Source organism: Bos grunniens, chromosome 13 (assembly GCF_055505025.1).
Source record: "Bos grunniens cultivar Pamir isolate PY7600 chromosome 13, Bosgru_T2T1.0, whole genome shotgun sequence".
In the NCBI taxonomy this organism is placed as follows: Eukaryota; Metazoa; Chordata; class Mammalia; order Artiodactyla; family Bovidae; genus Bos; species Bos grunniens.
The window spans coordinates 23,930,497-23,991,444 of record NC_141177.1 but is presented as its reverse complement, the minus strand read 5'-3'; the positions used below and the strand labels follow the sequence as shown (position 1 = coordinate 23,991,444).

Sequence of the window (60,948 nt, the reverse complement as noted above, 5' to 3'; positions counted from 1 at the left end):
GGGATTCTCAACAGCCTTCTCCTGTGTTGGTACACCACAGACCCTCTTCCACAAACCTGAGCCAGTGCTGTAGGTGGGATTCCTCTTTCTGAGGTGGGAATTTTGTCAACATCACCTTTTAGCTGTGGGGGGAAGCACCTTTTGGGTTCTGGGTTTTCTTTCTGGGTCTTGATCAAAGTTCCTACCTTGTGAAGACTCAAGAGCGCAAGGAGTCTAGGCTACAAGGGACTCCCAATGTCCATGGTGTTACCAGCAGCTGTCACTATCAGTGCTCTGGATGTGGGCTGTGTGGTGGGGTCTGCCTCAGGAACTCCCATGCTCTCTTGCCAGCTCACCTATCTACTTAGTGATTAAAAATGAAATCTGTTCAGGTTTGTAGTGAAAGGGGTTCTCAGAGGATCCTGACCCGCTGTTTCTTTCAAAAGCAGGTTTCCCCTCAGAAATCAGTGTCTTCCCCCTCCCCCAATTCTGTTTATATCACGATGTGTTTTTAGAAAAGGAGCTTCACTGATGGAAGTGCATGTTGGGGATGACTTTGATAAGCTCTTCAATCACAGAAAAGGAAACTGTTGCCTGGAAGGGAAATGATTTTCCTTAAGCGAGCTGAGACTTGGGATTCCCCCCAACAATCTCTTCTTTGGGGTGGTTCAGTGATAAGGAATCTGCCTGCTAATGTAGGAGACTTGAGTTTGATCCCTGGGTTGGGAAGATCCCCCGGAGAAGGAAATGGCAACCCACTCCAATATTCTTGCCTGGAAAATCCCATGGACAGAGGAGCCTGGCGGGCTACAGTCCATGGGGTCCCAAAGAGTTGGGCATGACTGAGCAACTGAGAATGTAGGCATGCATGCAAGGGAAACCAAAACTTAAGACAAAAGGTAGATTCCTCTGAATGATCAAAGGAACAGATTATACTCAAAATTTTAAATTCATAAAAGAGCAAAGATACACATCTACAGGTGATTAAGTCTGGTTTCCAGAACAAAACACTAGAGAAACCGAGAGAGGTATCAATCCAAACTCACAATGGCTGTTGAAGACCTTATGTTGTAACACAGAAACATGCAAGAGAACTCCCCCCAAAAAACAAACTAGCTTTAAATGATCATTATATATAAAAAGTTTATTTTAGAAATCACATATCTTTAAAAAAAATAACATTGAAGTTTTAAGTTCTGATCTTGACTGAATGTTACTCACCCTCTGCATGTCAAGGTGTTCTGTGGTATAATTAAGGATGTGAGGAAACCAAGTCCCTTTACACTAGTTCGAAACATGAATGTGAGTTTTAAAAGAAGAAAAATTTTAAAAAGAAGTTATTTTGGAAACACACGTGGAAGCATCTTGATCTTGTAAACAGAAGTCCTGAAACTACAGACACACTGCTGAGACCATTCCAAAAGCTGAAAAAAAGTGGGCATTATCATTTCGTGAGCACTTAAAAAGGTCCAATGGAACCAGCATCAAGAGTGTAGTGTGCCCATCCTAGTGCCTCCCAGAGAGCAGCAGAAAACTCAGACCTCGACTTCACCGTTTCGAAGGCTCAAAGTCGCAAAATGTGGGTAGTTTTGGTTGGTAATTTCTGGGGTAGAACTGGTTATCCTTTATTCTGCTCAGCAGGCTTCTTTCAGTCTTATAAAAACGGCACCCACAGATGGCCAAGCTCAAATATTGGAGAATCAAGAAACAAAATAAATTTAAACTCACTATGGACCCAAAAATATAGCTCTTTGGAAACCTAAACTATAACCTGTGACTTAACATGAAAATAGTTTTATAGATCAAAGAGTTAAAATGATCCTTAAGGATAACGTCTAAAGCAGAAGTTTTAAACAGTAAACTTCAGAAGACTATAAATTAATTTCTATAACATAAAACAATCAGTCTATTTAGTATCTTTATCAAATGATCCCGGATTGTATTTCTAGGTACTCCTACTCAGATCATGAGGTATCTGTATTGGGGGATAAGGATAAACCAGAACATCTATCTGGTAAGAGCAGCTCAGTGCTCTCTGATGAGGCTAGAATTGAATCCAGAGAAGTACTGTTGCTATATAAAAAATTCTAAGAATAAGAAAACCTGTATTATTTGGTTAATTGAATTAAAAAAAAAAAGGAAAAAACTTCTGAGAACACCGCTGCTGGGCGCATCCAAGATGAGTAGTCATGGTACATGCTGCAGGGAACTGAAAGCTAAGATTTGAAATCACGTGAGGAGAAAGTCAGTTGATAGAGATCATTCCTGATGATGAGCAACACCTGACAGCAGGAGGCGGTTCACCTAATTTTGATTAGATCGACTATACTGTCCATGTTTCCCATCAAAGGGTAACAAGGTTATCTTACTGAAGATAAGCGTTTTAGGTTGTGCAAGGACTATGAGGGAAGTGTGCTGGGACACACACCTCCTACGAATCTTCAGAAAAAAGCTGGCCGCTCATTTCACTGAAGTGAAACGTGTGTTGACAGTAAAGTTGCAGGTCTGAGCTTTATTATCAGAATGACGGCATTTTAGGATAGAATTGATAGATTTTCTAAAATGAACTTTATATGGCATAAAACCCTTGATTCTCAGAGCTGTATGCCTATATATCTGCCAAAATGTATTTTGGAAATATACAAGGAGGATGCAGAACAGGCACAGAAGCTGACAAAAATATCCGGATGCACATTCCTCATGACAGATCCACGTGGGATCCAGAAAGCACTTTAATACCCTATCCTTCAAGTGATCAAGAGTCTAGAGAAATAGCCAGTCCTGTATTTACAAAACTGATGAAAATCACACTGTAATAATCAGTGAGCGCAGAACAACCGCACAGATCTGTGTTTCCAACTTTTTCCACCATGATTCTCCATCAAGGTAAAAAAAGATTCTTTCATACAAATCCCGGAAGGATGTAGAGGTGGCAGCACAACCGCCGGAGAGGGAGCGATGACTTACTACTGAGGCTGGTGATGGACAAGGAGGGGGTTGGTGGAGAAGAGGGCAGAGTCCTTGAGAAAAGAACCCTGTTGAGCACAAGCAGCTCTAGTCTGTGGTTGACCTCCGGTACCAAAATCGTGCCCGGAAGTCATCGCTGCAGGTCATGAAGCCGGGGTTGGTGGGCGAGTGCACAATGCAGCGCACGATGTTGTTGTGGCCCAGGGAGAGCAGGTTCCGGCGCTCGGCCGTGCGCGAGTCCCAGCAGCACAGGCTGATGGTCCTCTCGTCGGGCAGCAGCACGTAGTCCTCTGTGTGGTTGAAGACAGCCTGCGTCCGGTGCACCTGCCGCCCGCTCAAGCCAGCGCCTGAGCAGAGACCGAGAGGTTAGGGGCCTGGGTGCCAGGGCCAGCTTTCCAAGTTCACATCTGGAACTTAGACACCAGTTCTACTTTTGACTTAGACACCAGACTTAGACACCAGTTCTACTTTTGTTATTAGCTGTACTGATATAAACACAGTATTAATTGTTGAAGTAATACATTTATTGTTCAATTTTGGAAACTCTTAAAAACACCTTAAAAAGGAAAAGAATATACAAGTGGTGCCACATTATCTAACTTCACGTTGGGTACACTTCTCCATGCTTTTTTCCTAGCTGCAAAGTAGCCCACTGTTTGGAAGCACCATTACTTAACGATCCTTTTCTTGCCACGCATTCACTTTGTATCCAATAGCGATACTGAGATAAACATCCTTGGTGGAGAATACATTATTTCTTTGGGATTAAATTCCCAGCACTAGAAGCACTGGGATGTATGAGCAGCCACTCTCCAGAAGGAAGTTTAATGCTTTATAATGACCATGAATAAAAAACCGTATTTTATGTTTAAAGTATTACATAAACTATTACCAAAAAAAAAAATCTGTCTGATAACCTTATACCCAGGGTTAACATTTTGATAAGCAACTTTTCCAAATATCTCTGTGCACTGTATACTCATTTCTAATTTATATAAGTCAGAGCCTACTACATGTGGTGACCTACAAAGAGGGGAATATAGTTCAATGGGTAAAAATACACACTGTGGTATTGGATCTGGACTCAGTACTTATTCTGGACATGACCCTGCAAAAAATGACTTAACATTCCCCAGGCCTCATCTGTTTTGTGGGGATAATCAGAGCACCTGTCCTCAGGATGCTGCGGGGATTAAAAGGAGGTATGATGTCCAGTCCACTTGGCAGGCTCAGTGTTCAACAAACATTACTGAGTGTGTGTGCATGCTTCCCAAGACTCTTCTTAAATTTCTAACAGTGGGTATAGCAGGTCAAAAATATATGTATATTTAAAATTTTGATCTATGACACCAAGCTGCCCTTCAGAAATATTTTACCAATCGATATTCCGAACAATACGTGATTTCCCAAAATGTTTATTGATACTAGACAATACCAATCTTTGAAATTCCTAAAATCTGATGAACAAGAAAAGGATACTTCCATTTTTGTTTCTTAGGTTTTTTGGTGAAGTTGGCCACCTTTTCTTGGGTTCACTGACCAATATCTGACATGTTTATTACATATGCTATGGATGTTTCCTCCGAAGTCCAGCATTTTAATTTTGTTTACAGTGTTTTAAGTTAACTTCTAATATCAAAATGTCTAATATTTACTTGATAGTTTTCCCTTCTCTTTCATTATTTCAAGAGCCCTTTGAATTCTAACTAAACATTAAAACTGGAAAAACAGATCCAAAAGTGAGGACATGAAGGGATCTTAAACTGTGAATTAGGAAAAAAGGGAATTTGCATATTAATTCAGTATTATCTCATTTAAAAACCAAATCCAAATTCTCCAGCAAAACCAACCAATCAACCACATGTAACTACAAAAATGTTCCAAACATTCCTAAAACAAAAATGACTCCTCCGTGCTGCACCAGCTACAGAGGAAGCCGAGAAGGAAGCTGACGCTGGTCACCACGAGATAATCCTAAGGTAGGTTATGCTGCACCCTAGCGGTTCCCAGGTCACTAACTCTCCAATCTTCACTTACTAGCACCCCAGGACAGCCCTTACGATAGTGTTGTTTTCTTTTGAGTTTTAAGTTCTGGTCACAGTAATTTCAGTGTGTGACACAAACAGCTCACAACAGAGGAAACCAGCTGGTTTTCTACCAAACAGCCTTTGCTGCTACGAGGATCAAAAGGATGAAACACAATATTTTAACACTTACTATCAAATAGTTAAATCTGAACACTGACTGCTAGGGTTAGGATCCATTTAAATGGATCTCGTAAAAAGAGCTCTGGGACAACTGTTACAACCAGAGACCAATGTGAATTAATCAGACAATCAGACTAACATCATCGTGTATTTATATAGGTCCAGAACACTTGGGGTCTCTTCTGGGGGCTTCCTCTCTTCAGGCACACGCCAAGACCTTCCCTCTCACTCACTGAGGGCTTTCTCTGCACTACGTCCATGTTTTGTGGGCAATAGGCAGGCCGTGGGTAAACAAATGAACCTCCAAACTCTCAAGTGTTACTTGCGTGGAATCAGATCTAATTTTAGTTGTTAACATACTGAGATGAGCCAAGTTAAGAAACTGTGGCTTCTACTTCCAGCTCTGCCTCTTGTTTGACTCACATGGATTTATTGTGTGGATCTGTTTCGAGAGGTCTGGAAACTAAAACATCTCAGAAACGTGAATTGATATCAACCTCTTACATACCTGTGTATCTGACCAGCGTTCGTCCTGTTGATATTTCCCAAAGTTTAGCTACAGAGTCTTTTCCACTTGACAGAATATATTTAGAATTTTTTGAAAAGATGGCAGAACAAACTTCCGCGCCATCATGTGCTTTCTCGAACGTTGTGATGCATCGATTTGAGACGCCATCCCATAATTTGATGCAGCCATCCTTGCTACCAGTCACGTACATGTTGGCACTAGGATTGTAATTCACTGAACATATGGCATCAGTGTGCTGATCTTGAGGGTTGCAAGAGACAAAGCACTGAAATGTGTTGATGTCATAAAGTCGAAGTGTTGGATGCTGAGTCCCCACAAGTATAAAGTCTCCCGAAGGATGAAAGGAGATGGAGCGCAACATTTCAGCCTCCTGTCAGGAGAGGGGGTGAGGAACAGGTTGGGGGGAGAAACCACTATTAAACCTAGACGAAATGCACAGAATATCTGGCCAATGCAGAGAATCCATAAAACAATGACCAGATATTACACAGGCACGAGAAGAACAAGAACTTAATGAGAGAATCATTTAAACAAAGATTTCCAAAACTATTTACTTGTAAGATTATTCCAAAGAACATAGAAGTGAGCTTCACTATTTTCAAATAAACAATGGGTGAACTCAGAATGGAATATTATCATTCTATGATACATTTGTGGGGCTTCCCTGGTGACTCAGACCGTAAAGAATCTGCCTGCGATGCGGGAGACCCATGTTCAATCCCTGGGTCGGGAAGATCTCCCGAAGAAGGGAATGGCAACCTACTCCAGCACTCTTGCCTAGAGAATTCCATGGACAGAGGACCCTGACGGGTTATATTTACAATCCATGGGGTTGCAAAGAAATGGACATGACCGAGACACTAACACACACACATGATACCTTCATATACAATTAGTCAATAAAGATAAACAACTGTACTTTAAGAATAGCTCCTTAGGACTTCCCTAGCAGTCCAGTGGTTAAGACTCTCTGCTTCCACTGCAGGGGGCACAGATTTGATCCCTTGTCAGGGAACTAAGATCCGCCCCCAAAAAGAATAGCTTCTTTGTCCCAGGGCTCCAAATACTGAGGTGGAAGCCACTACAAAAACACCAGAACGTCTGAACTGCGTATTCAGAATAAGGCAACCAAATGTTGCTTTTTCGGCAAATACCTGAGTGTCTCAACTAAATAATTTTGTAATTCTCATAAGTTACACTGTGGAGAAGTTGGTTATATTTTGGCTTTAAGCAAGAATCTGCAACCTTTAAAGAGTGATGTGAATTCTGAACCATCTCTCTGACCACCAGCTGTCCTGAGTGGCCAGAGGAAGTTGGTGCCTGACAGCATGAGAACCGTGCCATCTGTGGCAGGCAGTGCATCCTCCTTGTTGTTTATAGGATGACCACTGAGACAACTTTTAGAAAGAGAAGAGTCACACATCAGCTCACTGTATTTAAGAAAAAAAAAAAGAAGCTCCTTTCCAAACATTCCTCACCTGGATGTATTTGAAGGCTCTTTTTGCAGACGGTTTGGAATAATCAAATAATTTAAGAGTATAATCCCTTGAACCAGAGGCGAGGATCTGTTCTGTTGGGTGGAAGGCGAGACACGTGACTTCATCCACGTGGTCGTAAAGAGTTCGAATCACTGGGTGGTTTTCCATGTTCTGCTGTGCGGTCTCATTCATCATGACCTAGGCCAACAAGGACAGAAGAGAAACTCTAAGTGTACTCACTCTCATTCTTCCAAGAAGGGACAACAGAAGATAAACGGTAAGATGTGACTGGGATCTTCACCTCGATCGGCATGGCACTTTTGGCCAGCATTCTTTCTGTGTCTAGGATTTTTATGGACGCGTCAGCAGATCCAGTAGCTATTAGCTGCCCATCTCTACTATAGGTAGCTACGCGACAGGGTCCTTTGTGGGATGTGACGTAGCAGGTTTCGTACTCTGATGCTTCTGGGGACATGGTCTGGACATCTGCATCAAACTCCAGGTCAATTCCTGTGCCAGGGGCAACTGTGTCTGACCGACCAATTGCGTACTGAACTGCACTGTCGTCATTTTCCATTCCTGAAAGCAGTAAAAATGAAAGGCGTGGAAAAAGAGTATTTTAAAAGGACAAGGCAAAGTTCTTGATCCAAACTGGGAATGCTGTTTGCCAATGTCAATGCATTAGTTCTTGGAGCCACATGACACTACTACTGTACAGAATCACGTATGTTGAGCTGGGGGCACACAGTGACGAGACTGTAAGGCAATGTGGGTTGTGGGAGCTTAGGCTCCACTAGGTGAAGTCCTCTCCCCAGATACTTGTCTCCGAAATGTTCTACTTTAACTACAACTATACAAGCTGAAAAAAAGCACTTCTGTAGTTAAATCGCTCACTTTTTCCCGTGCTGAATTTTAATACTTTGCATGTCGAGATCTGTCATTAGCAGCTTTGGAGCTCATTAAGTCAGACATAGTGTTAGTAGTAGCACTAGTGAAACACCTTTGAAAAAGTGTTAAGCTGTGAATAAAGTCAATCAAGAATATTCATTTTGAATTGAAAAATAACTTGACATTGTACAAACAATGTTGATTAGTATAGAAAAAATCAGAAATGCAGATGAACAGAAAAACATAATCTTGTATGATATATATCACCCAGAGATAATTACTGCTAACGTGGTGATATGAATTCTTCTGAGCCTTTCTCCATGCACACAGTTGTTTCATTTCTTAAAAATAAAACCACACCATATAACATGGTAACTTACTTGGTCATTTAACCATACAGAATAAACACCTGGTCAGTTTAATAAATGTTCATCCACATCACACCATTGGACCCAATTTTATGGATACGAGAACCTTTATAACCAATTCCATATTGCTGGGCATTTCAGTGGAAATCATTCTATTTCCCCAGGCTAATCTCACAATTTACATTGCCAAGTCAAAGGGTACACACATGTATGGTAATTCTTATTGCTTCCTATGACACAGGCAAGCACCAGGATACACTGTTGAACAAGACAAGGTTCAAGGTTTTCATTAAACTTTCAGTCTTCCAGTGGGTGGTAAGGATTGTGAGGGAAATGACAACTCTAAACAATAAAGAAAATTTCAGACAGTGATTCTATAATGAAGGAAATAGGACTGTTGTTTCAGAGCAAATGGGGAAATATGGGGAAGATGTTCAAGTTATTTTAGAAGAGATGAGGAAGACTCTGAGATGACATTTGAGTTGAGATTTGAAGCAATAATAAACAGAACAGCAGAAAGCACCAGATAATTCATATAAAGATCCAGAGGCTAGACAGAATCAGCTCAAAACCTTCACAATCTGGACTTTGTTTACTCCTCCAGTATCTAGCACTGTACTTGATACATACTAGCACTGAAACGAAAGGGCAATCATCTTGAAAAACATCTGAAACTGTCATGGGCTCAATGAAGAACTTGCATTCACAAATTACCAAGTTTGATGAGATGCAGGAGCTGCTCCGAGGGTGCACACACAGATTGCGGCTTGATCTCATTGATGAGGCCATTGGCAATGCTGATATAGCCATCATAGAGCAGCTGGCTAATGATCAGCTTGTACAGCTGCTGGCGGTCCTTCAAGCCCACTTTGGTTCTGTACATCTTGGAGAAGAGGAAGATAATTTTTCTGCCAGCTGTAAGAAGAGAAAACAGGTGATAATGAAGGGCAAAGGCAGGAGTAAACCACAGAAGCAACACAGGAATCTGGTCAGACTTTCCAGGGTTTAAATCCCAGCTCTACCAGCATTCTCTTTGGTTGGCAACTATGTTTCTCTGAGATCAGGGCCCTCAGCTCTCAAAAGTCAGTGAAGGTTAAATATGATGGTGCATGTAGATTCTTTTGTGCACACTGGCACACAGACAGCTCAAAATATGTCAGCCAACATCTACAGCTAGACCTCTCTTCATCGTTGTTTCTTTGCCAAATTAGCCACCTGCGACTTTAATTTTTCACTGCAATCCCCAGAATCTTCCATTTGTTCTGCTAATAAAACACTGGTAATGTTGTAATAGGTAAGAGAGCTGCTATTGTAGATGCCCAGACATTACTGTTTCCACCAGCCTAAGCTGTTACGTTTACTAAGGTCAGTTATGGTTATTCTTAAAACACCTTTTAAGACAATGGAGCTTGTTATGTTACATAATTTAATTACACAGTAAATCAAAACATCAGGGCAAAAAAGCTATCATGTAATGAAAACTAAGTCAAGTTGAACACTTTGGAAAGCACTGCTTAATAAAATATTTGTGAACAGGATATGGCGGAAACAACTACTTAAAAAAATGGAAAAATTGGAAGGACTGTGCACTTTGATTTACAAGTTCTCAGTCTCAGAAAGCAAAAGAGAAAATTGTAAATAATTGTTAGTTTTTGAGTTTATGGGGAAAAAAAAAGAACTCCAACTGGTGAACATGATTAGATAATCTGATTACAAATATCAACCTCTGTACATATGTGTAGGTCTGTACAGACACCAGAGATGGGAAACAACAATAAAGAATAAGTCACTGGCAGACAAGTGGCTGTGGCAGAGAAGAAAACTAAAAGACAGACCACAGGAGAGAGAATATAAGAAGGGTGGTCAACAGCCTATTAACACCAGTACCTCCTGGTACTGCTGCACTACTAATTCTGAAAGTGGGAGATTGTAGTAAAGGGGTGGGGATAATGTCTTTAACTACACAATGCCCTCTGCAGAATTACTGAGGCTACTGATCATAAGAACAGTTAACATTTACTGGGTACTGACCCCATGAACAGTATGAAAAGGCAAAATGATAGGATACTGAAAGAGAAACTCCCCAGGTCAGTAGGTGCCCAATATGCTACTGGAGATCAGAGGAGAAATAACTCCAGAAAGAAGGAAGGGATGGAGCCAAAGCAAAAAGAATACCCAGCTGTGGATGTGACTGGTGATAGAAGCAAGGTCCGATGCTGTAAAAAGCAATATTGCATAGGAACCTGGAATGTCAGGTCCATGAATCAAGGCAAATTGGAAGTGGTCAAACAATAGATGGCGAGAGTGAATGTCGACATTCTAGGAATCAGTGAACTGAAATGGACTGGAATGGGTGAATTTAACTCAGATGACCATTATATCTACTACTGCAGGCAGGAATCCCTCAGAAGAAATGCAGTGGCCATCATGGTCAACAAAAGAATCCGAAATGCAGTACTTGGATGCAATCTCAAAAACGACAGAATGATCTCTGTTCGTTTCCAAGGCAAACCATTCAATATCACAGTAATCCAAGTCTATGCCCCAACCAGTAACGCTGAAGAAGCTGAAGTTGAATGGTTCTATGAAGACCTACAAGACCTTCTAGAACTAACACCCAACAGATGTCCTTTTCATTATAGGGGACTGGAATGCAAAAGTAGGAAGTAAAAAAACACCTGGAGTAACAGACAAATTTGGCCTTCGAATACGGAATGAAGCAGGGCAAAGACTAATAGAGTTTTGCCAAGAAAATGCACTGGTCATAGCAAACACCCTCTTCCAACAACACAAGAGAAGACTCTATACATGGAGATCACCAGATGGTCAACACCGAAATCAGACTGATTATATTCTTTGCAGCCAAAGATGGAGAAGCTCTATACAGTTAGCAAAAACAAGACCAGGAGCCGACTGTGGCTCAGACCATGAATTCCTTATTGCCAAATTCAGACTTAAATTGAAGAAAGTAGGGAAAACCACTAGACCATTCAAGTATGACCTAAATCAAACCCCTTATGATTATACAGTGGAAGTGAGAAATAGATTTAAGGGGCTAGATCTGATAGATAGAGTGCCTGATGAACTATGGAATGAGGTTCGTGACATTGTACAAGAGACAGGGATCAAGACCATTCCCATGGAAAAGAAATGCAAAAAAGCAAAATGGCTGTCTGGGGAGGCCATACAAATAGCTGTGAAAAGAAGAGAAGCAAAAAGCAAAGGAGAAAAGGAAAGATGTACCCATTTGAATGCAGAGTTCCAAAGAAGAGCAAGAAGAGATAAGAAAGCCTTCTTCAGCGATCAATGCAAAGAAATAGAGGAAAACAACAGATTGGGAAAAGACTAGAGATCTCTTCAAGAAAATCAGAGATAACAAAGGAACATTTCATGCAAAGATGGGCTCGATAAAGGACAGAAATGCTATGGACCTAACAGAAGCAGAAGATATTAAGAACAGATGGCAAAAATACACAGAAGAACTGTACAAAAAAGATCTTCACGACCCAGATAATCATGATGGTGTGATCACTGACCTAGAGCCAGATATCCTGGAATGTGAAGTCAAGTGGGCCTTAGAAAGCATCACTATGAACAAAGCTAGTGGAGGTGATGGAATTCCAGTGGAGCTATTTCAAATCCTGAAAGACGATGCTGTGAAAGTGCTGCACTCAATATGCCAACAAATTTGGAAAACTCAGCAGTGGCCACAGGACTGGAAAAGGTCAGTTTTCATTCCAATCGCAAAGAAAGGCAATGCCAAAGAATGCTCAAACTACCACACAATTGCACTCATCTCACACGCTAGTAGAGTAATGATCAAAATTTTCCAAGCCAGGCTTCAGCAATATGTGAACCGTGAACTTCCTGATGTTCAAGCTGGTTTTAGAAAAGGTAGAGGAACCAGAGATCAAATTGCCAACATCCTCTGGATCATGGACAAAGCAAGAGAGTTCCAGAAAAACATCTATTTCTGCTTTATTGACTATGCCAAAGCCTTTGACTGTGTGGATCACAATAAACTGTGGAAAATTCTGAAGGAGATGGGAATACCAGACCACCTGACCTGCCTCTTGAGAAATCTATATGCAGGTCAGGAAGCAACAGTTAGAACTGGACATGGAACAACAGACTGGTTCCAAACAGGAAAAGGAGTACATCAAGGCTGTATATTGTCACCCTGTTTATTTAACTTATATGCAGAGTACATCATGAGAAACGCTGGGCTGGAAGAAGCACAAGCTGGAATCAAGATTGCCAGGATAAATATCAATAACCTCAGATATGCAGATGACACCACCCTTATGGCAGAAAGTGAAGAGGAACTCAAAAGCCTCTTGATGAAGGTGAAAGAGGAGAGTGAAAAAGTTGGCTTAAAACTCAACATTCAGAAAACGAAGATCATGGCATCTGGTCCCATCACTTCATGACAAATAGACGGGGAAAGTGGAAACAGTGGCTGACTTTATTTTCTGGGCTCCAAAATCACTACAGACGGTGACTGCAGCCATGAAATTCAACGACGCTTACTCTCTGGAAGAAAAGTTATGACCAACCTAGATAGCATATTGAAAAGCAGAGACATTACTTTGCCAACAAAGGTCCGTCTAGTCAAGGCTATGGTTTTTCCTGTGGTCATGTATGGATGTGAAAGTTGGACTGTGAAGGAAGCTGAGGGCCGAAGAATTGATGCTTTTGAACTGTGGTGTTGGAGAAGACTCTTGAGAGTCCCTTGGACTGCAAGGAGATCCAACCAGTCCATTCTGAAGGAGATCAGCCCTGGGATTTCTTTGGAAGGAATGATGCTAAAACTGAAACTCCAGTACTTTAGCCACCTCATGCAAAGAGTTGACTCAATGGAAAAGACTGATGCTGGGAGGGATTGGGGGCACGAGGAGAAGGGGATGAGAAAGGATGAGATGGCTGGATGGCATCGCTGATTCGATGGACGTGAGTCTGAGTGAACTCCGGGAGTTGATGATGGACAGGGAAGCCTGGTGTGCTGCGATTCATGGGGTCGCAAAGAGTCGGACGCGACTGAGCGACTGAACTGAACCGAAAATCCATTAGACATTCAGTACAACATATAATGAGGTGGCACAGAGGTAAGGAATCCACCTGCCAGGTTGGATCCTGGAGTGGGGAAGATCCCCTAGAGGAGGAAATGACAACCTACTCCAGTATTCTTGCCTGGGAAATCCCATTGACAGAGGAGCCTGGCAGGCTACAGTCCATGGGATCACAAGAGTCCAACGTGACTGAGCATGCTCGCCAAGCCATAGTACGTAATACACATATTTGTGTGTAAACAACAAATATGCATACCTCATTCAACCCTCATTTAATCTCATTTTAGAGCTGGGCAACTGGAGGCCCAGAAAGGTTAACTCACCCAGGATTCAACAGGTTGTAAACGGCGGAGCCTGGATCCTAACCCAGAGCCTGTGCTCTTACCGTGCTGTTCTGACGGGGGTTGAGCTGCTGCTGCTAAGTCACTTCAGCCGTGTCCAACTCTGTGCGACCCCACAGACGGCAGCCCACCAGGCTCCCCCATCCCTGGGATTCTCCAGGCAAGAACACTGGAGTGGGTTGCCATTTCCTTCTCCAACGCATGAAAGTGAAAAGTGAAAGGGAAGTCGCTCAGTCGTGTCCGACTCTTAGCGACCCAATGGACTGCAGTCCAACAGGCTCCTCCGTCCATGGGATTTTCCAGACATGTAAATCCATGCTTGTGTAAACACTAGGACACAACAGACATGATGAAGCCTGTCAAAGAAATCAGTGATCACTGCAAGGAAAATGTGGCTTTGTCATCCTGTCTCTTCACTTATGTTAGGCCCATCAACCGGCGTACCAAGAGATTAAATAAGACAGGACGAACCCCGCTTAACTCCCATAGAACGTTCACTCGCTGGGCTAGTAAGCAGGTAATTACCATCCTCAAATTGGCAGATGAAGGGGCTACAGCCCGAGGGCAGGAAGACCCCAGTGCAGGACAAGTTGTACCTGGAGCTGGAAGAAGGACCAGGGCGAGAACACAGACGCCCCCTCACCGAACGCTCCGCTATGACCCCGACCTAGAGGCCAACGAAGTATGGAAGGGAGAGTGGGAGCAAGTCCATTAAGGAAAAGAAGGGACAGTGCAGGCCGAGCCCAGCAACTCAGGGCGCACGCCACCTCGCTCACTAATGACCCTTCCCGTCCCGCCCTAGTCCTCCCGATGGTCCCCCAAGGGTCCCAGCCGACCGCACCAACACTCTCCACGCAACCCTGGCTCCCCATACCCGCTGGTCCCGCTCTCTCCGTCTCCCGCTCTCTCCTAGAAAAATGGAGGCGCGAATCCTGCAAGATCAATCGCTCCGTGCGCACGTTCACTGCGCACGCGCAAAGGGCGTCGCGCTGAGCTCTGCGCTATCGATCCGCACGCCTCAACTTGTTCCTGCCCTTCTCGCCATCTTACTTACGGGCACGATCGAAAGACTCGCTCACCTACTTCAACTTGATCTACTCCGCGAGAACCCTGACGCCAAGTAACTGGTGCTTTATGGATAAATGTCAGATCCAGAGAACACCGCGGGCGCTAGAACGGCCACGGGTGTGTCGGGCCGTTGGCTCCACCACTTCCGGGGCCTTACGCAGCAAGTGCGCCTGCGCGCCTTCTCCGCCTGCGCGTGACACAAGCTGTAGAGTTGGCTTAGAACCAATGAAAAGGCAGCGCCTCTCTAGCCCCGACCAATCAGCATTCGGAATAGAGGGTTTAACTCTTATTTAAAATGAAGACTTTGAATCTTAACGGCTGAGCTCTCGGGAGGACTTGGTTTCTTTGGGTCGGAGGTGGGAGTCCACAGGTGCGTAGACCTGGGGCATTTCTCTGCGGCTGGCTGGCAGGCAGGCGGGCGGGCGGACCCAGGGTGGCCTTTGTGGTTTGGTGGGAGGGAAGCGGTCTTGGGGATCGCTGGGTCAACGAGGGGAGGTCGGGGCGACAGAGCTTCCTTCTCCCCAACCCCCTCCCCCGCCCCCCGTGCTTTCCCTGCACCCTCCCTTCTGTGCTTGGATACCGATATGCCTTGTAACATGCCGCCTGGTGTTTATTGAACACCCGGAGTGAATGGGGTTGTGGGGGTGGGGGGGGTGCTTTCTGATGGGATTCTCATGTTAAGTGAGCACCTGGGTAGGAAAGAATGCAGAATGTTTTTTGCCGTCTTGGAATTTACGTTCTAGGGGTGGGGGGTGAGGAGACAGACGGTAAACTAGCAAGATAACTTCCGGTAGGGATGAGTACTAGGAAGTGGGCTAGTTTGAATAGACTAGCCAGGAAAGGCCCTTGTCCGGGCAGCATGGATGAGTGGGTGAATAAATAAACCTGGAAGCCAGTGTTTCTCAAACCGTAGACCCTGATTACCTTTATAGGGGTTACTTGAGCGTTCTAGTTAAAAATATAAACCCACCTAAGGGATAAGAGGGGCTTCCCAGGTGGCGCTAGTAGTAAAGAACCCTCAGGAGATGGAAGCGACTCAGGTTCGATCCCTGGCCCTCCCTGGAGGAGGGCATGGCAACCCACTCCAGTATTCTTGCCTGGAGAATCCCATAGACAGAGAAGTCTGGTGAGCTACAGTCCATAGGGTTGCACAGAGTTAGACTCGACCCATGCAGGCAAGGGATCAGAAGTGCTTGGGCGTTGGACTCAGGTGTTTGTATTTTTATCAAGCTCTGCAGGTGATTCTGATGTTTCATTGAGAACTGGTGTATGCCCGGTGAATACTGGTCATCTGGGGATGTCTTTGAAACGCAGGGTCTTAATTTGTTAGGTCTAGAGTTGGGCTCCAAAGTCTCCATTTCTAACAGTTGTCCTCCTGATGTACATGTGGCTACCATCCTTGACTTTCACGGTTTTCTTTTCATCCTTAACCTTCCTTGTTGTTTGAATTAAACGTGTTTCAGAGCATACTCATTTCCTCTCCACTCTCCTTCATATGTGCGGGTAATTTGCAGGTTTGATGAAGGAAGGAAAAGTCTCCACCCACAGTGCTATTAAATCTGCTTTTCTATGTAGACTAGTAGGATCTCCAGTTTGAAGTGCAGGGATCTTATGCAGGTTGTCTGGACATGAGACTCTCGAACTTGGCTGGAGTCCAGAATCACCTGAGACACTGTCTTCTGTGGCTCTCTGCGGAATTCTGAATCAGAGACTTAGTCCATTCTGTTCCGTTATTCTTCCTGAGAAGGAAAAGTGTATTACCTGGAGCGAATGATAGCTTCTATAAAACTAGTGTCTGTAGAGCTATGTGATCTCATGAGTCAGCTGCTTGTAACTGTCAGGGAGAGTGAAGAAGGCACCACAGCGTGGGTGAAATTATGGTTCACATGATAGGAGAATGTATTTCCTTTTCTTGCCTATTTCTGAATGGCTGTTTGATATAAGGACTCCAGATTCTTTAGTCTGGTCTCCTCTTGCAGGTGGAGTTATTTATTTGCTTATAAAGTAGATGTGAAAGTGGGGGTCTGAAGAGTGCTTTCTGACTGGATTCTAGAATTTAGGGAGCAAGAGAAATGGATAAAGGTTTCTCTGGCCCAAGGATCCGTATATCTGACTTGTTAGAGGGATCACTGGGCTCGGTGTTGCAAATGGACCATAATGGGGCAAAGGTGAAAGCAGAGTAACCACTGGGAGCTTTTTGCAAATAATTGAAGGGAGAGAAAATTGTGGTTTGACCAGGTGGGAGTAGGAAATGTTGTGAGCAGTGATTTTCAAAATAGAGCCTGTAGGATACGCTGATGGCTTAGATACAGGGTTTGAGGGAGAACCATGTAAAAGATTATAGGACTTTAGACTTGAGCAACTGGCAGGATGGAGAGAGCAGGTTAAGGGGAATGGGGATTGGGAGGAAGCAGGACATCATTTGGGGACAGGTTAAGATTGAGATGCCACTCAGATTACCAGGTGGTAGGAGTTCAGAGGAGAGCTTTGGGCTCGAGATGGAAATTTGGGGGTCCTCAGCCTATGGGTGGTATTGAAAGCCGGGGGAAAAAGAGATTTCATTTGGTGTGTTGGGTTGAGATGCCTGGCAGGCTTTCCTGGGGCATGCTTAGCAGGTGATAGAGAGCCTGGCAGGAGAGGAGAGGGCAGAAGGCACCAATTTGCATTCTCCTAATAGAGATGTTTAGAGCCCTGGGGCCCTAGGAAGGTGTAGACAGAGAGTGGGGAATCCCTTCCACGGTTACCCTAGACACTGAGATTGGTGGCACAGGTGAGGATCATCAGCAAAGGTGTTTGCTTTGGGACAGCTAGTAGACAAGTCTGTGCAGGAATAGAGTGCAGGACCCCCTGGAATGCTGGGAATGCTTCTGAGGGGAAGGCTGAGAATTGACCTTTGGATCTGGCAACAGTGGGGTCAGCCTGGAGCCAGGTGGGGATGAAAACCCTGTGGGAGGGAGCCTGCAGCCTGGTGAGGGAAGTGATTGAGACAACTGTTGCCCAGTTCTGCTGCTGAAAGGGGAAGCCAGAGATGTGGTCATAGTTTGAGTCAATTTAAGGGTAAAGAGGACTTTTTTTTTTTTAAGGCAGCACTTAAGGAAGCCGGCCTGTTGACTGATGGAAGGGATTCATTAGAGAGATGATGGGAGAAAGGGACAACGCAGTTCAGGAGTGGGGTTGGAGTACCAGGGAGGGGAGAGGATGGGATGCAGTGAGTGAGGGGAGAGAAAGGCCCCACACCTGAACCTGATGTAAGCCCCATACTTATGCTCTATCACAAGAGAAAATGCTGCTCCCTTATCGGCCTTCATTGGACAACAAATCATGTAAAATTCTGGGTGATGCTGAGGCTTTTTTTTTCATCAGGATTTTTAACCCTGATCCAGTGTGACACTTTGAAGCAGATGGATTTTTACAAATTAAAGGTGGTTCTTTTTTCTTTTCAGGCATCATGGACAGATGTAAAGAAAACTGCATCTCAGGGCCTAAGGTAAATTGAATAATCAGGAATCTCAGATCCCTTTTGTAAAACCCAAAGGGAAGCTGGGTTCAAGTCTAGAGTTGTTTTCACCTTTCCTTTGAGATGTGACTGTGGTTCCTCCACCACGTCCCTGGGTGGGAACTCGTTGCTTTTCTCAGCATTCATCAAGGCTCTGTTGCTTCTCTCAGTGTAACTTTTATTTTGCTCTAAGTTTTTGAAGAGCCTATGTTTGTTTCCTCTTTTGCCTCAGATCCGTTTTGTGAGTACTTGGAAACTGAAACACTAGTAAATCAATAGTAATTAGCTTTGGGGACATTAAAACTGTGCTCATCACTATTAAAAAAATTATATAATTAGCTTTTTGTGGAACATGTGGCAAATACAAAACTTCACGCAAAGATAATCACTATTGAATATTTGATATGTTTAGAGAAAAGACTGAAAAAATACAAGTATTGTTGAAGAAATTTCAGTGGAATTGGGATTTTAGTATAAAGTTTCTGAATTGTAGCTTCTTGCTAAAGAATAATTCCCAAGTCACTGAGAATTCTTAGAAAGTGTTTAATGACTCACTTTTTAGATAAAAGTTTAGTTAATGAACATTTTTTTAATGGGGACATGACTTTTAGGGGTAGGGTGTTGGGGAGCGGGTAGGAGGTGTCATTCAGGTATTTCAGCCCTATACTAAGTGTACCCTCTGCAAGTGCTGATTCCAGTCGGTTTCCCTGTCCATCTGTTATCATTGCTGCTGCTGCTGCTAAGTTGCTTCAGTCGTGTCCGACACTGTGTGACCCCATAGATGGCAGCCCACCAGGCTCCTCTGTCCCTGGGGTTCTCCAGGCAAGAATACTGGAGTGGGTTGCCATTTCCTTCTCCAGTGACAGTCATTATATTGCTGTATTAGAAGACAGACCTTTGGAATACTCTCAAGATACTCAGCTTTCCTTTATGAAGACCATCACATTCCTTTTTCCTCCCCCATCTAGACTGCAGTTCCACTTAGTGATGGCCCAAAACGTGTTCCAGTAGCTCAGCAGTTTCCCTCTCAGAATCCAGTGTCTGTAAACAGCGGCCAGGCTCAGCGTGTCCTGTGTCCCACAAATTCCTCGCAGCGTGTTCCTTCACAAGCACAGAAGCTAGTCTCCATCCAGAAACCAGTACAGACCCTGAAGCAGAAGCCACCACAGGCAGCCAGTGCCCCTCGTCCTGTCACCAGGCCGCCAAGTAACACCCAGAAGAGCAAACAACCCCAGCCACCAGCGCCTGGTAAGCAGTCTTCTTAGGCTCACTGGAGAGCCATTCTTTTATTTGCTAAAAAAAAACTACCACATATACAGATGTGTGTTTACTATTTGGAACCCTAGCTTTTACGTCATTTCTACTGAGGATGGGGACAGCATCTGATGTCGGGGTGGAGTAACAAGTCTACTGTGGGCCAGGCCTGACCCCCACCCTTCTAAAGAGGTGGGCAGCCAGGGAAGACACAACAGCAGCCCCGTGTTCTTTGGATTGCTTACTGGGGCAGAGGGGATTCTTTTAGCAAGTACACTTAGAACTGAAAAATTCCAAGGTTCTGGAGTGTGGAGAGAAGTGCTGGGGGTTGGGGGAGTGAGTGGACTGAGGCAGGCGGGGCGAGGTCGGGGTGGGCACTGTCAGCCTCAGCAGGGCTTTGTCCCCTATGTACTGGGAAGCTGCTGATAGGTTTTTGAGCAGAGGAGGGGCTGCCTTGCCTCTTAGAGAAAGCTTATCTGGATATGTGGGATGAATTGAAGAATAGCAATGCTGGACCCAGGGGTAGCAGGTAGGAGGGAGGCCACTGGGGTTTGGCTCCAGTATTGCAGGGGCCTGAGCTGGGTCGGTGTTAATAGTTACTATTTACCAGTTGTTGAGTGCTCCATAGCAGGCTTCCTTCATCCACATTGTGTCATTATGTCCTCGTAAGCACTCTACAGAGGCAACCATAGTTTCTACCTCGATTTTGTGGAGGAGGAAGCTAAGACTTCGAAGCATTAACTTACTCAGACACAACCAGGGCAGAGTGACTGAGACAGATCTGAGAGCTCACTTAGGATGCCAACTTGACGGAATTGGGCGGTAAGCCAGACATGGGGATGGTGGTTATACCACTGGCATTAAACCACTAAACCGAGATCATGTCGAGGGAAAGACGACAGTTTAGACCTGAATTCAAATATCTCACCAGAGCAAACTGCTGCTGTTGGAGGTTGACATGCTGGAAATACGCAAGTAGGAATGTCCAGCGTAATTTCCCCTCGGCTGCTAACACAGTGGAAGGAGGGTGCTGGCGGGCTCATGTTTTGTTGCACATTGTCTGATGCTGACCCACCTCCTGGGGAAGAGGTGATGAGTTGTTATGGATGGGAAGACTGGTAACTCTGTTTAGAAGCTCTTCATTTAGAAACCGAAGCTCCAGGGAGAATCTACACAGCCTTGAATTTTTAGATTATCTGAGGGCCTATGATGTATCTGCTTATCTTTACTCTCAAAGCTTTATACAGACTTCAAATGGCAGGAGTCAGGTTACAGTGTAGTTATCTTTTTCCTTTTTAAAATAAAACCAAAAATAGTCGAGATCTGTAATTCTGGGCATACCACTGATATTTTGGTGACCACTCTTCGATTCATCTCTAATCAAAGACTGTTAACTTATTCTATTTAGGAAATAATCCTGAGAAGGAAGTGGCATCAAAACAAAAAAATGAAGAATCAAAAAAGTAAGTTTTATCTTATGTACAAAGTTCTGTACCATCATTCTACTAGAACATACTCAGTCATTTAATTGCAAATTTAGTTATAGGAACCGGCCTGTTAAAAATAGACCTTTGTACTTTTACTTGGAAATTTGAAACATCTATATTTTCTAGATCTTCAAAGAGAGAAGGGATTTTAATGATGTTTATGAGAGACTCGAGTTTTTCTTACTGCTTTTCACATTTAGAAAAGACATATTTGACTTAGAATCTGTTACAGAAATCAAGTGAAACTTCCTCTCTACCCTCAGAAGTAACTACTGCCTACAGTTTATGTATGCTTCTCTACTACTTCTAATAAAGAGGTGGAAGTTAAACAACAAAATGTGGTCCTCTTGCAGCCCTATGGACAAATACTTGACTGTAGAGTATTTTGAAAGCATTGATACAATTACTGTATTGGTCTTGGCTGTATTTTCCCTTGCTCTCAGTCTCTGAACTGTCTAGACTCTAGCATGTAATAGAAGGTGACAGGAATAAACCCACAGCCTTTTTTGCTCTAGCTGCCTACCAGAAACTTTCTGAGAGTCTCATCCAGTGGTTCCCAGCCCACTGTCCTGTAGGCTCCATCCTGTTTGCTTTCCCAGAGTGGTTCTCCACCCCAGAGAGTGGTGGCGTCTCCACGGCTAGAGGAGTCCATTTGAAAGAGGCTCCCAGTTGTTTCTGGAGCCTTCTTCCTTCTCCAGTTCCTTCTCTAATCCTCCTATGGTCTTAGCATCATTGCTAATAGGTCTGTGCTCAGAGCATAGTACTGTCTCAGGACACTTCCCAGCAAGTGCGTCAGCTCCAGAAGTCCAGACTCATTCAGAGGAGGCTGTGGTTTGGTTCTTGCCGAGGATACGTGCTGAATACAACTTTGAGTATAGAATTATTTATAGGACTGGGATGTCTGCTACTCATTAATATATCTCATTAGAAAGGATGTGTTTTCTTTACATTTTAAAATGTTCAATTCTTCCCCAGAAGGCAATGGGCTTTGGAAGATTTTGAAATTGGTCGCCCGCTGGGTAAAGGAAAGTTTGGTAATGTTTATTTGGCAAGAGAAAAACAAAGCAAGTTTATTCTGGCTCTTAAAGTATTATTCAAAGCTCAGCTGGAGAAGGCAGGCGTTGAGCATCAGCTGAGAAGAGAAGTAGAAATACAGTCACATCTCAGGTAAGTCTTCAGATGATGTCCGGGAGAGTGGCATACAGAACTTAGACTTCAATGTTTATGAACTTCTTTGTAGAAGGCTGGCTTCATAGTACTGCAAAGAATGACTAAATTCATCACTTTTTCAAAGATTTATCTAGACTTAACTGCTGTGGTTTGGAAAAATTGCTTGAAGGTTTGTTTTGTTAATGGAGTAATTTACTGGATGAGTTTTGTTTTGTTTTGGTGGATGATTAAAGGAATGATACCTCTTATTTTGAGTTCAGGTTGCACACTGGTAGCCTACAGGTTGACTTTGGCCAGTGGATCTTTTTGTTTTCATTGAATTAAAAAAACTCTCAGCTAGCCTGTGCTCAGCTGTCCAAAGTCCTCCACAGCACATCTGCTGCCGTTATTGAACATGGTCTGCGTTGTCTGTCTCATGGTATTTGAGTTTCAAACTACTGTGGGAATGGCACATCTTTTTTTTTTTTTTTTTTTTAAATTTTCGGAGACTTAATATTTAGCTGAATTCTTTCCCCCTAAGAATACAGATGGTTCCCGAAGGAAGGAAATAGTCTTAACTAAACCTGAGGTCCAGGTTTAATACCTTGAAATGCATGTAAATTGATAGCAGTGTACGTCTTTTTCTTACAGTGGGTTCATAGCTTCACATTTTCAAGGGGAGTAGAAGGTGGGATCTGCGACCAACAGCAGTTCTCACCACTGGTGTCACATGAGGGGTCTGATACTCAGTACAGATGACCCCCCATACCAGTGTCCATCTTTCATTGCAGGCATCCAAACATCCTCAGACTGTATGGTTATTTCCACGACGCTACCAGAGTCTACTTAATTTTGGAATATGCACCCCTCGGAGCTGTCTATAGAGAACTTCAGAAACTGTCAAAGTTTGATGAGCAGAGAACTGCCACAGTGAGTTTTCATTTACTGTCCAGACTAATTCTGTTTACTCTATGCCTGTCCTACATAGCGCCGTACCTTTCATTATGTAATAGAGGGGGCTTTGTTTCATGGAAAGCTAGCTTAATACAGGGGTCCCTAACCTCTGGGATCTAATGCCTGATGATCTGGGGTCAGGCTGATGTAATAATAGAAATAAAGCACACAATAAATGTAATGCACTTGAGTCATCCCGAAACCATCTGCCCTACCCCAGGTCTGTGGAAAAGTTCTCTTCCACAAAATTGGTCCCTGGTGCCAAAAAGGTTGGGGACCACTGGCTTAATAGGATCAAGTATGGGAAATGGGAAAATCAGAGTAGCTTAGGTGTACCTTATATACAGATAAAACCAAATACCAAATGAAATCTTGTGGTTGGTTTCCACAGCTGTTTCTGTGGAAATATATATAAATAGTTACCCTGTTTAAAAAAGAGAAGAATGTATTTTTGATTAGTTTTAGATTTACAGAACAATTGAAGATAGTGCAGACTGACTTTTTCCATGCACATCTGACTTCTATTACTACTTTATATCTGTGTGGTACAACTGTTATAACTAATGGACCACTAGTACATAACTACTGACTGAAATCCACACTTAGATTCAGATTTCCTTTGTTTCTCATGAATAGATTCAGTTCAGTTCAATCTTTCAGTCATGTTTGACTCTTCGTGACCCCATGAACTGCAGCACGCCAGGCCTCCCTGTCCATCACCAACTCCTGGAGTCCACCCAAACCCATGTCGATGATGCCATGCAACTATCTCATCCTCTGTCGTCCCCTTCTGCTCCTGCCCTCAATCTTTCCCAGCATCAGGGTCTTTTCAAATGAGTCAGCTCTTTGCATCAGGTGGCCAAAGTATTGAAGTTTCAGCTTCAGCATCAGTCCTTCCAATGAAGACCCAGGACTGATCTCCTTTAGGATGGACTGGTTGGATCTCCTTGCAGCCCAAGGGACTCTGAAGAGTCTTCTCCAACACCACAGTTCAAAAGCATCAATTCTTCGGCTCTCAGCTTTCTTTATAGTCCAACTCTCACATCCATACATGACCACTGGAAAAACCATAGCCTTGATTAGACGGACCTTTGTTGGCAAAGTAATGTCTCTGCTTTTGAATATGCTATCTAGGTTGGTCATAACTTTAGATTAGGGTCATGGGTTTTGGGAGGGAGGTCAGAGGTGAAATGCATTCTCTAAGGATACAAGCTACTGACCTGACTCATCCCCAGGAGTTGGTCTTGACCACCCGGCTGGGGTAGTGTTTGTCAGGCTTCTCCTCTGTAGAGTTACTCTCTCTCCCTTTTCAGAGGAACAGCTCTTCTCCTACAGGGCAGGGTATCGACATAAATTATTTGGAATTCTGTACCACACAGCTGTCTTTTCTCCCTTATTGATTTACTTAAATATTTCTGAGTATGGACTCAGATGCTTGATACTTTGAGGTGCTGTTAATCTAATAGCACTTTGCTCTCATTGCTTGTTCCAGATTTGGCCACCGGCTGCTCTTTTACACAGTGCCTGTGTCCTTCTGACTTGTCCCCATCATTGTGGGGAGTGTGGGCCTGTGTTTTTTTTAAAAGCACTTTCTGTTTGTCGGTGCTATAAGGTGCTCCAGCTTCGTCTTATACATTTTCTAAGCCTTAGAATTCATTATTTCTCTCAGGAGCTTTGCTTCCTTTTATTGGAAAATGTTATCAGAAGCCTTGATCTGGGTGCTGGATGTGCTCATTGCTACTGTTACTACTTCTGGGCTTTCAGCTGAAAGAGAGCATTGAGATGTGTGTATTGTAATCTCAGTATTTGCATGTATCTAAAAGCATTTATAATTATCCACCTGTATCTATAGTAAACATGAGTCCCTTATCACATGGATCATTTTACCCTCCTCCCTTGCTTATTGTAACCTCCACTCCAACGCTGAGAAACTTGGATTCCAGCTTCGGCTATCCTTTTATCCAATTCCAGTGTTCATGTGTAGTGGTGTCAGAATTGTTAACCAGTTACCCTCGTGGGGAACAACCGTATGCATTTGAGGTTCATCTGTATCCTCTCAGGGTTTGATGGTTCATTTCTCTTTATTGCTGAATAATACTCCATCATATGGCTCTACCTTGGTTTATTGCTTCATTTGTTGAAGGGTATCTTGGTTGCTTGTAGTCTTTGATTACGAGTAAAGCTGCTATAAACAGTTGCATGTGGCTTTTTGTGGGACACAAGTTTTCTTATCTGCTGGGTAGATACCTAGGGGTGTGCTTGCTGGCTTGTATGGTAAGTCTACATTTAGCTTTGTGGAAACTGTCAGCAGTCTTCTGCAGTGGATATGCCTACCATCTGTGCATTCCCACCCACGCATGAGCGTGCCTGTGGCTCCCCACCCGCAAGTGGTGCTGTCGTGCTTTTTCAATTTCAGTCTTCCCAGTAGGTGTACAGTGGTGTCTCATTGCTTTAATTTGCAGTTCTCTAATGACATGCAAGGTTGAGCATCTTTTCAGGTGTTTATTTTCCATCTCTGTAGCATCTTTGAGGTCTGTTCAGACCTTTGAAAGTGAAAGTTGCTCAGTCATGTCCAACTCTTTGTGACTCCATGGACTATACAGTATAGTAGACTGTACTGTAGTACAGTACAGTACAATATAGTATAGTATACAGTATATAGTATACTACAGTGTAGTACTGTACAGTATATATAGTACTGTATAGTATACAGTATACTACAGTATAGTAGACTGTACAGTCCATGGAATTCTCCAGGCCAGAATACTGGAGTGGGTAGCCTTCCCTTCTCCAGGGGATCTTCCCAACCCAGGGATCGAACCCAGGTTCAGACCTTTGGCCCATTAAGAATTTTTTTGTTGTTGCCTTACTGAGTTTTAAGAATCCACGTGTATTTGTGATATGAGTTCTTTATCATGTGTTTTACAAACATTTTCTCCCCTTCTGTGGCTTGTGCTTTCCTTCTCTTAACTGTGTCTTTCATGGGCAGACATTTTTAATCTTAAAATCCAACATATCAGGTTTTTGTTTTGCCTTTTTTTTTTTTTTCATGGATTGTACTCTTCTTTATTAATGTGAAAATTGTTTGAAGAAGTCTTAATTTGGACTGTTTTTTGTTGAATTAGCAGATGAAGGGCCTATAGAATGGTGGTTACTTTGTTCTATTTCTTGGTGGAGGTCTCTGGGTAGTATGTTCACTTATCTTTTTGGCCTTGATCTAAATGGCATTAAATTGGAGTGGTTTTACTTTTATCTTCTACTGAAATCACAGCACTGTTGGTGAATGACCGCTTTGGTTCTGTCTGTGCAATGAGGACATACTATTTCAACTTAAATATTTGCCCTTTGGATAAGTAAAAATCTATTTTATTTGCTTTTTAAATATTAACTAGGCAAGCTAGTTTCTTCTTTAATTGGCAAGTAATGTTTGTACTCAGTTTTCTTCAATCCAGTGGAGTTTACTTTGGTATAAACAGATAGCTGCTTGAAAGGAAGTAAAAGATTGGTTCTTTCTAGATTACCTAGTAGTTTACACACACACACACACCTGTTTTTCTTTCCTGACACACACACACACCTGTTTTTCTTTCCTGATTAATTAAAACTAGTTTTGGAGAAGTGTTAGGGACCTTTACACATAATCCATAATCTTAATGAGGGCGTGTGGAGGGGGTGGATGCAGAGAGCGCTGGTTCCTGCCGGGTATGAGCAGGGGCAGCCCATTGTCGTCTGGAATCGTACTGTATCCTCTTAGGACATCACCCACTTTGGTGCAGGAGACGAGCTTTCTTTGCCTTTGCTTTCAGTTTATTTATGGTTTATTTAAGTTTATGGTCTAAATTTTGGTGGAAAGCAATGAAAAATGTCCTTTCTGATGATAACATCTGGTTTGTACCCCTTCATTTGGTAAACCTTTTTGGTATAACATGTTCAGTCCTGTTTAGAATTACTTTTTGAGAAACCAACACTTCTCAAACGTCAGTCAGAACTAAATATATTCTTTCAACATATTAGAAAACAATTCTCATTTACATGTTAAAGCAAATCCTGGGCTTGCTTAAGTTTATAGCTTCAAACAAACCGTTTTGTTGTAATTTTGCCTTAGTTTTAACAATGGGAATGGACTCTAAAGTTTTTCTTTAAGAATGTTAAAAATTGCTTCCGGTCTGACCCCCTCATTTGTACCAGTTTTTCAGTATTGTCATAATTGATGGCTCCCGGGCCATAAATCGCCAGGTGCGGATGTGGTGGCGCCTTGTGTTCTCCTGTCTTCCAGTGTCGCACCTGCTGTGTCAGCAGACCTAGCACAGAGTCACCTGTGCTTCATGCTGAACCCTCAATTGGTTTGTTTTCTTGTAGAGTCATCCACTGTCTCTAGTTTTTGCTTTCAAATCTACAAAACATGTTAAAATCTATGTTGAGTTTCCTTTCAGAAGAGATGTCTAAAATTAACCTGTTATATAAATCTAAAACAGATTTCCAATACTTTCTGTTTTAATAGTATATCACAGAATTGGCAAATGCCTTGTCCTACTGTCATTCAAAGAGAGTTATTCACAGAGACATTAAGCCAGAGAACCTGCTCCTTGGATCAGCTGGAGAGCTTAAGATCGCCGATTTTGGGTGGTCAGTACATGCCCCATCCTCCAGGTATGTAACTTCAGAGATGGAACTTGTTTGTTTGGTTTAGCAAAAGCCTAGGGGCTAATGAGCTGAATAGTTAAATATTTACTATAAGTAAATGTAAGCATAGATGTTGTGGGCGGTTGGGTCAGGTAACGGATATACATGCTTTGGAGTAATTTAGGCCTGGCAGGAAACTAGTGTTTTCAAGAACATTTTTACTGTGCAGCCATTTGTGGATGTTTATCCTGGGGTTACGGACAAGGCAATGGCACCCCACTCCAGTACTCTTGCCTAGAAAATCCCATGGACGGAGGAGCCTGGTAGGCTGCAGTCCATGAGGTCGCTAAGAGGCGGACCCAACTGAGCGCCTTCACTTTGACTTCTTCACTTTCATGCATTGGGGAAGGAAATGGCAACCCACTCCAGTGTTCTTGCCTGGAGAATCCCAGGGACGGGGGAGCCTGGTGGGCTGCCATCTATGGGGTCGCACAGAGTCAGACACGACTGAAGCGACTTAGCAGTAGCAGCATCCTGGGGTTAAAGATGCATACTATCCTTAGAGTGAAGGGGACAAATAGGTAAAAGATATGACAAGTGTATCACAGAATGAAATGCAGTGTGTAGAGGGGGAATAACACCTGACTGACTGTGGGAGGGAAACTCCACTGCCTCCAGGCCAGGAGACACGAGTTCTACGAGGTCTGAGGGCAGCACCTGCAGAGCTCTAGAACTGAGAGCTTAAAGGAACCAAACTAGTTTGGATGGAGCTTTCAGGGTGGTGGTTAAAGATTCTTTGGTCTGCTCCTGTCAACAGAGCAGTCTTTTCCTATCTCCTCTTAAAGCAGAGAGATCAACCTAATGAAACAATTTAAGTGAACTCTGTAAACAGAGCTAAAACATTTTCTCCTGTTTTTAAGTTGGGTTTCAATGAGCTTTTGAAACCATGTGTGAAGTAGGGCAATTAAAAGCATACATCTACTGCTAAGAGTTTGTCAGCTTTGGGGTAGGTCTTAAAAAAATTGTAACCAGATTACTTTAAAGCCAGTTAAAAAACTGTATAGTCCAACATGGATGCTGTTGAGTGTGAGATTTGTTTTTAATACAGATCACTCCTAATTGTTTCCAGCAAGGCACTGAATCTGCTAGTGCAGTCTCTCTTTGTTTTTGGGGAAAAAAATCTGGTTGTCACAAGTGGGAGCTGTTGGCCTCTAGTGAGGCAAACAGCAATGGCTGTAGCACCACAGGGCTAAGCTGGACCTTGGCCCGCCCGGTGGTGTCATCACGACAGGAAAGATAAAGAGGATATCATATAAAATTTTGGTCACTTGGCCTGGCTTCACATAGCTGGTTAACTGTAAGAGCTCTCAGGTTACTGTGCTATCTTTTGAGGCTCTTGATCTGGGCCTTCTCCCAAATCCAGTGGTGGTGAGAGGCTAGGAGTCTACAGTGGCAGTTCCTTTAGGTGAGTGAACATTTGTGTGCTCGCTGGGCACCAGTGGCACCAAAGAATAACTGGTACAAGGCAGCAAAATCTGCCTAGCCTTTGCTCCTGTTTTGATGTCTGTTTCCAACCTCTGTTATAAAAACAGACACGCTGAATTGATCACCTGCCTATCCAGTGCCTATACTCCCAACAGTTGTTAACATTTTACCATATTGAATGTGTCTACATTTTGGTGAACCTTCAAAAACAAGTGACAGACAGCATGCTTCATCCTTTGAGTGCTTCGGTAGTAGGCACGTCCTGAAAATAAGGACATTGTCCTGTATAATCACAACCATCATCACACCTAAGAAACCTAGTCTTGTTAATATCTACTATTTAGTCCATGTTCAAATTTCCCTAGTTGTTCACACAGTTTTATAGTGGTGATACTTTAAATCTTATATATCATTTAAGGAAGTTCTGGAATTAGACATATTTGGGGTGCCACATGATTGCTAGCTGTGAGGTCTGGTACAGCGCCCCATCTAAAAATGGATTTATAATAGCACCTGCTTTGTAGCACAGGAGCTAGCCTAGGAAAAGCGCTCAGTGTTAGTGGAATGGTTGGTGACTTTGAGCAGCTGTCATGATAATAGAAACAGTAGCACGTCAACCTGAGCCTGCCTGTGTTTTCAGGAGGACCACCCTCTGTGGCACGCTGGACTACCTGCCCCCTGAGATGATTGAGGGCCGGATGCACGACGAGAAAGTGGACCTCTGGAGCCTTGGGGTGCTTTGCTATGAGTTCCTCGTCGGGAAGCCTCCTTTTGAGGCAGACACATACCAGGAGACCTACAGAAGAATATCACGGGTAAGGCCTCACTACAGAGGCACCCATCGTTGTTAGAATTCCTTCCTTATCGGCCTTGACAGGAGGCTATGATCTGAGTATTTCTCGTGTTCTCTCTGAGCCACGTTGTGACTCTTGTCACTTACTGTGTACTCATCCAGGTGGAATTCACATTCCCTGACTGCGTGCCCGAGGGAGCCAGGGACCTCATTTCAAGACTGTTGAAGCACAACCCCAGCCAGAGGCCTACCCTCAAAGAAGTACTTGAACACCCCTGGATCATAGCCAACTCAAAACCATCAAGTTGTCAGAAAAAAGAATCAACTAGCAAACAGTCTTAATCTTCGGGGGCAGAGATCCTTAGCCCAGGGCTGCCTGTCCTGGAGCAGGCTGCTGGCATGTCTCCCTGTGGCCTGCCCGCCATCGAGACTCCACAGGACATGCTGCTGACAAGCAGGCAGTGCTCGGAGTCCCACTTTCGCAGACACCACACTCTGCAGCAGTGGGAGCAGCCATGAGAATCGTGCTAATAACTTCACTGGTTATAGAATCAATCCGCAGGCAAGGTTTGAGGGCAGCCACCCCGCAGCCTATTTGGAGTAAGGGGTCCTCATGGAAGATGGACTCAGAGCCTGGCTGTGGGGAAGGGGGTCATGCCTAGTCCTGCCTCGACCCTTGAAACACTGTGCAATAACCTTCCCAGTCCTGTGTGTGTGTAACTTATCGGGTGGCCCTGTCTGGTAACGCGGTCAGAATGAACATGTGATTCTTCCTTTTAAATGTTAAAATAAAGACTTTTGTATAGACTTGTATCTTTACCTCCACAGCATCCCTTCAGGACTGTTCGGTGTCTGTCCAGCACCCCTGCTTGGCCTGCTTGTGGGTCCTCAGTCACTCACCTGGTGGGACTGAGGCAGGAGCATGGGCTTGCCTGAGTCTTGGGGCACAAGGGTGTCTCAGCCCTTTCTAAATGGTAAAGCCTTGTTTTCTCTCATGGTGTTGATGTTTTTATAAAGTTCTCACATGTGTCACCTTGCCATTACAGTGCATCCCCCCGGAGTTCACATTTGACAGACACTTTGAGAAACTGGGCTAATCCTGTCACTAGGTGGTGGGGAGGGGGAGGTCGGCAGGCCCATGGACATATGAGCCTTCCTTCATTCCCTTCCTTCCCTCATCCCTCGTCCTACACTCCTGGGGGTGGGGGAGGGAGGAAGAGTCAACCAGCAGGCACCTTGTGATGGGTTAGGGAACAGAAAGGGAGCAGGGCCCTGGGGAAGGAGCCTCTTAGTTGGACTTGAAAGACAGGATTTAAAGTGTAGAGGCAGGTGTGGCAAGAGGTCCTTGCAGCCTGAGGGAGGGCCCTGCAGGAAATATGGCCCATTGGTGGGGGGAACTGGAAGTGGGGTGCTCTGCCGGGGAACACCAGGAGCGGGTGTGAGCGCAGCCAGCACCCTCCAATGTCCCTGGTGCCCCCGAGCCTTGGTCCCTGTCCTGGGCGGTGGACATTCACCATTGTGCATGACCACAGCCCGCTGGAGTCCTCATCCTGAGGAGTCACCTGCCCAGTCAGCAATAGCTCACAGAAGTGAGTGATCCCGGCATGGGGGCTGCTGGGGGTTCACTAGAGCTGCAGGTGGTCTGGCTGGACAGAGGGGAGGGGTCAGCCATCCATGTCCACACCCGCCCACTTCTGGGCTCTGACCATGTTCTTGACAGCATGGTGAGGAGCTCCACGTGTCGGGTGAGCCAGCTCCCGGCAACCTGATTTTCCCAGTTTGGCCCTCGGTCTTGATTCTGTGGTAAAAGTGTTCACCCAGCCAGACTCCCTCCCCAGCCGAATCAGAGTCTGGGTGCTGCCAGTGTTCAAAGTGGTTCATACAAGTGGACACTGCTGCCCCCTCAGTACAGCTGGCCGGGGCTTCCCTTACCCTGGTCACCTGGTCCCCATGGGACACCCTAGAGTTGTGACATCTGTGTCAACTTGAAACCCAAGTCCACAGATAAGTCTGCTTGCAGTCCACAGGTAATTCTTTTCACCAGCTGTTCAGTCTCGGCCTAGAAATGAGATGCCATGAGGAGCTGGTCTCTCCCATTTTTGGTCTCAGGTTCTATGTGCTCCTATCACGTAAAATTACATATTTCTAGCTGCCAACACCTGTGCATCAACCAAGGTGGTGAACTTGACCATGATGAAGACAAAGGTGGAAGTGTTGAGCTTACTGAGAACTAGGAGAGGAAATAAGCTTTCATGGCCAACTTTCAATGCAAGAGGTACAGAGATCAGAAATGTCCACACAAGTGCTATACACTTCCATGGCAGAGTTGGTGAAGTAGTCACGGAAACATCAAAACAAGTGGGTAAAACTGCAGTGTCTGATTGCCTTAGGACAAAGGAACTTCCAGTTCCCATAGTCTTGAGCTTTATATCCCAAAGTAGTAGTTCATCCATCTACCCCAGCCGTGGTCAACATGACATGACTAACCCCATCAGGGCTATTAGCTAAGCCACATTTCCCCGAGACAATCCCACACAGGCCCAGAAAAGAGCTCACTACAACGGGGCCACATTAGCAAACTAGTCACACGCAGTGCTGGCTTGTCACTGGCAGCAGGGATGGCTTACCACAAGAGGAATAACAGGTTCTTCACAAACTTTATAAAGACGTTTATTCGTTTCATGGAACTTAAGCTGCTCATTTTGTCAGATTAAAAAATTAGAGGTGAACAATGGCTTACATTTCTAAAATAGATCATCAGTTCTATTCCCCTAGTTCCATAAAAACAAAACACAAGTGATCTGTACATCTTGCTGGTGAATTCACATAATGCTCTAGTTCCCTGATCCTTTGACTTTCTCTCCTCTCTAGTTAACTCTGTTCTGTTTTGACCACTGGCCACAGGAGTGGAGTGGCATTGGGGCTTAGAAGCGAACGCTATGGCTATTTGGTATGATAATTTATTGCTTGCCCTTTCAGTCCACTCTCATTTCTCCAAACACAGAATCAAAGTTTGAGATTTAAGCCCTTAAACTTGGAGGAATCCCTGTGGGCTTTTTTGCATAGGCATTACTCAGGATCTGAATGGGTTGGGAGGCCGGTGTGGAAGGTGGTTAGGAGCCCAAAGCTAACTGTTGCCATAGAGACAGCAACACAGAAGTGCTGGTCCTGCCTCAGAAGGAATTACCTAGCCCTGGTGCCTTCATCTTGTTCTGCTGTGTCCATGGTCCTTGGAATTAGACCCCAGAAAGACAGTTCCAACTTTAAATGGCTAAAACTTTTTGGCAACGGGCTAACTGCTTTAAAAGGGGAGAAAATACCCGATGCACTTTAAAGATCTTGCAAGTGGAGAATGTGTCCCACGAAGATACTTTTAAAAATTAACTGAAATAACCGATTGATGTGTATTACTAAGGTCTAACTAGGAAAATGTCAATAGTCCGAGCTCAGTAAAACCAGGAGGATCAGTTTACAGTTGCTTCAGTTTTCTGATTGTCACAAGTGTAGTTAATCAAACCAAAAAACTAAAATAAAAAGTAAATCTGGGAGCCAGAAAGATAAACATAACCCCTCATCCATGGCAGAGGGGCAGACGGGTTACAGTGGGGTTCCCGGGTGTGGAGCAGGTGCCCTGCAGGAGCCCGGCCGGGGGCGGGGCGGCTGTCAGTGACGCTGAAGCCTACCGGAAGACATTCCTTCTCTGTTGCCTGCTTCTGACTATTCCGCAGAGAAAGTCTCAATTTGAGTGCGTGTGCTTCGATTTCTATTCTTAAATGTCCCTAACAGAGAATGTGGGGGTCTCAGGTCACACCCCCTTTATCTGGTAAACTGGCTCAGTCCCTCCCCGGCTTGTATTATTACTGTGTTATATATTTTGTAGTGGCCTCTTATTTACAGAAACTGCTAGTAACTTTGCTTTTTTAGAGAGTGATACAAAATCTTTTTTTACACACATAATTTTAACTCAATTAAAAAATAGAAGTAGCAATTCAGTGTAAACATTGTGACAGTGATTCTGGAATGTCTGAAGTCTGAGACAGAGTGAGTTAGGCCAAGATTGTCTCAGCTTTCCATATACATGCAGTGGAGCCAACTGATGCCATTACTATTGGACAAAGTTTCCAGTTTTTACCTAAAGAGACAAATGATTCTGACCTACTTTAATGAAATTTGTGAAAAACCAGCTGAGGCAGGCTCTACATGTCCAGATTTGAAGATGTTTGGGAATCAATGAAACATACCAGAAATACTTATTTGTTTTCTTTGCCCAAACAAGTATAATGAATGTCAAAGTGTTGATGCTAATTTAGATCCTGATTACATATTGGGAAGTCCTCAATTCTGCTTCATTAATTGTAGCACTGGACTCTGTTTTGCACAATACTGCATATTAAACTGCAGGCAGCCTGACAAGTCAGAGAAGGCAACGGCACCCCACTCCAGGACTCTTGCCTGGAAAATCCCATGGATGGAGGAGCCTGGTAGGCTGCAGTCCATGGGGGTCGCTAAGAGTTGGACACGACTGAAGTGACTTAGCAGCAGCAGCAGCAGCAGCCTGACAAGTATGGGAGGAAGGGGAATTTTAAAAATCAGCTTAATGAATCACTACCCTTCAAGAATTTGAGCAAAGATGAACTCCTGAGGCTCTTGCAGGCAGACCCTCACCAATGGTCTTCTGGAAGGAACACTTCCTGGCTGACAGTTTTGTCTGACATGACAACTCATTGGTGGTGTTCTGCTGACATTTTTAGAGTATGCAGACAAGCCCTGTGATGAATAGCATTACCCAAACTTTAAAGCAGAAAAACTACAATGATTTGAAACCCTGAATTTTTGCTGGCAAAAGTAAATCCTATTTGTGAGAATGCAACAATTAGCCCCTGCTACCCACCCACCACAAAACCTACATCCTAAAACCAATCTAGCATGTGTCATTTACAAGAAATAGGTTTTCAGGCCCACAGTTGAAGAGTTCATCAGGGCTTTGCCGCTGGAGGTTTAAAAATTCCCACTTTCCGAAAGTATCTGACAATCAAGGGCACAGACACTAAGGTAATGCTGATCCTCACGGGCGCGAACAGCTTGTGGATGGCGTAGGCCACCACAAAGGTGCTTGTGCCGGCCGCCATTTTCGACTGGACCAGTGACTCTCTAAAGCCGAGTTTAAGCAGGACGGCTGACATGTCCACACCACTGGAGGGGAGAGAGACAGACAGACAAACACAGAAACACAAAAGATATTTACTACAGCAAGGGACTAAGTTAAGCACTCAATTTGGCTATGAGATTTACACTATTTTTTTAAAATGTAAGTAAAAGTAGCTAGATGAATACTAAGTCTTAGGAAGAAAGTTCTTACTCTCAAAGACTCTTGCTGCTGCTAAGTCACTTCAGTCGTGTCCGACTCTGCGCGACCCCATAGACGTCAGCCCACCAGGCTCCCCCGTCCCGGGGATTCTCCAGGCAAGAACACTGGAGTGGGTTGCCATTTCCTTCTCCAATGCATGAAAGTGAAAAAGTGAAAGTGAAGTCACTGTCGTGTACGACTCTTAGCGACCCCATGGACTTCAGCCTACCAGGCTCCTCCATCCATGGGATTTTCCAGGCAAGAGTACTGGAGTGGGGTGCCATTGCCTTCTCTGCTCAAAGACTCTTACATGAAAGCAAAAAACGAATACCTACTACTGTCCCAATCTTACCTTGAAATAACCATGTAAAACATTCCCAAGGAGATTAATGAGATTCCAATGTGCAGTGACACTGCCACGGCACCATATTCTTGAAAAATCTTTTTCAGCTGCTGCGACTTGCTTAGCTTTTCCTCCTCTGTGCCCTTGATATTGCTGCCTGTGGTCACAGTGATTTTGCTGGGGTCCTGCACACAAACCAAAGAAAGGGAGACACTTGAGGGCAGGAGCAAGGATGTGAGTGGTCATCAGCACATCACCACCTTCAGAATCATGCGATGTTCTGCTCTTTCTTATCCAATGAGAGATGAGTTCCTCTCTTTCTTCATCAGCTGAGGCTAATGCCCGCTACGCCACTGAGTGCACTGAAGGGCTGGGTACCACATGTGATGGGCAAAACGATGGCCCCAAAGATGTCTAGTTCCTAGGCCCTGGAACCTGTGAATATGTTACCTTATGTGACAAAAGGATTTTGCAGGTAGGATTCAGTTAAAGATCCTAAGATGGGTAAATCATCCTGGATCTTCTGAGTGGGACCAATGTGATCACAAGGGTCCTTGTAAGTGAAGGGAGGGAGCCAGCAGGGTCAGAGAAGCTGACATGAGGAGAGAAGCAGAGTCAGATTTGCAGAGGCTGGTGCTACTCCCTCTGAAGATGGAGGAAAGGGGCAAGCCAAGGGATGCAGGCACCTCTAGAAGCTGGAAAAGACAGGAAATGACTTTCCTGGCGACTCAGATAGTAAAGAATCTGCCTGCAATGCAGAAGACCCAGGTTCAATCCCTGGGTCAGGAAGATCCTCTGGAGAAGGAAATGGCAACCCACTCCAATATCCTTGCCTGGAAAATCTCATAGACAGAGAGGAGCCTGGTGGGCTACATAGAGTCCATGGGGTCACAAGAGTCAGACACGACTAAACCACCACCACCAGAGCAGTTGGAAGGACCCAGCTCTGCGATGCACTGAGGTTAGCACCTATGAGACCTCATGGGCTTCTGACCTCCTTGACTGTAAGAAAACAAACGGGTGTTATCTTATGCACGACAACCAGGCTAGACTCTATAAGACAGTGGGTGTGAAATAAATGGGAACAGAAGCTATGATATATTTACTTTTGGAATCAAGGTTTATCCCTGAGATCTGAACAGATATAGGGGGAGGGTTAGTTCCTAGGCCATAAATACAGCATTGGGGGTTTGCAGAGAAATTATTTACTATGTAGGGTGTCCATTAACATTTATTGAGCATCTACAAGGCCTGGAACGGTTTGAGAGAAACAAAAACAATAATATTGGGTTCAGAAGACAAAACTTCTCCACGCAGAGTGCTTTTTCATCAAAGGATTGCTTCAGCTCTCATGACAGACCTCACAGACAGAGCTCTTCTCAAGGACAAGATCTGGGTCAGCCAGCTCCGGTTATGGACTTTGAAGTGGAGGCCATTTCCTTATATTTTTAGAACATGCAGGGGCACAGACATACCTCAAAAGCTGGCAAGGCAGGGGTTGGGGGTAGGGACAATGACATGCGTCATGGCGACCCCAGGAATGAAATTAAATGATACCCAGATATCCAGAGCAGCAGCCTCCAAACCGAATGAGGCAGCGGTCCTCCCAGCCCCGCCCCACCCTGCTCTGGAGGCATAGGTGGCCGCTGGGTTTCCTCTCTGGTCACTCCGTGTGTCCACCAAGGGAGGGCACTGGGAGCGAGAAGTGGTCCAAACCCCCACATGACATCAGCTGGGCCCTGCTGACACCCCGCCTCGGGTGGTGACCCAGATGTGTGTCTCCCTGAACTCTGAGCTGGCGCATCTGCCTTGGCTGTGATGCCCACGGTCACACATCCACAACAGGTCTGGACAAGCTCCTGACCCACTCCCACCCACATGCTCCTCTCCAGGTCACAGCTGTCCCTGTTTCGGCAAACCACATCCTCCTAGATGCTCTGCCTGAAACCTGAGTCACTGATTCCCACAACCAGCTATCAGCCGACCCCACCAGGTCCAAACTCAACCCCCCTCCCCTCCCCACCCAACACTCCTATCACCCGGGCCCAAGCTCCTCACCTCTTCCCTGGGTGACTGTGATGGCTTCTTCTTAGCTGTCCCCCAATCCTACCTTTGACCCCTCAACAGAGTGGCCAGAGACAGCCTGTGAGATCCGAGGTGGGATTACAGCACCGCCCCCGCTCAGAGGCCTCCTGGAAGCTAAAGTAGTCTATGCACTAGCCCCCCTGGCCCTCCAGACACCACCCCCCACCCAACCCTTCTCCTTCCTGCTTCCCATTCCAGCCGCCCAGCTTCCTTGCTGCTTTAAGGAGGACAGGCCAGGCCCGACAGGCCCTGGCATCTGCTGTTCCATCTGCCAGGAAGTTTTTCCCCAGAGGGCCTCATAGCACTGCCTCCAGATCTTTATCCAGCACCACCACAGGGAGGCCCTCCCGGACTGCTCTCTTTAAAGTACACAGTTGCATGGTTCATGTGTGTCTGTCATTGTGCAGTCATCATCAGGGTCTAATTCTGGAAGATTTTTGCCACTGATCTGCAGTTACTTCCCATTCCCCTCTCCCCCGTCTTGCCGGGGGGGAATGGAGACACCAACCTCCTTTCTGTCTATGGATTTGCCCATTCTGGATGTTTTTAATATGAATAGGATCATGCAACACGGGACCTTTGGTGACTGGCTTCCGCTACAGACTGAAAGTTTGTGCAACTTGCCTCCCCTCCCCCAAATTCATACAATGAAACCAAATCCCCACCCTGACCGTATTTGGAGGTGGGAGGTGACTAGGTCATGAGAGTGAAGCCCTCATGAATGCAATCAGGGCTCTTATAAAAGACACCCCAGAGGGCTACCTTGTCCCTTCTAACATGTGAGGACATGCCAAGAGGACAGAAGACAGCTGGCAATGAACCAGGAAGCAGACCCTCACCAGACAAGACCCTCACCTGTCCTGACCTTGGACTTACAGCCTCCTGGGCTGTGAGAAATGAATGTTTGCTCTTTAAGCCACCTGTGCTTGAGTGCTCAGTCACTTCAGTTGTGTCTGATTCTTTGCGACCCTATGGTCTGTAACCTGCCAGGTTCCACTATCAATGGGATTTGCTAGGTAAGAATATTGGAGTGGGTTGCCATGCCCTCCTTTAGGGGATCTTCCCAACCCAGGGATCGAACCCATATCTCTTATGTCTCCTCCACTGGCAGGCAGGTTCTTTACCACTAGCACCACCTGGGCAGCCCTTAAGCCGCCCAGTCTATGGTATTTTTGTTATAGCAGCCTGAACAGACTACTGCAGCTTTTTCCACTTATCATGTTTTCAAGGGTCATCCACATTGTAGCAGGTATCCAACTTCATTCCTTTTTATGAAGTAGAATTTGATTCAACTGAAATACAAAGTATGGATTCTAAAATTTATCCTGCGGGCTAAGCTAGGAGCCATAGCACATTTTTGGCCGACAAAGAATGTCTGTTGTGTCTGGGAGCGTTGTTGTGCCTGGTAACCTCTGGGGCAGGATCTCACCCTGGCTTCATGCAGGACAGGAGGGCCTGGCTCTGAGTCAGCTGCTGGAATGATAAAGTGTACGTGCTACATGTTTGTGGAAGGTAAGGTACAAAAGCAGAGGAAGGAAAGAAGGCTCAGTGAAGAGCCACATTCTGGGCATGGCGAGGAGCAGGTGGAATTCAGTCTTGGATGGAAACTTGCTCAGAACTGGGACTTCCCTAGCAGCCCAGGGGTTAGGACACCTTGCTTTCACTGCTGAGGGGGAAGGGCTTAATCCTTGGTCAGGGAACTAAGATCCTTCAAGTCATGCGGCCAAAAGAAAACAAAATTTGCCTAGTCATCCTTGATTTATAATCATATGCAACTGCTACTCATTTGCCCCTCTTCTCCCAAAAGCTGGTACAAAACTCAGATTTATGAGTTAAGAGTCTTTTCATTACCTCCCAATTGAAAGAGCATCTCTTTTGTTCCCAAACTGCAGTTAGGACTGAAAACACACACACACACACACACACACACACACACACGCGCGCGCGCGCCCTCCCCCCCCCACCCCCCCCACCGCCCCCCCACACACACACACGCGCGCCCTCCCCCCCCCACCCCCCCCACCGCCCAAACACCTGGAAGCTTTCATCCTGGAATTAAATTTCAGTACCATTAAAGGCTGTTCTGTCCCTGGGAATTAAGTGTTAAGGCCTTAAGGGTGGGGATGAACTGTATTTTCTCACGGCCTTTAGCTTTAACTTCTGCGGGGGATTTTCAGACTTATGAAAACAAACAGTTAAAAAAAGGGGTGGTGGTGGGTGGTTTAGTTGCTCAGTTGTGTCTGACTTTTGCAATCCCCTGGACTGTAGCCCGCCAGGCTTCTCTGTCCATGGGTTTCTCCAGGCAAGAATACTGGAGCAGGTTGCCATTTCCTTCTCCAGGAGATCTTCCTGACCTAGGTATCAAATCCACGTTTCTTATGTCTCCTGCATTGCAGGCAGATTCTTTATCGCTGAGCCAGTATCCGTTTATGGGGTCCCAGAGACTGATTCTGATAGGCAGGAAAGCCTATCATGTTTTGAAAGGTTTTAGGAAAACCACGAGTATTCTCAGGAGAGGCCACTTCTGTTGAGCCAGCCACTGAGCTTAGCACTTTAAAGGTTTTATAAAAACCCTCACGACCTCATGCTACGGGTACCTCTGTCACTTCCACTTTGACAGATGGGAGACCGGGGCTTTGGGGTGAAGCTGTGAGCTGGCTGGCAGTGCTCAGACTGTGTTCTGCACTACAGACTCCCCTTCTTGTCCCCCAAGAGTTGAACATTCCTAGAGGAAGAGCCTGTTTCAGAACTTCAGGACTCTGGAGGGGAGAAGAAAAACTGTCTTCAGCCTCCCTTTTTGGGCCAGCACCCACGCTCCCAGTTCTCTGACGCCCAGCGGAATGGCCGCTGGGAGCTTAGGCTTTTTCTGATAAACAGGTCGCCACCCGCCTTTTGGCTGCGGAGGAAGTGCCCCAGATGGGAGGGCTGCCGGGCACTGATAGGATGGCTTCCAGAGCCAAACCATGTCCTGGGGTGGATGACGATGAGTGGAAGCCCTTTTCACTCCCACCCCAACACTTGGCCTGACAGAACCTCATTCTGCCCCATCTGTCCACTCACAGGACGGGGCGGAGCTGCCACTCTCTCTCTCCTCCTCCCTCTTCTGTGCAAGCTCTATTTTGGCAAATGGCCTTTTGGCCAAAAAAGAAAAATAAAAACGCAGCCAGACTTCCAGCTACAGAATAACAAGTATCTATTGCCAGACAACAAGAGGGACAAAATATTCAGACACATGGACAATTTCCTGTTAGCCAGTGCCAAGGTTAGTTTTTAACTTTCTAGAGTTAGATTTTTTTTTTTAAACATGGACAATTTTCTTCCTTTTATTTTGAAAATCTCTTTAATCACTGTGAGTCATGTATTTTTCTTCCTAAGCCTGGAGGAGACGAAAGAGGTTAAAATAAAAGGAATTTATGAAGAGGTGACCTGCAAGGAATAGGAATCTTTCAAACATTCATTTCTTGGTGAGATATCACCTTAAAAACCTGTGCTATATTCTTAGTTGCCGTCCTGGTTGGAGATAACTTCGTACCTCCCCCGGTGTCTGTTTTTAGATAAAAGTGCTTCCATACACTTGCGGATGGCTTGGCTCTCTGAGCCCCAGCGTTTTCATCTCCCAGTTCTCCCTCACATGCTGCCTTTCACGAAGTCAAAGCAGTGCCAACCCAGAGCAGACACTCACAAATAAGTGAAGAACAGTTGTTAAGAGCAAAAGCTTTGGAACCAGACTAGTTTGGATCCCAGTTCTGACAGGTAATCTCTGTGTTTCTCAGAGAGTTACTCAACCTCTCTGGGCTTACGTGAAGATAATAGTATTGTTTATGTCTCAGGGTTGTTGTGAGAATTACACGAATTGATATTTTCAAAGTACTCAGAACAGTGCCTGTTACAAAGTAAACACAATATAGTGTTTATGATTAATATTATTTACTGCATGAATGAAAACAGGTGTCACTCTTAACAATCTGACCTTTTAAGCAAGATTTTTGGCTCATTCCTCAAAACTTCTTGACTCTTCTCATACAGCCTCCTTACTTTAATAAATACAGCAGTGGTGGCTGGGATTGGTGGAGGGAGGGCAGCAAACACACACACACACACTCACACACCTGCCAGTGCCAGGCTAACCAGACAGACAAGCAAATCAGAAGGACATTCCGTATGAGGAGAGCATAGAAGATGTACTCCCACGAGGCTGAGGAGAGGCCAGTGGAGGCGTCACTGGTGGTCAGGGAAGGCTTCCAGGAGGAAGGGACAGATAGGCTGATGTATGGAGAATCTCCAGGAGACACCTGGGTGTATGCAGAGGGTGTGAGGCATGTGAAGATCCCCAAGCTGGGCTCAGGAGGCAAAGATAAGATCTACTGCCTGTCAGATGGCTCAGCACAAGGCAGAAAAGGAAGTTTCTCCATCTGTGGGGGAGGCATGGTAAGGTCATGGGTCAAAGGCCTATGGAACATTCAAGAAGCACTGGCTCCCAGTGACACCATGCTCAGGCCTGTATCAGCTCATGGAATGGTCCCCAAACTACTGTTGGGAAGGTGTTATTTTTAGCCCCCTGAAAGGTCAGCAACCAGGCCTCAGAGACCTTGAGGACAGGGTGAGACAGCAACCCTGGTGAGTGGATGCAGGCAGGCTGGACCAGAGCAGCAAAGCTCCAAGCACTGCTCCTTCCAACTGAGTTCTGCATCTCCAGAAGGCACTGCTCACCACCTGTTTTCTTTAAGGAGACCCACTTCAAAATCAAACTGAAACATATTTACAGAAAGGAGCAGTCTGCATTTGCATTCTGAATGAAAACCAGTTTTCACTTACCATGCATAGAAGGCAAGTGAAGATATACACAAAGAAGTAACCCTGCGTTTCAGGCGCGAGTCCCGCCCGCAGTCAGACTGGGAGGCCTGCTCTCGCGGTTAGATAAAAAGGGAGTGGCAGCAAGTACTCGGGGGGAGGAGGGGAAGGTGCGGGGGCAGGTGGTGGTGGTGTTAGAGACAGCAGCATCCACCGAGCCTTCCTCCTCAGCCCAGCGAGGGGCCCCAGCGTGACTTCAAAGGGAACAACTCTAAGCGCCGGATGACAACGTCGATACCAAGTCCACCCCACCTCCAATACTCTCCGCCGCCACCACAGCGCAGGCCCAGCTTTGGGCACCTGGGATCCCCTGGAGGCTGTGACCTTGGGCATTCGCCACGCCCCCCTGAGCCTCAGTTTCCCCGGTTGTCAACTGGGAGATCGCTTCCTTGGCTTGAAAAGATTTGGGGTCTGGGGACCTGAAGGTGTTCGGTCTCAGCAGCTGCGCGTGTAAAGCTCTCCTCCGGCGCAGGTGGACCAGTGATCCGGGCGTCCGGGGATCCGGGTGTCCGGGGAACCGGGTGGGGGTGGGGAGGCTTACCTGGCGGCCCTGGTAGTTCCCGCGGGCGGCGCGCAGCAGCTGAGCGTCCGGCCCGGGCCCGAGCAGCGGCAGGAACACCGGCGGCGGGACACAGGGGGCGGCGGCGCCCAGGAGCCAGGTGGCGCGGCACCGAACCCGGGCGCCCACCCGGCCCGCGGGGCTCAGCAGCGCCAGCAGCCCGGCCATGGTGCACAGAGCCGGGCGCTGCCGCCCTAGCAGCAGACCGCGGGTTGGGGGCGGGGGGAGCAGCGCGGTGGGCGGGGCCCGCGGGAGCAAGAGCCGGGAGCGGCGGGGAGGGGCCAGAGTCGTGCCCGGTCCTAGGCCCCGCCCCCCCGCCGCTGCCAGAGCGGCTAGGGCGGAGCTGGAGCCGCGCGCGGAGTGGGCGGGGCCGGAGCTGGAACCCGGCGCCCAATGCGAGGGCTGGAGACGCGAGCTCTGACACCGGGTTAATTCCAGCCCCAAGGACCCTGACTCATCATGTTGGTTTCGAGGGAGTCGGAGGCCAGCCCAGCCCAGATGCAAGAGTGAAGGGGTTAGATTCCTCCGACTTGATGGGAAGTGGCAAGGTCACGGGTGGCAGGGCTTGTGGAGTGGGAAATATCGTCGTGACCATCTTTAGGAACTGCAATCTACAACAGTATTCGACTGTTAACTGCAATAAAGATACTAATATTTGGTCTCCATTCTGCAGAAGAAACTGAGACAGAAACGAAGCCTTCCCCGAGGCCTCTTATCCTCCTCCTCTTCTCATGCCTGACCCCTGGTAGCACTTTTGGTTGAAACTAAGGATCCAAAGTGTTTCTAGATCTTTGCTATTTTTAAGCCGGGGGAAAAAAATAGCACGGAAAATTGTTGCTTGGAAAACCAGTGGAAAAGCTGGAGGAGTGGACATTAGGCCGGGCCCCCAGGAAAGACTCTGGTTAGAGCAACACCGGCGGGCCAGGGGAGTGGCCCTTCAGTCACAAGCGGGAAGATGAGTGTCAGGGGCAAGCTAGTGAAAAGAATGAATTTGAGAGCACACTGCCAGAGACAATGACCCCAGGATCAGAAAGCTGCCACTGCAGCTGCCTTCCACAAAACAAGCCACTGGATACCAGAAGGCAGGGTCAGGCTGCGGCTTCTGTCCCCACTAACTGTCCACAGTTGGGCTGGCAACTGGACACCTGGATTCTGCTGCAGAAAACCCCACATCTCTGTCAACTTGTTAACCAGCAGCAAACAACCCAAGCTACAGGAGGATGCCTCTGCCTTCAAAATATTTTATGAGTGCATCCAGTTGGCAGAAAGAAATTAGTACCCAGAAACCTAGCTGCAAAGGGAAGTTATAGCCATGCTGACCAGAAGGTGCACAACAAAGGGATGGGAATCCATGTGCCCAAATTCAGTACCTCAAGACCGCCCCTAACCTGCCCCCACCTTGTCTCACTGGGTAGAACTGAGTCACATGATACTGTTAGCTGCAGGGCAGTCTGGAATTTGAGGATCCTGCAAAGAAACAGACTTGGCTTAGATCAGAGCAGGCACACTGTCCTCCTGAACACAGTTGGGGGTCTATTGGCAGCGAGGTAGAGGAGGATGGCTGCAGGGGTGGTATGGGGGAATGGTAATTACAGAAAGTGGATGGGGCTGTGTGCCCATGCGTGGTGGTGAGTGTCACATGGGAAGTGCACGTGTACCAGGGGGAAGGGGAACAAGTCAGTGTGTATGTGAGGGGGTTGAAACAGAAAGGGGGCTGGGATGCTGGAGGAAGAAGAAAGGATTTTTCCCTTCTGATGGAGGAATTACTCTGCCCCAGTTTCCAGGGGAATCTGCCTGGGGGTCCAGGGCCTCAGAGTTATTCACTGTGGCTAATTTCTCTAGGAATGTATTAAAATCTGGCAGACAGACTGTGTTAAAATAAAAATTTGGGACAAATTGCCTCGTTTTCTCCAATTACATATTCTGATTGTACCTCTGTATTTATTCCGGTTCTCTTTCTTTGTCAGATTCTGCAGTGCCTATTCTAAACATTTTCTGCCCACCTGGGGTCCTCCCTCCTGCCCTGATGCCTTCCCTGTTGGCACACACCCTTGCCTCCTACCTCTCAGGGGAAGCCTGGGTCTTAACTGATGGCTCCAGCCCACCTACTTGTTTCCCTCCACCATTCTCCACCTCCTGCTTCAGTCCCCTTTTCCAAAGCAAACCAAACTACCCATTCCCACATATGGCTTCATGCCTCCTCTCTGTTCATTTCCAATCAGCATTCATTATTCTGAACACCTGCCTGTGCCAGCAGCAGCGATGCAGTGAAAGTAAGACTTTGTTGTTTCGTGAGCTGGTGGTTAGCATCACAACTTTGATGCGGTGCAGGCCTGGTTTAGAATCTCTGTTAGGTGATTCCAACTGTCTAACCTGGTGGTTTCCTCACTTGTAAGAAGTGGGAGTAATAACACCTATCTCAAAGGGTTACTGTGAAGGTTAAAGGAGATAATATATTTCAGTACTTGCAGAACTGAATCTGGCACAGTGAAGACTCAAGACATGGAAATGTGGCTGGCATTTCTTTTTGTCTACCCAGCTCTCTCCTTCTAATAAAGATGTCTGTCCTTCTCTACTGTAGTTTGTATGAATCTTAGTGGTCAGTAGCCCTCTGGTCAGGGGATGGATTTGAGATCCTTGCCCCTTGTACTGGTGAAAATGGGGTCATGCTGAATATAGACATCATAATATGACTTTTTCACTTAATCTACTTCTATGCAGAGTACATCATGAGAAACGCTGGGCTGGAAGAAGCACAAGCTGGAATCAAGACTGCCAGGATAAATATCAATAACCTCAGATATGCAGATGACACCACCCTTATGGCAGAAAGTGAAGAGGAACTAAAAAGCCTCTTGATGAAAGTGAAAGTGGAGAGTGAAAAAGTTGGCTTAAAACTCAACATTCAGAAAACGAAGATCATGGCATCTGGTCCCATCACTTCATGGGAAATAGATGGGGAAACAGTGGAAACAGTGTCAGACTTTATTTTTTGGGCTCCAAAATCACTGCAGATGGTGACTGCAGCCATAAAGTTAAAAGACGCTTACTCCTTGGAAGGAAAGTTATGACCAACCTAGATAGCATATTAAAAAGCAGAGACATTACTTTGCCCACAAAGGTCCATCTAGTCAAGGCTATGGTTTTTCCAATGGTCATGTATGGATGTGAGAGTTGGATTGTGAAGAAAGCTGAGCACCGAAGAATTGATGCTTTTGAACTGTGGTGTTGGAGAAGACTCTTGAGAGTCCCTTGGACTGCAAGAAGATCCAACCAGTCCATTCTAAAGGAGATCAGCCCTGGGATTTCTTTGGAAGGAATGATGCTAAAGCTGAAACTCCAGTACTTTGGCCACCTCATGCGAAGCGTTGACTCATTGGAAAAGACTCTGATGCTGGGAGGGATTGGGGGCAGGAGGAGAAGGGGACGAGAAAGGATGAGATGGCTGGATGGCATCACTGACTCGATGAATGTGAGTCTGAGTGAACTCCAGGAGTTGGTGATGGACAGGGAGGCCTGGCGTGCTGCGATTCATGGGGTTGCAAAGAGTCGGACACAACTGAGCGACTAAACTGAACTGAACTGAATGTCTTTCCTGTTGGAACCATAATTGTGGAATATTATTTAAAAGCTGTAGAACATTCTGTCTATAGATACTCCATGACTTATTTAATCCAGTGTCTTGGTGAGGAATGTTATAGACTGAAGGGGTCTTTCCCCAAATTCATATGTTAAAGCACTAACCCTCAATACAATATTGTTTGGAGATGGGGCCTTTGGAAGGTAAATACAGTTAGGTTATGATGTAAGGGTTAGATCCATGTAATGGTATTAGTGCCCTTAAAGGAAGTGGAAGAGCCACCAGTCTCTCAGTCTCTCTGCAGCAAGAGGGCAGAACAAGAAGGCAGTCCACAAGCCAGGAAGAGAATTCTCAGCAGAACGTGACCATGCTGCCATCCTGATCTCAGACCTCCAGCCTCCAGAAATCTATTTTGGAATGAATAGCATTTTATGGCTTGGGGCCAAGAGCTGGGGCCTTGGGGTCAGATTGCCTGATGGGGGTGTCTCCCCTTTTAAGGTGTACTGACCATGTAACTGGTTAAGTCACTCAACATCTCGGAACCTCAGTTTTCTTATCTGTAAGATGGGAATAATAATAGCGCCATATCACACAGCTGCTGTGAAGAAGAGAAATTTCATGTAGTTGGGTGCTTGGCACAGTGCCTTCCTGAAAGCTGATCGTGGTAAGCACAGTGGCCATCATTATTATTATTACTGTTTCTCTTCATTCATTCATTCTGAGAAGAGGATGAATGGTGTGAGCTGGACACAACTAAAGGCTTTGAGTGTGTGTGGGGGGCACAGGGTGTGGGACCTGAGCTGTCCAGTCCAATGAGGCCACCTCCGAGAGAGATGCGACTTATAAAACCACCACTGAGAAAAGCAATAGCCTGTAGAGGATGAACTTGCTGGTTTTCTAGGAACCTCCCCTCTACTGCCTTCAAGATAGAAATGATCACTTCTCAGTACTCGGGAAAGGTCTGAATTAGTTGGAACCATGATTCATGAAGATTCCTTTTGTTTGTTTGATGTCTGGAGGGTTGCTAATAAGAACATCTAAAGTACTTAGAAAGAACAATTTAAAGATTACTGACTCATGTCTGAGAAGCATGGGGATTAACAGGAAATAAAATCAACATCCGTAAAGCAAACCAGCTGCTGCCTGTTCTACGGGCAACTATGGAGTCTTTAAAGGCTTCACTGTTTGTTTTTGCTTTAATTATTGTAAAGAAAAGAAAGTGAAAATGAAGTCGCTCAGTCATGTCTGACTCTTTGCCACCCCATGGACTGTAGCCTACCAGACTCCTCCATCCATGGGATTTTCCAGGCAAGAATACTTTATTATTAATTAATAATTAAGAATACATTAGTTATTGTTATGGGTAACATTTGCTCATTGTAAAAAATAAAGCTCAAAGGACACAGCCAGCAACATCATTTATTCATTCAATAAACACATTTTGAGCACTCCTAAGTGCTGGGCACACAGCAGTGAAGTAGGAAGACAAGGCTCCATGGAGCTTATGTTCCACCAGAGAAGAGATGCCAGGCAGGGAAGAGTGGTGGGAGGAATTCAAGACAAAATCTGCCGACCCAGAAAATCTTTCAGCAAGAAGATAAGAAAAACAAAAGAGTTTTATTATTGAATAAACATCAAATTATTATAGAATAGAATAATAGAGTATAATAGAATGTGATGCAGATCTCAGGCAATTCACTAGAGATTGCAAGATGGGAAGTTCCTCCTTTTATGCAGCTGAATGTATGCTTCATCTGAAGACAAAAAATAACTACTTCTCAGGTAAGAGGACTTGACGGCACCATTTGTCACACATAGCTCACCCCAAATCCACTGGTAACTGGGGAGGTCGTTTGTCCTTGCTAATTTTCTATCCAAAGGAATAGACACTTTTCCCATCTCTATGACAAACCCATAATGATAACACAGAGCTGGCCACCGAAGTTAAACCCCCACCTGGACTAGGAGATAGGCTGCTGTCTTCCTTGATGTTCACATTTCAAGAAGACAGCTCTTAAGACTCTTAACTAACATTTTCCTGGGTCGTAAAAACTGGCAAGTGGCTTAGTTTGCCTTTAAAACATTTGCATACAACTCAAAGGGGCAGAGGAAGAGTTAACTGCTCTAAGGAAAGTGGTGATGAGAAGGTTCTCATCTTTTTTTTTTTTTTGCACCAGGGAAAATCAACTTTTTTCAATTTATTCTTAATTGTTTAATGTCTTTACAGAGACAGGCATTAAACAAATAAGTGAGCCCTATGGTGTCAGTCAAATAAGGGGCTGGGGAGTTGGGCGCTGTAACTGGAGACAGCCTTGCTAGGTCTCAGAGAATTCCATGTGCCCAGGGCCTGGAGCAAGACAATGGGGATACCCTCCCCACAGTGGCCAGCTTTGCGTGTCCTTTCAGCCACCTTTCTATGTATGAACAATCACATCTGGTGGTTGTTTTGTTTGATGTTTTCCAAAAAACTGGGATTATAACATGTGTTTGTTGACTTAAAAAATATTCACAAACTAAAAGTTGAGAGCTATGTTTCATTTGGCAGGAATTTTTAGGACTTCAAGCTTGGAAGGCAGCATCTCAAGTAATCCTGAGTGAATTGCTTCAAGGAGGCAAGGGGAAGAGCCAGGTTTTACTGAAGTTTTGCATCAAAGGGCAGATAATCTGAATGTGAAAAGATTATTGTTAAAGAAAACCAGATTATCTCAAAGAATTGGGCACTTTTCTTTGTATGGGAAGATGGAAGAGACTGGGCTCACTGAAATCATTCCTTTGATAGGCACCTCCACTTTCTGGGGCCAGCATCCTGTGTTTTCACATCCTGCTTTTCCTCAGGGATCACTGTGGGGAGTGGCTTCAATCTGATGGTACTAGATGGCAGGTATTCTTTCCTTTCTGAGTTCCTTCAGGGGTCACCAGCTCACCATTGTAACATCTCTTTTTTTTTTTTTTAATTTAATTTTATTTTTTTAAATTTTACAATATTGTATTAGTTTTGTCAAATATCGAAATGAATCCGCCACAGGTATACCTGTGTTCCCCATCCTGAACCCTCCTCTCTCCTCCCTCCCCATACCATCCCTCTGGGTCATCCCAGTGCACCAGCCCCAAGCATCCAGTATCGTGCATCGAACCTGGACTGGCGACTCGTTTCATACATGATATTATACATGTTTCAATGCTATTCTCCCAAATCTCCCCACCCTCTCCCTCTCCCACAGAGTCCATAAGACTGATCTATACATCAGTGTCTCTTTTGCTGTCTCGTACACAGGGTTATTGTTACCATCTTTCTAAATTCCATATATATGCGTTAGTATACTGTATTGGTGTTTTTCTTTCTGGCTTACTTCACTCTGTATAATAGGCTCCAGTTTCATCCACCTCATTAGAACTGATTCAAATGTATTCTTTTTAATGGCTGAGTAATACTCCATTGTGTATATGTACCACAGCTTTCTTATCCATTCGTCTGCTGATGGACATCTAGGTTGCTTCCATGTCCTGGCTATTATAAACAGTGCTGCGATGAACATTGGAGTACACGTGTCTCTTTCCCTATTTGTAACATCTCTTATTCACCAGTTTGGCAGGAAATACACCATTTCTCATGCTCTTCATTTGTTTTTTTCACCCACTGTCCCATCAAGGACATGTCCATGTCAGTAAACACAAAAATCCTTCTTTAAGTATCTGCCTTGTATTCCCTGCAGAGAGGGGTGTCCTTTCTCTCATGAGATGGACATCTAGGGCCCCTTTTGTGGGGGCTGAGAGCATGAACTCTGGAGGGAAGCCCAGGTTCATGGTCAAGGCACTGCTTGCTTCCTGAAGACAGTGGGCAACCAAACCTGAGCCTCAGGTTCTGCACGTGTAAGATGGGAATTGATGCTTTTGAACTGTGGTGTTGGAGAAGACTCTTGAGAGTCCCATGGACTGCAAGGAGATCCAACCAGTCCATTCTAAAGGAGATTAGTCCTGGGTGTTCTTTGGAAGGAATGATGCTAAAGCTGAAACTCCAGTACTTTGGCCACCTCATGCGAAGAGTTGACTCATTGGAAAAGACTCTGATGCTGGGAGGGATTGAGGGCAGGAGGGAAAGGGGACGACAGAGGATGAGATGGCTGGATGGCATCATTGACTCGATGGATGTGAGTTTGAACTCCGGGAGTTGGTGATGGACAGGGAGGCCTGGTGTGCTGTGATTCATGGGGTCACAAAGAGTCGGACACAACTGAGCGACTGGACTGAACTGAACTGAACTGAAGATGGGAATAATATACTGGGGACACAATGTGAGGATTAAATAAATGCATTGACATGTGAAGCTTGAACAGTGCAGAGCTCAGAGCAGGCCTATCCTGGTGTCAGCTGTTATCATTACAAATTGCGTTAATAATCACTGATCGATCATCCATGAAGGCTGTTTCTGTCGTCTCATTCCTTCCCTCCCTTCCTCAAATATTTTTCTGCCCTCTCCTTTGCCAGATCATGCAGGGGAATGGCTTGGAAATGGTCCCTGCCTTTAGGGAGCTTAGAGTTGGGTGAGGTTGATGGACAGAGAACAGGTCGCCAGTGGAAGCCAGCATTGTGAATCTGTGGTGGGCAAGGGGTGATCAGAAAGGCTTCCGGGAGAAGGAGGCATTGGATATCTGAAAGGTGCCAAGGAGCAGACACAGAGCTTCTGGGGAGAAGTCACCAAGTTGAGGGAGGGCTGGGTGCAGGTCCCAAGGAGGATGAGAGCAATGTGAATGGTGGACTGGGGACAGGAAACTCAGAGGAGACCTGAGTGGCTGGGACTGCAAGGAGTGAAGGGCTTGAAGGGGCCTGGAAAAAGTTGCAGGGGGTGGGGGTGGGGTGCTGCGCAGATCAGCTGATTTTATTCTAGCTGCGGTGGGTAAGCACTGAAGGGTCTTCATCTTCAGTGAAGGGAGAGGACACAATCTGACGACCATGTTAAACTGTGGAGCATGAAGGTGTGGGTGGAGGAGGCGAATGGGAAGGAGAGGGCACCTGGGGCGGCTGAGTGGGCGGACTTGGGAGATGCGGGAAGTGGGAAGCCTGGAGGTGGGGCCAGGAGGAGAGGATCTGACTCTGGGCTCTGGAACTAAGCCCTAGGAGTTGGAAGCTCCTCCCCTATCCTGGAAAAGTAGCTTCTGCCCACCATACAGCAGTGGGAACAATTTCAAGGAGGTACCCGTGAGAACAATGTGTTGTCCCAGGCCATCTGGATGACTGAACCCCTCTAAAGCCTCTGCATAAACCTTTAAGATTCTTGGGCGCGGGGTGGAGAACAGCTTGTTATATCTTACAAGCCTCGTGCATAATTTCCCTGCCTTTTGAAAGCTCCACTCACTCATCTGGAGGGCACGCCTCTTTATGGGGCCTCACTTGGCCCGGTTCACACGGGTCAGTTTCAGTCCGCACCCTGGAACTCCACGCTTTTGAGCCCCAGAGCCGAGTGCAGGCCCTGTGGCTGAGGAGCTTGTCGGGTAGTAAAAGTGTGGAGGAGGATCTTTGGGGGAAAACAAAGCTATTTGATTTGTTCTGTTGTCATTGTTCAGTGGCTAAGTCGTGTCCAACTCTTTGATTCTCTTAGCTTCCCCCCCCCCTTTTTTTTTTTTTAGCTTCCCCTTTTAAATAGATTATCCAGGAAAAAAGATGGGGGGTGAGGGAGATCTGACCTGCCAATATCCATCCAGGAAGAAAATTTGTCTTACTTCTAGATACAGGTTGCTGGCTTTTGAATTTTTTGTCCTGCTACTTGCTTCTAGCTGTCCTCGACCAAGTTACTTAATCTCCCTGAGCTTTCCTTATCTGTGAAACGTTACTGACTTTATGGAAATGCATACATGCATGCTAATTTGCTTCAATCATGTCTGACTCTTTGCCTATGAACCCTGTGGACTATAGCCTGCCAGGCTCCTCTGTTCAGGGGATTCTCTAGGCAAGAACACTAGAGTGGGTTGCCACACCCTCCTCCAGGGGATCTTCCTGACCCAGGTATCAAGCCCATGTCTCTTATGTCTCTTGCATTGGCAGGAAGGTTCTTTACCACTAGCACCACCTTTAAAGTGCCTTTATGGGAATACTTGAGGTTTAAAAATGTTCAGTACATCTAAGGGTCTTGGAGCCTGGCCGATAGTAATTCCTGAGTATCTCATTCCTGGTGGATGGGGCGGGGGTGGGGACACTATTGGTTATTCCTGTTCCATTATTTGATTCAGTGGAAATTCAGGCCTAACATCAATAGCTGCTGCTTGTTGCACACTGCTGCCAGGCTTTGAGGGTTTCTTCTGGGTCTGTGTATTTGCCCCTAACAGCCACCTCAAGGAATGGACATCATTTCCATTTTGCAAATGAGGGAATTGAGGCTTAGAGAGGTTAAGGAGAAGGTGTTTGGGGGCTCTGAAGGGGGCAGGGGCTGCAGAGCTGGGTCTCTGAATTGAGTGTCAGGGGACCCCGGCTTTGCTGGCTTACCACTGAGTGATGCTTGCAGGTCCCTTAGGGTGCAGATCTTGTCCTGGACTTAGCTCAGTAACCCTGCTCTGCGCCAGGTGGATAACCCTGTCCCCGGCGTTCTCAGCCAGCAGGTGGCACTGCAGGCTCTCCCAAGGCCAACAGAGGAGCAGCAAGCCCTGTAGGTGTTCCTGAGGTTTGGGGCAAGTTGCAGTTTTTAAATTCAAGGTCCTAAAACAGCCCCCTGGGCCCTTGGGTCTCCGGATCTTTCAGCAAATCACTTCTGCACCAGAGTCTTGAATTGTTGTTGTTGTTATAGGGAGCCTGATGTAAACTCACAGCTGAGCAGGAAAATGACCTTAACCACTCATTTCTCTGAGTGCTTTTCTGGGTTGTTATTACTTATGTTTCTTTCTTTTTTTGGGCTAACTTTCTGTTACACTAAAAGTAGGTTCATATTTATGCAAAATGTTTGGATCATTTAACATAATTAATTTTCAAGGAGAAGTATGCAAACATAGCAGGTACGGTTTTACAGAAGAGAAACAGGCTTAGAGAGACTAAATAAATGGGGATCCTTGAGCTTCGAGGAGAACCCAAGTCCATTGGCTCCAAAGCTGTTGTTTCCTGGGTCTTCCATCTGCTGAAGAGTCATCTCCTTCCCCCTTACACAGCTCCTTCCCTCACTGATTCTCGTAGTAGGAAGTGGGATATTTATTGTGGGGAGGGAGATAGGATGGACTGAAAGGAGATGTTCCTGAGAAGTGAAAAGTGACCCCAGGGTTTGGTATATAATTCCAGTGATTCCTGACAGAGATAGCAGTCATGGCTGGGATGGGGCTTTGTGATACACTGGCTAGGAACTTATTCCAGGATCAGGAATGGCAAACCCCGCCAGGTCCTCAGGGCCAGATGATTGTGTAAATGAATCCCAAGGGCACAGCTTGTGCAGAGGGGTGCTGACATCGCCCTCATAGGGAGAAGCTTCCTCTAGGCTCTAGAACAGTGTTCACATCTGTTGATGTCTTTTTAAAATTAATTAATTAATTTTTATTTATTTATTTACGGCTCGCTGGGTCTTCATCGCTGTGTGCGGACTTTCTCTAGTTGCAGCAAGAGGGGGCTACTCTCCATTGCGGTATTTGGGCTTATCACAGCAATGGCTTCTCTTGTTGCAGAGCTTGGGGTCGAGGGCACAAGGGCTTAGTTGCCCGCAAGCTTTCAGTAGTTGAGGCACATGGGCTCAGTAGTTGCGGCTCCCGGGTTCTAGAGCACAGGCTCAGTAGTTGTGCACGGACTCAGTTGCTCGGTGGCATGCTTCGTTCCCTGTCTAGGATAAAACCCACGTCCCCTGCATTGGCAGGTGGATTCTTAACCACTAGACTACCAGGGCAGTCCTACTGACTTTTTTTAAGATAAGCTGTTTGTAAATTTGCAAAATTGGCCACAAATTCTTCCCCTCCTATCCAGAGATGAAATCTTTTTCTATCCCTTGAATCTAGGCCAGTCTGTGAAGTTTCTTTGGCCACTAGAATGTAGCAGAAGTAATGGCGTGTATAAGTTTTGAGCCCAGACTTCAAGAGGTCTTGCACACCCTGTTCTTGCTCTTAGAGCCCGTGGTCACCTTGTGAACAAGCCTAAGCTAGCCTCCTAGGGGAGGAGACCTGATGGAACAGAGTCTGTTGTCCCAGTTGAGGCCATGTTCCATCAGCCAGCACCCCTCTGATCCGACAGCTGACCACAAACACATGAACAAGCCTGGACAGAGATCAGTCAAGACATCCCCGACCAGGAGAGCCACCTGGCTGAGCCCAGCCCAAGTTTCTGAACCCTAGAATCATAGGACCATCAATGGTATTACTCAGAAAATGCTAACTGACCAAGGCTTGCCATCTGCATTGAAAGAGTGTGAAATCTCCTGACTTAAAATGTTGACTTTTTCAAATCCTAAAAGATGATACTGTTAAAGTGCTGCGCTCAATATGCCAGCAAATTTGGAAAACTCAGCAGGCCACAGGACTGGAAAAGGTCAGTTTTCATTCCAATCCCAAAGAAAGGCAATGCCAAAAAATGTTCAAATTACCACACAATTGCTCTCATCTCACACACTAGCAAAGCAATGCTCAAAATTCTCCAAGTCAGGCTTCAACAGTACATGAACTGTGAACTTCCAGATGTTCAAGCTGGATTTAGAAAAGGCAGAGGAACCAGAGATCAAATTGCCAACATCCGCTGGATCATCGAAAAAGCAAGAGAGTTCCAGAGAAACATCTACTTCTGCTTTATTGACTATGCCAAAGCCTTTGACTGTGTGGATCAAAACAAACTGTGGAGAATTCTTTAAGAGATGGGAATACCAGACCACCTTACCTGCTTCCTGAGAAATCTGTATGCAAGTCAAGAAGCAACAGTTAGAACTGGACATGGAACAGTGGACTGGTTTCAAATTGGGAAAGGAGTATGTCAAGGCTATATATTGTTTACCCTGCTTATTTAATTGATATGCAGAATACATCATGGGAAATGTTGGGCTGGATGAAGCAAAAGCTGGAATCAAGATTGCTGGGAGAAATATCAGTAACTTCAGATACGCAGATGACACCAGCCTTATGGCAGAAAGTGAAGAAGAACTAAACAGCCTCTTGTTGAAAGTGAAGGAGGAGAGTGAAAAAATTGGCTTAAAACTCAACATTCAGAAAGCTAAGATTAAGGCATCTGGTCCCATCACTTCATGGCAAATAGATGGGGAGACATTAGAAACAATGACAGACTTTATTTTCTTTGGCTCCAAAATCACTGCAGATGGTGATTGCAGCCATGAAATCAAAAGACACTTGCTCCTTGGAAGAAAATTGTGACCAACCTATATAGCATATTAAAAAGCAGAGACATTATTTTGCCAACAAAGGTCCATCTAGTCAAAGCTATGGTTTTTCCAGTGGTCATGTATGGGTGTGAGAGTTGGACTATAAAGAAATCTGAGTACCGAAGAACTGATGCTTTTGAATTGCGGTATTGGAGAAGACTCTTGAGAGTCCTTTGGGTTGCAAGGAGATCCAACCAGTCAATCCTAAAGGAAATCAGTCCTGAATGTTCATTGGAAGGACTGATGCTGAAGCTGAAACTCCATTACTTTGGTCACCTGATGCGAAGAACTGGCTCACTGGAAAAGACCCTGATGTTGGGAAAAATTGAAGGCAGGAGGAGAAGGGGACGACAGAAGATAAGATGGTAGTCTGTCATCATTGTCTTGATGGACATGAGTTTTAACAAGCTTTGGGAGTTGGTGATGGACAGGGAAGCCTGGCATTTTGCAGTCCATAGGGTCACAAAGAGTCAGACACAACTGAGTGACTGAACTGAATATGTTGACAGTATATCCAAATAAACCAACAAAGAACCTCTGTAGGTGTGGCCAAATATTTCTGAGCTCCAGATGGGGCCCCAGGAATCACTAGTTTGCATACAATGCAATAAAGACCATGGAATAGAAACAAATCTTGTTTTGCTGTTTGAAGCAATCTTGGCACATGTAAATCTTAGTGAATTTATAGATACTGATTGAAGGTGAATGTAGAGAATGATTTTTTCAACAACTCTCAAAGGACCTGCATCTCTGTGGGTTTGCCTCTTGGAGTATGAACTTTCAGCTGTTGTATCTATGGGTTTCTTTGTTCAAGATCATCTCTGGCCTTATTTAAAAATAGAATCTTTATGCTTCAGTGCGCACAAAGTCCTCATCTCATTACCCTGTGTGGTGAACCTGGCCACCAGCTGAGCTCTAGCTTCTGCACATCAAGCTTCTCTAATAACTGCAGTGCTGAATAATCAATGGCTATTGACCAGGGCTAGGAAACGACTATTTTGAATCAACATCCCCGAGAAAGGTAAATGAGGCAGCAGGAAAGAAACACTCTTCTTTCACAGGTCAGATTCTCAAGGTTCCTGAGTCGTTTTGCCTACGTGGAAATCCATGAGACTCTAAGGAGCTGTTGAAAAGCAATCTTGGTCCTGAACACCTGACAGAGTGAAACAGATGTAGTTCTTTCAGATTTGCAAAACGAGGGAGGAAAATAAAAATCCTGCGGGAGGTAGGAAGGGCCACTGATTCTTTCACGGGGATTTTTCTCTGAGTTGTTTACTGGCAGATCTTTTTGTGAGATAGAGAACGGTTTGTGATTGTATATGTTTTACACAATGACGCTCAGCTTGCCGTCCCCCAGCTTCAGACTTGGAGAAGGTCTGACTCGATGATGCTGGCAAATGCTTTCAACGTTATTCCCATCGCATTAACTGATCACTCAGCTAATGGATCGGGGCAGTAGAGGTTGGGAGAGGAGGCACCAGACTTTAGAGCACCTCTTTTCAGAGTGTAGATGCGGGACTACCTGCATCAGGATTACCTGGGGATGGCTTCCTTATAAAGCAGATTCCTGGCTCAAGAATAAAACCACTAATTCAGAATCCCTGGGGATGAGATCTGGGGATCTATAGTTTAGTGAGCTGCTTAGGTAATTTTCTGCAGTGCATTAGAGATGGGAGGGAGCATTAGAGTATGGTGCAAGGCTGAGCTCTGGACAGCCTTCCTCTTTGTTAAAATGTCAAAGCTGAAGGCCCTCAGTGAGATGATGACCTACAGCTTAGAATAGAAAACTGGCTTTGATTTTTGCCACTAGAATCAAGAAAGAATTTTGTAGATAATTAAAACCATGTCTTAGCACAGGCTACAGGAATGACCTCTGGTTGAGAGAGACCCGTCTTTTTATCTGAGTTAGGATAGTGCCCTTTGGGACTAGTCATGTACTGTGAAATATGGTCCTCAGTACAATGGCTGACTACCATTGTAGAGTTTAGTAATTATCTGTTACTGCATAACAAATGACCCCGACACCTAGTGGCTTAAAACAATAATAAACTCTTAATATCATTTACAGTTTCTGTGGATTAGGAATTCATAAATGGGTGGTTCTGGCTTAAAATTTTGCATGAGGTCATTGTCAACATATGGGCCAGGGCTATCGGGATGTGAAGATTTGACTGTGATTGGGTGATCCACTTCTGAAGTAACTCACTCACACAGCAGACCAGTTGCATGTAGCCGGCAGTTCCTCTCCACAGGACTTCTCCACAGAGCATCTTGAGCGTCCTCCCAATATGATGGCTGGCTTTCCCCAGTCCAAGAAATCCCGGGAGAACAAGGCAGGCGTTACAATACTCTTTGCAACCTGGCTTTGGAAATCACACACAGTCTCTTCTTTTTTAAAAAAATATTCATTTATTTGACTTTACTGGGTCCTAGTTGCGGCACACAGGCTCTCCAGTTGCAGCACATAGGTTTAGCTGCTCCACAGCATGTAAGATCTTAGTTCTGCAACCAGTGACCAAACCTGCATTCCCCGCACTGCAGAGCGGACTCTTAACCACTGGGCCGCCAGGGAAGTCCTCCATGCTATCACTGTGCAACATCCCATTTGTCCAACAGGTCAGCCCTATTCAGTGCAGGAGGCGATTAAAGCAGGAGGTGAGACTCATTGGGGACCCCTTTGGAGGCTGGCTACCAACATGAATCATATTTGCCGTAAAAATAATAACTACTATGGCTGGAGGGCTTACTCTGTGCTAAACACTGTACCATGCTCTTTAGACATATAATCTCATAATAATATATAAAGTCTACTGGTTTTCAGTATTTAAATTTTTATTTACTTATTTTTGGCTTCTCTGGGTCTTTGTTGCTGTGCTTGGGCTTTCTCTAGTTGTGCCAAGCGGGGACTGTTCCCTAGCTGTGCTGAGACTTTTCATTTCAGTGGCTTCTCTTGTTGGGAAGCATGGGCTCTAGAGCATGCAGGCTCAGTAATTGTGCTGCCTGGGCTTAGTTGCCCCGTGGCATGTGGGATCTTCCCTGACCAGGAATTGAACTGGTGTCCCCTGCATTGGCAGATGGATTCTCAACCACTGGACCACCAGGGAAGTCCAGTTTTCAATTTTTAGACTTCACTTATGAGTTCAGAAGGAACTGTAAATAAGATTTGTCTAGAAACACAACAAGTAAAGGAGTCTTGGGCAGAAGCTGTGGAGTAGATTGGAGGGAGGAGACGGGGAGGGGAAAGGATGAGAGTTAAGGAGCACCTTACAAAGCAGGGGGTCCAGGTTCCTGCAGGAAGTGGATGGAACAAGACATAGAGGACTGAACACACCATCTAAGATTCTAAAGAGTCCCAGTGTATACCTAGTTGCTCAGTTATGTCCAACTATTTGTGACCCCATTGACGGTAGCCCACCAAGCTCCTCTGTCCTTGGGGATTCTCCAGGAAAGAATACTGGAGTGGGTTGCCATGCCCTCCTCTAGGTGATCTTCCCAACCCAGGGGTGGAACCCAGGTCTCCCATATTGCAGGCAGATTCTTTACCATCTGAGCCACCAGGAAAGCCCAAAGAGTCCCCCATAGGGACGATAAAATAGAGTTCTAAATATCGAAAATTGAGATGGAAAGGGGAAGTTATGGTCCAAGATCTGTTGGTGGGGAGCTAATATGTGCTGTCTTAGTCAGGAATAATGGCACACATATATTATTTAGAGCTCTGGAGGTGAGCCCTGGGGTAGTTTGAGGTTGGTACTGTAAGCCCAGACCCGATGATTCTGCCCTGAGGGAGTCGTGGATGCTAGGCCAACTAGAGGAGCTTAGACCCTGCAGGGACTTCCTGGAGGAAGCAGGCAATGGTCTCAAATCCAAATTTGTATCAGAGTCATCTGTTGGGCTTGTGAGAATAAGACTGCTGGGCCCTGTTCCTAGTTTCTGGAAGCTTCAGTAGTCCTGGATGGTCTGAGAGAGAGAAAAAAAAGAGAATGATCTCGTTTCTCTTCTATGACTCACTTCTGTGTCCAGTTGTTATTTAGTTTCTAAGTTGTGTCTAACTCTTCTGTGACCCCATGGACTGTAGCCCACCAGGCTCCTCTGTCCATGAAATTTCCCAGGCAAGGATACTGGAATGGGTTGCCATTTCCTCTTCCAGGGGATCTTCCCGACCCAGGAATCTAACCCAAGTCTCCTGCTTGGCATGTGGATTCTTTACCACTTAGCCACCAGGGAAGCCCATCTGTGTCCAGAAGTGTAGGTACTTTTTCCCCCACATCAGCCAATTCTCCAATACCAACTGGGTGTCCTGGAATTCAACTCAGTTCTGAGACAGTTAATCAGATCCCACACGTTCAGGGTTCAGTCTCACAAGACTGACCCCACTTCAGAGTTTGGGATTGACATGTACACACTGCCATACTTAAAATGGATAACCAGCAAGAACCTACTATATAGCACAGGAGCTCTGTTCAGTGTTACGTGGCAGCCTGGACAGGAGGGGAATTGGGGGAGAATGGATACATGTATACATATGGCTGAGTCCCTTTGCTGTCCACCTGAAACTATCACATTGTTAATCCCTTATACTCCAATATAAAATAAAAAGTAAACAAAAGATTGACCCTACTTTAGATGCCAAATCGCAAGACCCAGGTTATCACTTGTGCTTCTGACCAAGTGGCTGTAATTCAAGGCTCCCATGGCCTCCACCTAGGGTTTGACAACTTGCTGGAAC

The 60,948-nt window shown here is 45.5% G+C and overlaps 3 protein-coding genes across 10 annotated transcripts; 1 reads left to right on the top strand and 2 right to left on the bottom strand.

Annotated features, from left to right (window-relative positions):
- Positions 1–1,108: 1,108 nt before the first annotated feature.
- CSTF1 (cleavage stimulation factor subunit 1) lies at positions 1,109–15,121 on the bottom strand. Of its 7 annotated transcripts, none has more exons than XM_086332681.1 (7): positions 14,701–14,794; positions 13,809–14,182; positions 9,131–9,331; positions 7,462–7,739; positions 7,161–7,358; positions 5,662–6,052; positions 1,109–3,293 (listed from the first exon to the last, which is right to left on the bottom strand). In XM_086332681.1, the coding sequence occupies exons 3-7, from the start codon at positions 9,297–9,299 to the stop codon at positions 3,034–3,036; spliced, it is 1,296 nt and encodes a 431-aa protein (XP_086188807.1). In that variant the 5' UTR covers positions 9,300–9,331; positions 13,809–14,182; positions 14,701–14,794; the 3' UTR covers positions 1,109–3,033. The 7 variants fall into 7 exon arrangements, with proteins under 7 accessions (XP_086188807.1, XP_086188805.1, XP_086188804.1 ...); XM_086332679.1 differs by having other exon boundaries at positions 13,871–14,182; XM_086332678.1 differs by lacking the exons at positions 13,809–14,182; positions 14,701–14,794 and adding an exon at positions 14,906–15,121.
- A 79-nt stretch (positions 15,122–15,200) lies between these two features.
- AURKA (aurora kinase A) lies at positions 15,201–30,948 on the top strand. 2 transcript variants are annotated; one of them, XM_086332684.1, is made up of 9 exons: positions 15,201–15,264; positions 18,338–18,381; positions 19,359–19,638; positions 21,053–21,107; positions 22,107–22,298; positions 23,072–23,210; positions 27,736–27,884; positions 29,983–30,157; positions 30,298–30,948. In XM_086332684.1, the coding sequence occupies exons 2-9, from the start codon at positions 18,343–18,345 to the stop codon at positions 30,475–30,477; spliced, it is 1,209 nt and encodes a 402-aa protein (XP_086188810.1). In that variant the 5' UTR covers positions 15,201–15,264; positions 18,338–18,342; the 3' UTR covers positions 30,478–30,948. The 2 variants fall into 2 exon arrangements, with proteins under 2 accessions (XP_086188810.1, XP_086188811.1); XM_086332685.1 differs by having other exon boundaries at positions 15,201–15,304.
- A 1,841-nt stretch (positions 30,949–32,789) lies between these two features.
- On the bottom strand, positions 32,790–43,516 carry MIMS2 (mitochondrial inner membrane scaffold 2). Its single transcript, XM_086332686.1, has 3 exons — positions 43,303–43,516; positions 35,835–36,010; positions 32,790–35,328 (listed from the first exon to the last, which is right to left on the bottom strand). The coding sequence occupies exons 1-3, from the start codon at positions 43,486–43,488 to the stop codon at positions 35,112–35,114; spliced, it is 579 nt and encodes a 192-aa protein (XP_086188812.1). The 5' UTR covers positions 43,489–43,516; the 3' UTR covers positions 32,790–35,111.
- Between the last annotated feature and the right edge of the window lie 17,432 nt (positions 43,517–60,948).

Coding starts and splice junctions, on each gene's coding strand:
- CSTF1 (XM_086332678.1), bottom strand. CDS start 9,299: ATGTACAGAACCAAAGTGGGCTTGAAGGACCGCCAGCAGCTGTACAAG. Junction 7,740..9,130: donor CCTGCATCTCATCAAACTTG/GTAATTTGTGAA, acceptor TACTGCTTTCAG/GAATGGAAAATGACGACAGT. Junction 7,359..7,461: donor AAAGTGCCATGCCGATCGAG/GTGAAGATCCCA, acceptor TTGTTGGCCTAG/GTCATGATGAATGAGACCGC.
- AURKA (XM_086332684.1), top strand. CDS start 18,343: ATGGACAGATGTAAAGAAAACTGCATCTCAGGGCCTAAG. Junction 22,299..23,071: donor GAAATACAGTCACATCTCAG/GTAAGTCTTCAG, acceptor CTTTCATTGCAG/GCATCCAAACATCCTCAGAC. Junction 30,158..30,297: donor CCTACAGAAGAATATCACGG/GTAAGGCCTCAC, acceptor GTACTCATCCAG/GTGGAATTCACATTCCCTGA.
- MIMS2 (XM_086332686.1), bottom strand. CDS start 43,488: ATGGCCGGGCTGCTGGCGCTGCTGAGCCCCGCGGGCCGGGTGGGCGCC. Junction 36,011..43,302: donor GGAACTACCAGGGCCGCCAG/GTAAGCCTCCCC, acceptor GTTTGTGTGCAG/GACCCCAGCAAAATCACTGT. Junction 35,329..35,834: donor TTTTACATGGTTATTTCAAG/GTAAGATTGGGA, acceptor TCTCCCCTCCAG/TGGTGTGGACATGTCAGCCG.